This window comes from Mytilus galloprovincialis, chromosome 2 (genome assembly GCF_965363235.1).
Source record: "Mytilus galloprovincialis chromosome 2, xbMytGall1.hap1.1, whole genome shotgun sequence".
NCBI lineage: Eukaryota > Metazoa > Mollusca > Bivalvia > Mytilida > Mytilidae > Mytilus > Mytilus galloprovincialis.
The window spans coordinates 30,008,949-30,081,037 of NC_134839.1; the positions used below are offsets into that span (position 1 = coordinate 30,008,949).

Below are 72,089 nucleotides of genomic sequence, written 5' to 3' on the forward strand. Positions count from 1 at the left end.
AATTACGGAGGGCTTGAGTTTGAATAACATAACGAAACTAACCAATAATCTGAAATCTCGAACATCTTAACGCTGGCTTTCCAATGATTGTCGGACACTGCACGTGCAGTTGGTTTTCTATTTTATGTGCAATATAAAAAAGGAGATGTGGTATGATAACCAATGAGACAACTTTTCAATCGAGTTTAAATGAAGTGGATGTAAGTAATTATTGGCGAACGTACGGCCTTCTATATGAAAATGGACACATACCATATAGTCAGTTGTATAAGGCTCTGACTTGACAAATGTGAAACACTTTAAACGAGAAAGTTAACGGCCTAATTATTTATAGGCACTTATATATATATATATATATATATATATATATATATATATATATATATAAGTACGTCTGAGTCAGTGACAACCCTACAACAGATGTATCCATCGGATATATATATATATATATTACAATTTACGAAAAACAATATGACAGACATACACCAACCAACGATAAATTTCTCTTGTCATTATTTTTGATATTATGATTTTAGATTAAAAAAATGTTATTTTATTTTATGCAAACTTTATTTTATGCAAATCACATGAAGATTGATAATTTTGTTATTAGAAAATTAAATTTAAATTATTAAACCGCAAGTGAATTTGTTCACTAAAAGTAAGACGTCATACGTTAATGTAGTTGGAATAAAAAAAAAGCCACTTAACAGCTGCGTACATATTAAACGTCTGCCAGTTAGGGGAAAAATACAAGCAAAGTGAAAACTGTCATCTTTTAAAATGACAAGGGTATTTGACTTTTTTATCTCAACAATTTCGCGTTTATCGATAACATCTGACTGACTAGTCTAACAACGGACTCTTTAATTATGGCAATGATGAATTCCGGTCTTTATTAACAAACAAAATGAAAAACTTTCAAAAGAGATTACTTAATTGCACAAAGTAGAAAATAAACAGGAAATTATCCCCCTTTGTTGTAGTTAAACTAATAAGAATTTTTGTTAAAATAGACCAAGTATGTCATAACGATCAAAATATTCTGTAATGTTTTACATACCTTATTAGAGATAGTCAATGCAATCTATATCCCCTTTATTTTAATAAAAAAAAATATGAATATATCTCATGCTAAGAGGTATCTTGAGTTAACGTTTTTCACCTCCATAATTGGGTAAAATTAGACAGGCACTTAAAAAGGAGAAAGTCTTAAAGTTTTTGTTTATTCGCCAAAATAGCTAACTTCTAATCATAAATACAATGAAGACAATAGATTTTAATACAGTTTTTTTCACGAGTTTTACTTTTAATTGTTTTTTTAAGCATAGTAATCTACACAAGAGTAATTACCAATACATCCCCACAAAGAACAATGAAAACTAATAAAGATTATCTTTTATTTTAATATCAATGAAAAAGTTCGAACAATACATTGAGATTCCTTTCTGAGATAAATTACAAGTATTAGTCTACGCTGAAAGTTCAGACATTTAACCATCTGTTTACCAAGTCCCGAAACACAGCTTGATTGGACTTTTTTCACCTTAAATTCTGCCGCGCAAGGGTGACTGGGGAATATAAAAAATTGTCATTATTGGTCTTCCTCTGGCAGGAATCCTTGCAAAAGTGACGCAGCCACGTCAGGCCAGAATGGTGACGTTAACTCCGATACCTCGTGTAAAGAGAGTGAAATGCTCCTCGGACGTTAAACAACCCTTGCAACAACTCATTAATGTGTCTGTAAATGGCCTGTTGAAAGACAAAATTACTGTCCCTATTCTATTTTCCCTAATTTTCCATTAGCAGTCTAAATACGGCCTCTATTACAGGACCTACCGATTGTATTTATTTTGTTTTTTTCTTGAACAAATGTTGATACCATCACGTTTGAAATTGTTTTGTTAGACCGTTATTTTGGTCCCTGTTTTGCTTCTATCGTTCATCGTCATTTGCACCAATCTAAGGGCATATGATACAGTTACAAATAAAGGCAACAGTAGTATACCGCTGTTCAAAACTCATAAATCTATGGACAAAAAAAAATCAGGGTAACAAACTAAAACTGAGGGAAACGCATTAAATAGAATGAAATTCATAACAGTGTAGCTATGGCCATTCATTGACTGGGGAAAATTAGGTGAACGTTCGTCTGTAATGCCCACTGCTCACGACGTACTTATCATAGAAATTTAAACTGTGAGGTCACCAAAGGTTCTAAACGCCTAAATAAAATAATTAAAAATACTTATCAGGAATAACCTTTGTAATTTGAAAATAAATAAAAAATAAAATAGCCTTCAACACGGAGTCTTGGCTCACACCCAACAGCAAGCTATAAAGGTTGAATACTTAAAATTCTTTACTTGATTTTTTGTTATGGTTTGACCATCAATTTTCCTAATATGATATCGTACGTTATTTCAGATTTTTTTTTTTACTTAATTGGCTTTAAAAGTTACAATGCATGATGTCGTCTGTTTATGTAGTTCATATGTGTTTTTCGTTTCTCGTTGGTTTTCCCGTTTGAATGGTTTTACACTAGTAGTTTTGGGGCCCTCTATAACTTGCTGTTCGGTGTGAGCCAAGGCTTCGTGTTGCAGGTCGTACCTTGACCTATAATGGTTTACTTTTATGAATTATAACTTGGGAGGAGAGTTGTCTCATTGGCACTCATACCACATCTTCCTATATCTATCTATATCTATACATTTGTTTTTCAACAAAAGAATACATCACAAGAATATAAGTTTTGTAAGAAACGCGAGAAATTGTGTTGGACTTGAAGATAAGGCAAAGTGACAAATATCTGAAAGAATGAATCGTTTTATGGTATTAAACAAAGAAATCAAATGATTTTTTAATTATCCAGAACTCTTCACAAACAAAACCCACATGTATACGCATTAAATAAATAGTAGGCCATTCTTAAATGATCACACCGTAGAAGTAGTTGTGCTCTTAATCAATGAGATATTTTGTGAATTAACCCCATCAACTTAATAGTTTTTTTTACAATGGATAAACCTATTTTTTTTTATTATTTTTAAATAATATCATCTCTGAACATTATTATTCTTATAAATAACACGGTTGTATGTGATGATTATAATAAATATTTAAAACAAATTCCTTTCAAGCTTTGTAAAAAGAAAGTTTCATTTTATGTATCGGAATGTGTAACAAGTGAATATTTCAATCCACACTGGAAGGCCTCTGACAGACTGGGTGAGCATAAAATCATAGCCGTTGACAAACAAGTTACAACCTACAAACGTTTTACTGTCGACCACACTGTTATGCAATCTATACTATTAGAGGAGAACAACGACACAACATTAAAATGTAACACACACAGCAACGGACTAAGCATTTAATTTAGACAACATCCGATGAGAATAACCAATATAACATCAAAACCAAATACATGAATTTGGGATAGAAAAGTACCGTGACACGTCTTTGTCAGACAATGACGTTTCTTACGTAAAATGTCATTTTTAGCGATATCAAACGGCGACATATCTGAAAAAGATGCATTTTTTTACTGTTTTTAATCATTAGTCTGAAAACGAGTACATTGACCTCTCTTTTTTGACATCGTTTTGATTTTGTAGGTAGATTCTTTGTAATGATTTTTATGAAAATTTGATTAGGCCTTATAACACATATATTCAGAAAAACTGTCGGTTTTTTTTTTAAAAAATCCAAGACATTTTAATGAAAATGAACTATTTGCAAAGAATTGTGAACATACTTGTAAAAGGCATATTTTCCAAATATTTTTCAAAACCTTCTACGAATGGTTACCAGAACGACCGGTAATGACCGCGTAAAAGAATATCCAATGCAGTCATATTGTCTTTCTAAAATAGATGGGGAAATTTCAATAACCGACAGTGCATTTTAGTACATCCCGCACAGTCAAACCTGACTTCCTCTCAGAGTGGGTCTTACTGCTTTGGGCTTATTGCTATACTATAGGACACAAAAGGGGTGCATATAGACACTCCAAAAAACACACACACACACACAAATAAACTGTTCAGACAAAACAAAATCAAAACAAAGCAATAATAATAACAAAATCAAATTAAGCTGAAGCAGTACCAAGAAAACTTCCATTATGCAAGAGTCGTTCAAAGAAATAGAAAAGAAAGCGACCTTTTTATGCCCCACCTACGATGATCTCTACATGTTAAAGTTTGAGATTTATGTCACGGTATGGTAAGAAAAGATTAATCCTTAAGCGGAAGATAAGTTAGTCGATGAGTATTATTGGTAAGCCTACTGACAATCAAAGCCTTGGACATATTATTAATAGTATATTATCCTCTCTTTTAACAATCTAATTCACCCGTATACCTAAAATCGGTAAGGATGCGACAATGGAAATGTTTGTAATTAGATTGCCTTTAAGTTGTTTAACAATAATGCATTCGGTTTAAAACATTACATAGAATAATAATGTTTTATGTTGGTAGATATAAAGATGTCTTTTAAATATTGATTGGAATAAAAAAAAATCAAGGAAGCCTACCACCATGTGCCACAACTTACGTAGTTTTTAACGATTTTTTAACAGGATCATTTCAAATCATTTGGTCTCGTTTCTTCTGCTAATGGTGTTTTCTTATGTTTTAACATTCATTATGTCATTTGAAAGACTGGTACAAATGTAAGTTTTTCCTGCATCTAATCCAAATAAAAAACAATAAAAAAAAAAACAAAAAAAAAAAAAAAAAAACACCACCACGTAGACGTGCAGCTAATTAGGTGACGCACATGTCATAGAAATTTAGACACAACATAGAGAATGTTAATTGGAACCATTTACTCCAAAACAATAAAAAAGTGAAATTTGTTGGTCTTCAAAATTATGTGGAATGGAAATATTTGCTTATGTGAGTCATAAACGAGACATCTTAAGAGCGAAAGAAAAGAAAAGCTTTCAGTAATTATAACACAATTATTTTTTTAAAGACAATATTTAGAATTTAAATTTATTTCTTAAGCTTATTTAGAAAGCCAATGAAAGTTTTAATTGGCCAATTTGCTTTTTTTGATGAAGGGTTTTGCCATCTTCGGTGGTAATATTAGACGTCATTTAGCCCCCTGGCGTCTGCCTTAGTTAAATACTGCAATTAACTAGTTTCTAATAATCTTTGACAAGGTTAACCCGTTATCAACACCTAAAAAATAAGTTCTTGTCATTCGATTTAAATTTTCAAAATGAAAAAAACAAGTTTCTTACGAAAATGCTTGTGATTGACTTTATCTTTAATTCAGAATATTAACTTAGACGTTGACAAGATGTTTTGAAATTGTATTTGAAAATAACATTTAATTAATCACCTTATCGATCGAGATTACGAATCGATCACACCAGTGAACTTGATAGCCCTTGATTGTGTTGGAAGCATTTAGATTTATTTTCACTGATAATCTATCTTCGCTTCATACAATGGCTGTTTCTAAAGAGTCGTGAATTTTTAATTGAGCAGTAAATGACATTTAACATAACTCTAAACATTCTTATTTTAGCATTTGAATCTAAATTAATAATGCCCATGTGTCACATAAAGTCAGGTTTGCGTTTATCCATAAATGACAATGAAAGGAAATTGAAATATTGCACGCATGACAAGTTCTCTTTCAATTGCGCAATGAGACTGGACAAACCGTTAAAATTTTCATGATATTTTGATCCTATGTAACATCAAGTTATGATAGATAATTAAAGGTCTTAATCCAAGCATTAAACGGTTTACCTTTAAATGATTCAACTTGTTTCCAGCTAATAGAGTTTTTATGAATGCCCATTATGAAGATATTTCCCCAAATCACTCTAACGGTTTAATTCAAACTAAAACAAATCCCTCGGGATGGACCCGTAATGTTAGAATTATGATAAATTAATGAAGTTATTTCAAGGATGATGAAACACACATGCTCGGAACGTATTCATTTGTATTTTCTAGTTTACAAATGTCACTATCCATGACATAAGGTGTATCAATGAGATCACTTGTTTAATTGTTTGTAGGTTTTGCATTATATATTTGTCTATTTTAAATGGTTTCTATGAACTTTTCATTTCAAAAGGTCTTTTTTTTTTTTTTATCAAAACCTAACACAGATTGTTCATACTGATAATTCCGCCGACTTTAACTTTCCTGAAATATAGTCTTTTGATGTATTTCATTCATAAATATGATTAATTGAAGTTTACTGGAACTGTCTGGTCTTGTGTTTTATTACTATGAGAGTGTGTCACTCACAAATCTCAGGGCATCGTATTTAGTATCCCCATTCCAACCGGATGATTTTGCGTATTTTCGTTATCTGGAAAAGTAAAACGAACACCCTCTCAACATGTAAAAAAAAACGAACAAACAACCTATATCATTTGTTCAAAACTGAAGATCACGGAGTTCTCTTTGATATTTTCAGTCTAAAAGAATAAGTAATGCGATTCAATGGAGAAATTTTATTGTGTTTATCTTTAACAAGCTCATTACAATTCCTTGTCTTCTATCTTTGTTTTAAATTTTGAATCCATACGTTGGATACATCAAGTACCGTCCACCTCATGAATGGTCTATTAGGAATCGTTCTCATTAATAAGTCTTAGTACCTCGTAGAATTTCCTTCCACATACATAATTTATTTAAGTTTAAGGTCAATTGAGCTTTATCGATTATTAATTATTTTGTTTCATTTCGATAATATTTATTTAACTTTAAAAAAAAAGTAACAGCATACATTGTATTCTATTGACGAAGTGTATCTAAAGCATAGTTTAATGCAAGTTTATATGAAGAAAAAAAGAAAAATGCAAATTAAAAAACTCCTTAGTTCTATATGACTACCGACTACATGACTCGCATAATCATATGATGTGCATTTATGTGTTTTGATCATATGTAAAAACAAAAACACCTTAAGCATGTGTTATCTTCAAATGCAGAACAGAAGACTCGAAAAGAACAACACGGCTTAGCAGATGGTGAAAGTATTTCGGAAAATTCTTTTATTATTACGTAATGGTTAACATCTTAGAATCAGTTGGTTTAAATAGTAATGTCAAGAAAGGGCACATAAAAGATACAGTATAGGATTATTATGCGACATCGTCCTTAATATCTCCGTAATATTTGCCAATGGACGATGCACCCAAAATCTCAATTTTCGCCAGTGGTTGTTGCTTCTTTTTATATACATTGGCCACTTGAGGCTCATTATTTAAATCATTGTCATTTGTAAATTTGTCCAAAAATCATGATAAGGATTTATTAGTGCATGCTATAATTAATATGGAATAGGATCCCAGTTAGGGCAACCAGTCCGGTACCCACGAATGTAGTTCTTAAAAAAAATATATAACTTTTGTTATAAATTGTGTAGTGTTATTATTTCACTAGTTCTGTAACTGAATGTAGTTTTATTTGAAAGGGTAGGCTTTCTAGTTTGAATTTCTGTAAAAATTTTGATTGATTTAAATGTAATCTGGCGTCAGTACATAGAGTAAATTGCCTAAATTCTAGCCTTTATTCTTTCCCGGAAGTAGACAGACTGACCCTGTTGTCAATAAAAACAAAATTTTGCAACGGAATGCCGGTCATGAGGCACTGAGATTGCACTTAGACACTTCTAAATGAATGCCTAACATGAACCAGAAGTCCCAAGGTGGCTATCAAAATTATTTATTGAACAGGACCCTATGTATTTACTATGATTTTCAATGCGTTCCAATGGGGCAAATAATTGGGTCCCCGTTCCTGTCAGAGAGCATGTTTTGAACATTTTAATCTGCAATTGTCAGCTCATTTTTAAAGTTTCATGGATGAAATTTGGCTACAGGCTTCAAAATTTAATAAGGAAAACAATGGTGTAATTATTTTTAAAATTTGAATTAAACTTTTTAAATTAAATTGAAATTTAAATTTATGAAATTTAAAAAAGTTTGTTTTTCAATTTAAAGTTTAAAAGGGGGTCACAGAAAGGTCATAGTTGTCTGTAATATGTATTCCTACACTTGCAAGTTAAAATGGAGGGATTTTTGAAAAATATCAGCAAATAGTATTAGAAAAAGTCACAGGGAAAGAAATAATAAATGTGTTATATGGGATCAGGGGACAGTGAAAGATGGAAAATATGGGCTTATTTCTTTCTAATATCTTATTTCTGGGACCTGGAAACAGAAAATAAACCCATAGTTTCAGTTTTAGGTTTTTAATAAGTTTTTGATAAATTGTGGCTATTAAATAAATCATTTAAGTGCCACGGTTCAGTTATGAAAGTTGTGTGCGAATCCAGCTAACATTTATTTAGAGCCGCATCACATACATAGCCACATATTATTGTGTGAACTCAGAAACACTTGCCAGGGGCTCTCTAATTTTACATTTTTTGGAAGATATTTAAGGGGTAGGGCTATAATATAGCTTATACAAGCAATTTAAACTCAATGTACAACAATTTAAGACTCCCTTTTAAAGATTTTGATGGTCCTTAAAAGGACCGTTAATTTTATCTGTATCTATTTCAGCAGTAAATGAATAGAGCTATATCTTCCTTGGTTTTGGAACTTTTGGAGATCTGCTTCTGGTTAAGGAAACACTTAGTGCTCTTTTAATAGTTTCACTGTTTGAATTTCATTTTAATTAATGCTTCTTTCCTAAGTTTCATTTTTAAAAGTTCCTGCATTATTAACTTGTCTTTGTTATCTATATTCAGGTTGGTGAACTTGGACTAAAAGTACATGGATCCCAGCCACCAACAGTTTCAGTGTCCAAGAGAACACACATATGAACTAGTGGGACATTTAGAGCAGTCAAAAGTACAACAACGCACAGTAGCGTTAGGCGGTCAGGAAGATCAAGGATTTCCCTTCACATCTGTTAAACTATAGGAGGTGCTGTTTGACTGGTTTTAGCTACAAGTGAGAACTTCTCTGCATCTAGCCTCTTATATTGTATTTTAAATGAACTTAACAGACTATTTGAAGACTTTGTCTCATATTTTATACCATTGTTTATGGGGTATGCTTGTTTTGCATATGTAATTCTTTAAAACAGAAGATTTTTTAATTTTAATTGAAAAAAATAATATTTTTAATTTATTTTTAAACAAATTTTGGTTTCAACTAGATTTCCATACAAAGAATGAATTTGTCTACCTTATGCAATTTACAGAATGTAAATATCTCTTGAAATAAAAAAGTTTTGCTGATTTTTAGCATATTTTCTTCATGAATTTAAGATTTTCTCAGATCAATTTTCTGGTATTTGAGATGTTATAGATAAGGATCTATAATTCTGTAACTGTTTGATCAAATTTTTTGAAACTTTGCACAATAACTACTGAGATGTATATCTTTATTTTAAAAGTGCAGTTTTAAGTCTGGGAAAAAAAATAAAGTCTGACAGGAATAGGATCCCAGTTAGGGCAACCAGTCCGGTACCCACGAATGTAGTTCTTAAAAAAAATATATAACTTTTGTTATAAATTGTGTAGTGTTATTATTTCACTAGTTCTGTAACTGAATGTAGTTTTATTTGAAAGGGTAGGCTTTCTAGTTTGAATTTCTGTAAAAATTTTGATTGATTTAAATGTAATCTGGCGTCAGTACATAGAGTAAATTGCCTAAATTCTAGCCTTTATTCTTTCCCGGAAGTAGACAGACTGACCCTGTTGTCAATAAAAACAAAATTTTGCAACGGAATGCCGGTCATGAGGCACTGAGATTGCACTTAGACACTTCTAAATGAATGCCTAACATGAACCAGAAGTCCCAAGGTGGCTATCAAAATTATTTATTGAACAGGACCCTATGTATTTACTATGATTTTCAATGCGTTCCAATGGGGCAAATAATTGGGTCCCCGTTCCATATGTGAAATAATTTACTCGATTTTGAAATAATAGTTTTTAAAAATACAAATCTAGTACCATGACTGAGGGTTCGGAACTTTAAAAATGAGACCCAGAAAGCTCCGATAATTCATGCACGAATAACCAGGAAGATTTGGAAAATTGGGATGTATTTATGTGTTGTATTTGTAAGTTGGAATTTATGTTATAAAACATAACACATTGAAACGTTTTATAATTTTAAAAATTTTAATAAGGTTATTTCAAAATTGAACACATTACGTTGTTTTGTCTGTGTCTTTTGGTTTGGGCGTACATACCACATCTCCTTTTATTCCTATAAAAGTAGACAAACACAATGTCATCATACGACCTTCACTTAAATGTACTAAATCATTACAACTCTAATATCTTTTTAGGTTTACATTTTTTTTTATTACACTACGCAACACCATCTGTGATTTTACAGTATAAATAGAGTTTATAGTAGTTTGTAAGCCAAATCATTTTTCAATAATGACCCACGCATGAAGAAATAAAGATTCACAGAATACATAACTGTGTCATGAAAAAAAAGTATCGATGATGAATACAAATCTCAAAAATACATTTTGATCATACAGGGAATTTTACTATTCTTTTTTATTTTACTTTTAGTTCAAACTTGATCATACACATTGAGCTTAAAGCTTTAACACGGAAAAGTTAACCCTGACAAAAAGACAAAATCTAAAGGCATCGTTCAAAGACTGCTCTCGGTTACTGATAGTTCGTTCAAAACTAATTCCATCTTATAAATAAGCCATGTTTTAATTTCAAACAGAGCACATACAAGGGATTCAAAGTTTAAAAAAAGTTATAAACAGTCTGGCCTTGTGCAATATATGTATCGACAGGATGCAGGACCAAACATGGTTATAACGGTGAAGCCATACCTCTTATGTATCTTTTAACTTAATAAAACAAAATCAGGGTCAGATGATATATTGATTTGTTTTCACATAAGCAACATGACGGGTGCCACATGTGGAGCAGGATATGTTTACCCTTCCGGAGCACCTGAGATCACCCCTAGTTTTTTGGTGGGGTTCGTGTTGTTTATTCTTTAGTTTTCTATGTTGTGTCATGTGTGCTGTTGTTTGTCTGTCCTTTTCATTTTTAGCCATGGCGTTGTCAGTTTGTTTTAGATTTATGAGTTTGACTGTCCCTTTGGTATCTTTCGTCCCTTTTTTACTACACACAAAACCAATTCAATTAGTTATGTTCTTTCCCCTCTCAAATAAATGTTAGTTATAAGGGTTTTGAAAACACTATGTTCTATATTACCACAGATACGCCAATAACCGGGGATGAACTCAAGTGCCTCGGAGGTTCAGCAGATCATGTTCCACACGTTGCACCTGTCATGTTGCTCAAGCAAATAAAAATATGATAAGTCGCTTCCGATAATGTAAGGTGCATCAAGTATAACATATCCGTAGTCAAATATGACACATAAACTATAAATGTCAACCATATTTTCGGAGGGGTGGCTTAACTTTACAACTAAAGCACCCTTTTACATGTTGTTAACAAACGCCCCCAATATATCGGAGAAAATGAAGATACATAATCCGATTGCATATGCAGCTAGAATGTCGCTACTTAGAAATGTAAAAGTTCACAATTGAAAAAAGGAAATAATTTATTTTGTCACAAAGTTCAGTTCACAACCTGATGGTCTGAATACAACAATGATGTTTTCATTGAAACGATCAATATTTTAAGATGCAAAGTTGAGAATGGAAATGGGGAATGTGGCAAAGAGACAACAACCCAACCAAAGAGCAGAAAACAGCCTAAAGTTTCAAACAGATTTTCTTTACAAAATTAGACTTGTCTCTATCTGCATTCGTCCTTCGTATTTTGTGTTTGTCATTCGATTTTAGGAAACAAAATTCGACGAACTCCTTTAATCTGTAGGATTGATCGCGTAAAGATATTATTTTCGTATTATTTGCACGAAGAGATGGTGTTTTATCGTATATATTCCTGCTGATCCTTTGATGTTTTGTTTTTTTAGTACCCATACATGGTTCACACCACCCCGAGAGTTTGTAGATTCACAGTTAAGCTGAAGACCGGTAACACGGCCGACACTCGGCTAACCGAGATATTGGTCGGTTAATCTATATTGAGTATGTGGCTATATCGGCGGTTGGTCTGTTAGTCGGGTTGGCTAAAGTCTGTTAATCAGGTGTTATCGAGAAAATCATTGAAAGTTCAGCATGTTTCATTGTATAACTTTCTAAATATATTTTCATCATAAAAAGTATTCATGTCTAACAAAACAATTCAATGTACTGAATTCAGTGGTGTAATTATTATTTTTCTAGCTTCGATGTACGATCTATAAAATGAAAAGGCGGGTTACTCATCAATAAATTTATACACATTTTACACACATAAAATGTACACAAAATGACACATTGGTTAAATTTACTTGAATTCAATATTTTGAACATCAAAAAAAGAAAGGTATTATTTTTGTTAACCATATTGATATCATTGTGTGAAAAATCTACACTAAAATCTGTATTTTGGTGACATAAATCAATATTTATTTAAAACTTGGTCTGTTAATGGGTCGGATGTATAAAACCCGGTCTGTTAATTGGTCTGTTAAGAGTTATGAATGGCAATAAAAGTATAATTTTATTGCTATATGGGGTGTTATCGGATCAAATGAGTAGGCTCAAGACGAGCGGCTAAAATATACGAAAACAACACATGAGCAATGAAACAGAACATTTACGGAAACAACACATGAAATTGAAAATTGATAAAAATGGTTTCAAAAAGTGTAATATAAAAGTAGTATTAATGTCATCCAAGAATGATCGCATATATCATATTGATTCTGTTTAATTGTCACGAATGACACAAATTTGCCATCTACATTGGTAACCAGTATATAAATCAGAGATAAACGTCGTAATGTAACTAAACATCAGTAAGTAAAATATATTGGGATGACAAAATATGAAAAATAAAGAAAGTATAATGAGTAAGACAATATAAAATGTAGAAAAAATGACATAATAATTTAAAGAATACAGAAATAAACAATTATATACCCCCAATCCGGACCCTCATGGTATACACGAGAATCTAGATGGAAACGCAGAATATAGAATTTCATATAATGACAGTAAAGAGTGATACATTGCAAAAAACGAAAGAAAAATAATACTTGTTTAAGAATACATACATGAAACACCGATGACTGTTGAAACAGTAACGGAGTGCGATGTACTTATATTGGTGACAAATTCTAGAAGTTTACATGCGGACAACTATGGTGGCAGGTTAATTCCATTTTGCGTTTCAGCGCTTTAGCGTTTTCGCCTTTCATATTCTATATGGCGAAAACGCGAAATTGCGAAGTCGAAAACGCGAAACCGAATTCTCGTTTTCGACTTCGCGTTTTCGCGTTTTTGACTTCGTGATTTTTTCGTTTTCGCCCCATAGAATATGAAAGGCGAAATCGCGAAAACGTGAAATGTAATTTACCGGCCACCATAGACAACTGTAGTTCTCCTCTGCACTTATGTATAAAGGAACTAAGCGGAATAAAATGAATTGAAACTTAAAATAACCAAATGTAGCTGCATTCGTTCCTTTCCGTTTACTTCTTTAGAGTGATTTGTAAACAACATATGATTAAGTAATAGAAGAGAAGAACCAATTGGATGATGCTGACGAATTAGGATTTAACGTCCAGTGACAAATATCATATAAAAAGAAGATGTGGTATGATTGCCAATGAGACAACTATCCACAAAAGACCAAAAATACACAGACATTAACAACTATAGGTCACCTTACGGCCTTCAACAATGAGCAAAGCCCATACCGCATAGTGAGCTATAAAAGGCCCCGATAAGACAATGTAAAACAATTAAAACGAGAAAACTAACGGCCTTATTCATGTAAAAAAATAACGAAAAACAAATATGTAACACATAAACAAACGACAACCACTGAATTACAGGCTCCTGACTTGGGACAGGCACATACAAAAATAATGTGGCGGGGTTAAACATGTTAGCGGGATCCCAACCCTCCCCCTAACCTGGGACAGTGGTATAACAGTACAACATAAGAACGAACTATAAAAATCAGTTAAAAAAGGCTTAACTAATCAGATGGACAAAAATCTAAGTGGACGTGGCCCGGTACAAAAAGACACAATGAACAAATCTGAGAGTACTCGCAGTTATCTTACAGCTAGTTCAAAGCCACTAACAACTAATAAAAATATCATGCAACTAAGACTATTAAAACTATCAATCCGTACACATGTTCATATGTGAACGAGAACACGTTATATGTACCCTGTGTTGTATTAGAAAGACACTTTCAGTCGGAATTAAGAACGTGCTACTTCGAACAGACACAAAAATTAAGGCTGATTGAAAACGTCAATTAAAAATTCATGCATATTCCAGAGGCCAATCCATATCACGCTATATTGAAGTGACACACCCTTCAATAAAATGCAAAGAAAGTCAAAATAAAAATGCTCTTTCTAGGATACTGTGGCACTGAATTGTCATTTTTGTTCCCTCAGGAACATCTCATTCTTAAACTTTTCAAGGGGAAAATATAAAGGTAGCAAAATTATTGTCGTGGCTAAATAACTCTTAACTGACACAATTTCAATTGACCAACCCATTAACAGACTTTATTCCCATAATTTTCACTAAAACGTGATATTATTCACGTTATTTTACAATTATGAAATATTTACTAATGTCAATTTATTTTTTAGAACCACAGTACTATTTTTTGTCCTTTAAATAATGTCTAAATTTGTTTGTTTCGCCTTTTATTAAAAAAATTGCTATGCGTATAAGCATAAATACTACATACTTGCGCGACGCCTTTTAGTTTTACTGAAAACTGCGCGGACTAAGAAATGTTTTTACAAGTGCAAAATGTTCTATGATAGATATCATTTTGTCAGACACTTTTGTTTTTTTTTATTTGGTTCTTATAACATGCCAAAAATCTGTATATTTAATAGAGTTTAACATTAAATTAAGCGTTTTACTCTTAACAGACGTATAACCAACCCGATTAACAGACCAATCGCCCATATAGCCACATACTCAATATAGATTAACCGACCAATCTCTCGGTTAGCCGAGTGTCGGCCGTGGGTAAAGAACCATTTTTGTTTTATTTCTTTTTTCGATGTCAGTTAGTGAATACAAGTTATTAATATTTACATGAAACATTTTATTTAACTGAATTGAGAAAGATTTGCTTCTGTTTCCAAATATTCTTTGGCAAATGTACTACTGACTAAATGTAATACTGCCTATTATATATCAAATTTAATTTCGCAAAATCAAATAAAAGCAATGAGAACGTGTTAGCAGCTCATTAACTGTGGTCGTTTAGCATTGACGATTTTACAGACGTTAAAAAGGTCTTGCATACAGGGTAGAGCATAACTGACAATGAAAACAATAATAATTTATTTCTTCATTATCAAATTGTTTCAATTTAATAATTTTTCTAATATCACACAATTCCTAAAAATAATCAAACATTGCTTCATATTTAAACGACACGTGAGGGTTGTAATTTCTCATACCCGTGATTTACACTTTTTTATGGACATTTGCGCTTCATTTTATAGGACATATGTTCTTTTTAAAATGGGACATTTGTTCTTTTTATAGAACACATTATGCACTTTTTATATAGCACGTTTGTGCTTTTTATTTAGCATATTTGTGCTTTTTATACAACACATTTGTGCTATTACAATATTTGCTTCCTATGACCTCCCTCAACATTTTATTCAGACTTGGGGCCGAGAGTAAACAGTCATAATTTCCCTAAATGTTAAAAGTTTAATAGTCGGGCCATAGCAAATTTATTTCATAGCAAAATTTGTGTTAAAAAATCATTGCATAGCTTATTGATATAGTTATTTAGCTGAAAGTAAACATAAAAACGTACATAGTAATCACAGATCCTTTTTTAGTTCGCTTGATATCTGAAACCCAATGAATCTGGGAACAAATTTAGCTCTTGTAATTTGTCCTGACTGGTATTTCGCCCTTGCCTAACGTTTCAAATTAATCTTTTTTAAATCCTGACTGAGTTGCCTGTTCACCAATTGTTACTCAATGATAAATATTCATCTAGCCATATACATTTTGACCCTTGCTAGTCTCCATAACTTAAACGTATATGTTAAAAACTGTGCCAATGTCACTGGTATTATAGAGATATTCGTAACTGGAATTACGACTATCCCAATATGGCGACGGCAGATATAGGTAAAATCTTTTACAGTATTTTTTTCTCAAATGTAGCATGTTTTTGTCAATAGTTACTCAGCTGCAAGGTTTTTTTTTTTTATACCATTACATATTTGAATCGTAACGGTGCACTGGAATTGTCTGAACGCTTTGAAAATTGCCGTTAAAACATTCGGGATGATAATCGTAACTCGGAAAAAAGATAATCGTAATTATGGTATTAAGATATGAGAAGATAATCGTAACTGGATAGTGTTTTATTGATATTGACACTAAAAACGTATATCTGATAGCATATGATGAAATTATGATGTGATGAATTGATCACGTCTCAACATCTTATGCCATTTCTTTTTGTTCATATATTATTAATAGTTCTAATGAAAACAGCTACACACTATTATATCATAAAATTGGAAGGGTGAACAATCATCAAGAAAACATGAACTATGTTGAAATACAGAAAACTCCAAGAACTAGGAATGTCACAAAATATGGGAATGAGCGAAGAGGCAATTTTAATGGAAGTTATGATATATGGCAATAATTGTCGGGCGAAATGCATGTGTCACCCTACATCTGATTTGTAAATAAGATTGCTAAAAACATTGATTTATCCTGAATAAAAACATAGTAAATGTAGTAAATATTGTTTTAAATCATTTATTGCAGGTGGCTATATGTGCTATTTTTGTCCCCGGGAAGTCACTGCTGATTCCATTCTTTCCCGTACACTGTTATGCCATAATGAAGTAGGAAAAACGATCAGAATTCGCCATAGACAGTTTGACGAGAAATTAGGAACAACAGTTTTGCACTTTTGGGATATGGGATATTGCTAATCCCCCTTCATTTTATCTACAAAAAACCCTTAAACGTGCACATATCATTGAAACTTTGAAAGAAAATAATATATCAACTTAAATTGTACCACAATACCTGACTCGACAGCTGCTTTATTTTCCATATCTTTAACAGGTACATGTATATATCAAAAGGTTATGCATATTGGTGTCAGTTATAAGGGCGATTTTCAATAAAAGTGTGAATTTTAGACCAAAAAAAAAAAAAAAAAAAAAAATGAAAACTCAACTTGTGGATTTTTTTTTCTAAAGTTAGTTTGAATACCTCTATCATAAACCTGTTTGTAAATAAAAAGTGAAATCTAAAATACTCTTTAAAATGCTATCATTTTCATAATTTATGTCCTGTTTCGTAGGGGACATTTGTCAACTACGAAACTGCTTTTAAACGCACATCTTATTGCATTTTAATGTCTCTTATAAACATTCCAGCTTGTTTTACTTTATAAACTAGAAAGATCTCATTTTTTCCTGAATTTGAGAACCATTTTCTATCGTTAAAGATAAGACTGTACTTCACATATGAACGTGCAACTCATGTTACAAATGTACGTAGTGGACATTTTGACGAGTGTCGTAGTGAACAAAACCGTTTCGATCGCAGTGGAGAAAAAGATTGATTACAATTCATTGAAATTGCAGTCAGACGATTGCATGTCAAAAGAGCAAATGTCCGGTCAATTTAATATCAGGTGTATCAGAATTTTAACCTCATATGTTCATAGTGTATGGAGTGGAAATGTCAAATCGTGTTACAGATGAAAAAAGCGCAAACGTCCGGTTCCTCTATCTAAACATATATATAACTCTCTTTAAAAAATATTCTACATGCATTAATATTCTTGAAAAATATTTTTTAGATAAGGCCCTGGCTGATATAATTGTCAATATCTCAGAATGAGACAATTTTCAATGCCTTTCCAAGTTTTAACTCTAAATTAAGAAGATTGACGACTTCATGCAAACTTGTAAGTCAAAATTCGAAAATATTAATATTGATATCTGACAATCTAATATCTTTTAAATATCTGAAGGATGTTATTTGGTATGATTATAATTTTTTTTATGTTCGAATTCAAGGAGCTAGAAATGTGGAATAAGTATTTCTACTTTAACCGAAATGTGTAACTATATTTCCTGAACCTTAAAACAGATGGTCTAAGTTGAACGATTTTCTGTGTGATAATCTAAAAATTAACCAACATTTGTGTGACCTATCGTATGTATGCTTCTAACATTTGGCGTTATAAATTTTAATCCAATTATATATAAACATCTTATAAACGAAGATTTTAAGCTTCAGAACATTTACTTCCTATATTTCGCCTGTTTTGGCAGATTACAGGTTGAAATTTTGAAAATTTGAAAATGATTTCTGTCCACATGTTTTAAATTACTTGTAAAAACTTATGATTGTAAGGAACGCGACATGTTGACTTTGCACACCTCGCTAGTGTTCATTATTCAATTCAGACCAGCCATGAAATTATATTTGTGAATAATCATAATAACTGCAACAATGTCAAAAAAATCAATGGTCTTCAAAACTGTCAATCTAAAAGTACCAGGTAAATGTGCACCTGGACATAGACACGCCCACCAATGTGATTGGGTACCCGTTACATTTTCAATAGCGCATTTACGTTTCTATTATTTATGGAACGCCTTTAAAAGCACGTTTCCTCATTAATTTTACATTTTAAAATTTGTTTCAACCAACGACTACCTGAAATCAGCATTTATTGAATTGGATTCTAATTTGAAGCTTATCTCAGAATTTTTAGAAAGAAAAAAATCTGTACAGACAATAATAATATGACTTATCATCCTGCTATGGAACACTACTCAGATTCCGAAGACAACGTGGATATTGATGGCACCAGTGATGATGAATATAGCGATTCAGAAAAAATGTTTCCGAATAAATCAAACTCACCGGGATGTTCCGAATGTGGTGTAACAAACTCAAAATCTGCCAAATTAACAGTGAAACCTTCATTTCTCATAACTGACATTTTATCGGACAGAAAATCCCAGAGTAAAGACACTTCATGTAGTGATAAAACACACTTAAAAGAATCATGTGATACAGACTCAGAAGATTTCATCCCTCATAGACATGGTAGTGTATTTTGATAATACTAATTTTTTTCATTATAAATATGTTTACTCGTCGTTTTGTTTTTACACTTGATGCTTTATATTTTGGATATTTTAAAATTGAATCGTTGAACTTGTTTGAAATGTTAATTTGATATATAGATCTTCATGTGTATTATTATTTCCATTTCTCTTAAAGTCATTTCTTGTATCTTCATTTGCAAGATATCTCTCCTTTTTTAAGGGACTGTAATAGACAATTTATCTATTGTTAATTTACAGATAGAACATTAATGTTCAAATCAATAAATAATAATGAACCAAGCTATAAGCGACAGTAGGTTAAACATTCCCAAATAACTTATACTTCTGTTAAGACTCTCAATATATAAGTTGTCCTATGTATCTAAATTGTTGCCTTAAGAAATGATTTGAAATATGTATACATTTAAACTTATATATTTTGTTAGTAACGTTGGTTAAAAATAGTCTTAGTTGACATTTCCATAATGTTACCATGATAAATCAAAAGGTTTTCATTTCTTTTTTTTATGTTCCCTTAACAATTCAACATCTTTATTTAGTTTTCTTATATTGTGTGTATCAACATTTTTTTTAGAATGGAAATTACTTTTATCGAATACGTCTTCCTGTCTTCCATTATAAGAAAAATAATTTCATTCCAGTAAAACAGTCACTAAAAATATATCGTTTCTTATCTTAATTTATCTTAATTCATAATAAAATTTTATTTTTGCAGATCGATTTTCAGAACACTGTCATTACAGTAACAAATCAAAAAAACCGAGAAAAGCCAGGACTGCATTTACGGACCATCAATTAAATAGTCTGGAAAAACATTTCGAAAGACAGAAATATTTAAGTGTTCAAGATCGAATGGAATTAGCAGCTAAACTCGCCCTGACAGATACACAAGTCAAAACATGGTACCAAAATAGAAGGTTAGTATATCCAGCACGCCATAGAATTGTGTTCATTTTCAATGTTCGTCTTAGAAATTGTAAATTTCTTAATGTGCGGTGGTAATTACTAGCAGGTATAGCTTTTAAGAGATTGCTAATTGAAAAACAGCTATCTTCTATGTATATATATATAATACTACAATTGCAGTCCAATACCATAGCAAAAGTAACAAACAGTTGATTTTGCCATTTCATTATGGACTTTCTATTTTGAATATTCCTCGGTGTTCGGTATTTTAGTGATTTTACTTTGTACAAAGGAAAAGCGAAAGATACGTACACCAGGAACATTCAAACTCACAAGTCGAAAATAAACAGAAAACGCTACTGCAAAAACAGAACAAAAGACCACAAGATGAATATCAGTATACAAAATACAACATAAAACTAAACACTGAACTACCAATACCAGCTACATATTTCGTTGTCAAAAAAATGTACAATGTTGATCTGTCATATGTAATGCTATTTCCACTATGAATTGTCTTCGACTGACATTGTATTTTAGATTTTATAATTTGAATTCGACAAATTTCAATTTGCTAAACAACAAGCACGAGTTTTATTGCAACATTGTGATAAAGAAATTAATAATATGTATGTTTATCTTACAGAACAAAATGGAAAAGACAAACAGCTGTCGGACTAGAACTGTTAGCTGAGGCAGGAAATTACGCAAACGTACAACGAATGATGATGAATCCATATTGGCCACCTTATTCAGCAGAACCCCACCATGGACTCTATCCGAGTGTTAATAGTCTCTATCTACGACAATCTACACCGCTGTCTCCACGTGCAGTGATGCCACACATGTTTTTGTAGTTCACTAACCACATGATTTCTAAAAACAGTATTATGTTTCTCTTTAAGGCAGACTAAGAACTAAAGATATTTTCAATAGTTTTATGGGTTTTGTGCAATTTTATTATAAGCATTTATATGTAGAACATTTACAGAAGAAGGGTTACTTTTTTTTAACATACAAATCATATAGTTTGTTTCTATTAGGCTCTAACTAATTATGGTATTTCTGAAAATACAAGTCCCTGGTTATTGTATATATTGTTACATGATATTTTTCTATAGATACATTTTATATATAATATAAAAAATGAAAATAGAAGTGTGTTGTGGTTTTACTTTTACATTTGTCCACTAAAACATGTCATATAAAAAGTAAGTAGATTTTGAACATATACTAGGATTACCAACGAGACAACTCAATGATCACCTCGAATCCAAATGTCCCGGATGTAACCAAAATTTTCCCATATGGCCTTCAAGACAAAACAACAAAACTCATTACGTATAATATAAAAAAGAAGATGTTGTATGATTGCCAATGAGACAACTCTCGACAAGAGACCAAAATGACAGAAATTAACAACCATACGTCACCGTACGGCTTTCAATAATGAGCAAAGCCCATATCGCATAATTAGCTATAAAAGACCCCGTAATGACATTGTAAATCAATTCAAACGAGAAAACTAACGACCTAATTTCTGTACAAAAAATGAACGAAAAACAAATATGTTACACATAAACAAACGACAAACACTGAATTACTGGCTCCTGACTTGGGATTGGCACATACATACACAATGTGGCCGTGGTTTAACATGTTAGTGGGATCCCAAGCCTCCCCTAACCCTGGGATAGTGTTGTTACAGAACAACATAATATAAACTATAAAAATCGGTTGAAAAAGTCTTAACTCTTCAGATGGATACGTTCAATAAGCTATTTAAGGCACCAGTATAACAAACACAGAACAAATAATTCAAATATTAAACCATTCCAATATTAATCCTTGGGAAAATAATAGAACTTGATCAATGCACATAGAACTGAATAACACACTGATTCCGAAGCATTTGGTTTATGCCACTTATCTGTTCTCATAACGGGTCTTTTTTATGAAGTGCTTATATCTGAAAATATTTGTTTCATCCTCTATATGTACGAACCCGTTTAGATATGTTGCTTCTTGAAATGATATGTAATAGTTGCTGGACATGGTAAAGGCTGGTCAAAAATAAAACATTTGAAATGGAGTACAGATGCTTTCATACATATAATTAAAAAGTTCTTGGATAATTTGATTAGAACACAAATTAATCCATGTAATGCATGATCCTCTTAGTACCGAGACATTAATTTAGCTTGTCCTTTGTTACGACTCTCGTCAGAGGTTATAGTGTATTTCTATATTTGTTTGGTGTTATACATACAGATTTCGAATCTTCCCACGATTCTGTTAAATTCACTCACAACTTTCTTTCTATTTATTTTTTGTTTTATCTTTACGGAAATTGTATGTGTGCTAAAACATTTACTGGAAATTCAATGAAAAGGATGATAATAGTTGTATGAATTCTTCTTGACAACATCAACGTCCGTTTCGGCATTAATGTTATCAACAGTTGTAGGGACTCTTATGGGCATCAATTGTGACTCTGCAGTAGCAGACTTGTTCATATATTGTTATGAATTACAGTTTGAATTCAAATAATTGACACTTACTCGCATAATATAAGATTTTTGCTCCAAATATTCCTGAATTATTTTTATCATAATACAAAAAAACAATAAAAAAATACGTATTTAATTAAATATTAAACAAAGGCAACAGTGGTATACTGCTGTTCAAAAATCATAAATGTATTGAAAGAAAACAAATCCGAGTTACAAACTAAAACCGAGGGAAACACACCAATTTTAGGAGCACAACAGAAACACCGAAGTGCAATAAATACAAACTCTAGCATATATAGAAACGGACTTTTAGTAACAGCTGCCATATACCTGCCTTGGTACAGGACGTTCTAATTGAACATCCAATTCGATGTAAAATGTGTATGGGTTGTGTCTCTGTAATGGACATTTATTAATCACTTCAAGACAAACAAAACTGTTTTGTGTCATTTGTTGATAGCTAGTTCTATTCTTGCATGCGTATTTTTTTAAATTCCGTTATACATAAGCAATCACAAAACCATACAATGGACATTCGATTAAATGTAGATAGATATAAATTACTTGAGAAGTAATATTTGACCTTCATTAAGGAATAGTTACAGTATTTGATAATGAGAACGTTTGCTGGCCGACCTTTACTAAAAAATTGAGTAAAACAATATTCGGGTAAAAAACAAGAATTCTGCTTAAGTCCACATTATAGTACAGGTTATCAAAATTATAATCACTCCTGGAAAAAAAGGAACAAATATAAAAAAAAATACCGAACTCCAAGGACAATTGAAAGAAGTCCCTTATCAAATGTAAAAAAAGCTTTAGTTCAACGTTCGCACTTCAATAATAAACAAAATCCATACTATATAGTCTCCTTTCAATAGCCCCGACATGATTTACATGAATAAGAATAACAATAAGAATTTTATTAGTTTAAAATCCAAACAATAAGATTGTTACTAAATTAATAAACAAGAACAAAAACAAAACAAACAAACAGACAGACAGGCATATTATTGACAAACGATAGACATTAAACAATACAAACATATAGCATTATTTAGGTTTTTTTTTATTAATATCAATTATAATACTTTTTTTGACAGCATGCATCCTCTTTAAAATGATCAATTCAAATATTATGATTATATATAACATCGTAATTCAAGCCACCAATCACACACAGTTCATATATTAACATGTGAAACATTTTAAGAGGAAAACACCTAACAGTTTGATTTGCAATAAAACAAAGAAAACAACCAACGACAACCACTGCATTTCATGCACGATCCTGGTGTGTGTCTAGTTCTTTTTACTGCTTGTTTGAAAATCATAAAATATATGTTGTATTTTCCTTCGCATTTCATGTAAGAACCAAACTTCAAAAAGGATAGATATAAATTTGCAGTGTACACCTTCTTAAAATCATGTATAACATATCTGCACATATCTGAAACATGATAATTTTCAACACCCCCAGGTTAAAATGGAAGACAATTCGTTCTGAAACATCCCATTCAATGTTGCCAACATCCTCGTTATCATATTGCATGGTGTATGATTCTCCTAAAGAATCAGAATCGGAACCATCTATTCTCAGGCTCTCCGATACGACCGTAGGTCTATCATTATACATCAGTCTATTTTACAAATTGAAAGAAATAAGTGTGAAACAGTTAATCTGTTTAAAACATCTTTATTGCTTAAAAACGATTTGTTATTTACGTATTTATTTACTTGTGTTTGACTTATCGCCATCTCAAATCACGCACTAATTCATCCTATTGTACAACAAAATTGGTTTAAAATACAATATTTAGTTTTTGTTTCTAGGTATAAATGGTATTTGTTATGAAAATATAGAATTTTGAATGGTTTAAAATAGTCCATTTAGTTTTTGTTACATTTAGTAAATGGGTTTTGTTTTCGGAAAGACTCGATGATAACGGCATTGCCTGTTATCTTTCTAGTTGTTAAACACATCTTTTCATACCGCTTAGCACGTTGTTTGAGGTAGTAAAGTATGGATGAAATGATGTTAAGTGATCATAGATAGGAGATTAAAAAGTGCTGTATCAAGTTTAAAACGAAGTCGTACTTTTTGAACGTGTCGAAATAGTCAAGTTATTTGAGTAAAATAGAAAAGCGTTAATAGTTATCAAAGGTACCAGGATTATAATTTAGTACGCTAGACGCGCGTTTCGTCTACATGAGACTCATCAGTGACGCTCATATCAAAATATTTATAAAGCCAAACAAGTACAAAGTTTAAGAGCATTGATGATCCAAAATTCCCCCAAGTCGTTAAATTTGACAATAAAACAATTCATTAAGATAGAATTATCCTAGGCCGTTTTTATTCTTTATTATTCAACGACATAAAAAAAACCCAAAAGACATTAAGCGGTAAACACTCATTCTTTAAAGAAATATCGTATATACAATGTGCTAAGCTCCAAAACGTCCAGATAAGAAAAATAGAATAAACAGAAACTATCAAATTCACCACCAGCAGCAAATTATCATATAGACATAATACTAATATTGTGGGTTTTTTTTTAGAAAATTTACATAATTGTCAAATACAAGGACAATGACTTGTACTAAAAAAGAAGGTATTGTCAAAATATAACATTATGGATTATAAGGACACAGTTATATTGTCATCTAGTCTTCCATCTTTATACAGTAAGATCATGCTGAAAGAGGACATATTTTTTTTACATTTTATGGCTATATCAATTTAATTAATTTAAAAAAAAAGATTAAAATAAACATCAGTACGCGAATTGACAATCGATTATTGAAATAAAAGTTTATAATAATTTACGTTATCAAATCATGTTGACGTTAACCAATTATGTTATCTTACCGTACTTGTTATCTTGATTATTTTCATATATTTTCACGTTGTCAAACAAACTGTTTTGGAAAAGTGAAATAACAAAAATACCAAACCCAATGGTCAATTCTAAACGGAAAGACCCTAATCAAATGGCAAAATCAAAAGCTCAAAAACATCAAACAAATGGATGACAACTGTCATATTCCTGACTTGGTACAGGCATTTCCGTAAGTAGAAAAATTGTGTTTTAAATTGAAATTGTCCGTCTTGGATATGATATCTAAACAGGTAAGTCCTTCAAGTTACTACAAGGGATGATATCAAAAGGATGAGAACACAAAACAGTTACATACAAAGACAAATATAGGAGGAGAGGTTATTGTATTATCATTTAATTTTCCATTTATTCAGTAAAATGTTACGGAAAGGGGACATCCGATTTAATCTAAAATGTAAAAATTCATATCAAGTCATGTTTAAATAGAATGGTGAGGTCACATCATGTGCTTTGTTTTTAAAGGATCGAATGTGACTCCTAGTATTATAATATAAAATTTATTTCTAAAAGAAAATGTCATTTTTTGCGTTAGTCGTCAGTCTTCACCCCTATAAACCAGGTTTTGCACACTCTTTGTTTAATGTGTTCTTTTTCTAAATATGTATGCCAGTGAATCAATCAATCAAATTAATAACAGCTTCTTCTTTTACAAATATCTCTATCTTTTAAACAGGAAACGTACAATAATACTCAATTAACAAATACAATAGTGGCATATTTTACATACCACCAAGAAAAGTATAGCTGTTGTTATCCACTTTACAATCAGTTAAAGAGAATGATGTTACTATCCATACATAAAACAACAGAAAGCTGAAACTTGACTTCAATAAGGGATATTTGTCGGTTGATTGACGGACAACACCCCATCATTTAACGACAATTATCGCCTATTCTTAACAATGATAACAGTAACAATGTGACGCCAATCCATACCCTAAGTTTGGGCTGGTTTTTATGTTTTTGTTCGTACTTATTCGTTCAAATAGAGATATTTTATTGCGGTAGAAACGCAACATTGTTTATATTTTCTTTGATACCATCGACATGACTATTTTACATAGATAGTTCCAAGTGAGGCAACACTTCAGAGATAAAAACATATTGGCTCTTTACAAAAAAATACAATTCACTATTTTAAAGTCTAAAATACTTTTAAAGACTTCACTGTATGACTTTAAATATATATTGAAATACCTAAAACACATATTCAATATACTACACCAATTTGAAATCTAAAATAAAATAAACGTTTATAATAATTCACTTTAACAATGTATGTTGTTGTATCGTACTTGTAGCCTTGATTTCCTAATTGTTTTACGTAACTAGAAAATAGAAAAACAGTATAACAAGTACAATTACAAAAATACTGAACTCCCCGGAAAATTCAAAATGGAAAGTTCATAATCAAATTGCATGATCAAAAGCTTAAACACACCAAACGAATAGATAAACAGTAGTTTACCAGTGTTCAAAGGTCATACATAAATTACAAGAAAACAAATCCTGGTTACACATAAACTATAGGAGGAAATCAAACGAACAACAGAAGTATAGAGAAAAACTGCTTAGGATTCTTCCATGAATGAACTTATCATACATACCAGAATGTATACGCTAAACAAGCATTTAGACTACAAAATACTAATCAGTGACACTTGAATCAAAACATTTATACAAAAGGCCAAATAAGTAAAAGTGCATAGAGGACCAGAAAATTCCGAAGAGTTTTGCTAAAAACAGATAAGGAATCTATACCCGGGGTAGATATATTTAGCAATCCGAAAAAACATTTGTCCACATTGTATTAAAAACTACAATCAATCGACATTAGTTTTTCTTATTTCTATGGTTATTTATTTCGTAAATTTAGAAAATATGTGTTTTAACAATCAAAGTGAGATTCAAAACAGTGCTATGTTTGATATAATCAAAGTTGAACATATTCATATTGATAACAAATATAAAAAAGTGACGCAATCGTTAATAGAAAGATTATATATCAGCAAATGTAAATAGAAACTAGAATTGCCATTACAAGCAATAGCGGATGTCACCCTGGTTCCCCGATTGCCACTAAACAGCAGCCATTTAGATTTTTCTCCATCAGTGAATGCAGATATATGCATTACAAAATATCTTTTTGACGGTTTTAATAGCGTGATGTAGGTTTTTCAATTTTCAACAATTGTGCTGTTTCCATGGCAACGGCGGCCATTTTGAAAATTCAAAAGTAAAAGTCAACATCTTTGTTTGGTGTTAACTATTTTTGTACAGTTTCACTAAGTTTTGAGCATTTCGATATTTTTGCCTTGTTTCCATGGTAACGGCAGCCATTTTGGAAATTCCAAAGTTAAATGCCACATTAAGATTTGCCAGACAACATTTCTTTAAAAGTCTTCTACATTTTTAAAGAATTTTCAAATTTTTGATATTTTTGATCAGTTTCTATGGCAACATCGTAGTTCCAATGAATCTCAAAATCATCCACAGCATGTATATAGAGGACAGCTACATTGTATAAAATATGATGATTAAATGTTTTGTCATAGTTAAATTTTTCACCAAAAACTAAAACTTCTGTTTTTCACTCTTTTTCTGTTTCCATGGTAACAGCAGACATCCTGGAAATGCCAACCTCGACTGCACTTCTGACAATGGTTATTTACATTCTGGTATAGTTCCATTACAATTGGTCCTTACGATTCCAAGAAATAGTATGGACAAAGTGTGTGGAGTAATAATAACTAGATTTGCCATTGCAAGCAATAGCGGATGGCACCCTTCCCCCATTGCCAGGTGAACGGCAGCCATTTTGAGCATTTTAAAATCGAAAATCACATGAAGACATGTACATGCCAGCCATTTTGAGCATTTCAAAATCGAAAATCACATGAAGACATGTACATGCCAGTTGTTAGACAATTTAGAGTATTTTGAAAATTTTGGATTTTTTTCTGTTTCCATGGTAACGGCAATCATTTTGACAATTCCTACATTATATTTCAACTCTGCACATGCCAGCGAACATTTCTGTAAAGTTTCATTAAGTTTGGTGCATTTTCATTTTTTTGTAGTTTCCATGGTAACGGTAGCCATTTTGAAAATTCCAAAGACAGATTCCACTTTGACTCATTACATGTTACCTCCCTATAAAGTTTCTATGGATTAAATATCATATTCTTCAAGAAAAAGCAGGTTTAATGTTTTTTCCCATAGGGCCAATGTTAAACTTTCGCCCTGTTTCCATGACAATGATGGCCATTTTGGAATTTCTAAATATAGGCGGTACATCAGGGCATACCAAGGAACATTTCCATAAAGTTTCATCCAGTTGGGTCTTACAATGAAAGATTTGGAATTTTGAATTTTTTTTACATTTTTTTAGTTTCCATGGTAACGGTAGCCATCATGCACATGCTAAAGTCCACTGCACAACTTATCATGGTGGTCCTTAATATAGTAGAGTTTAACCAACATTGGTCCATCGGATTCCGAAAAATAAGCTGGACAAAATCGGTGGAAGAAAAATAATAAGAACTAGATTTGCCATTGCGAGCAATAGCAGATGGCACCCTTCCCCCATTGCCAGGCCAGCGGCAGCCATTGAGAAAATTTCGCTGTTTCCATGGCAACGGCGGCCATTTTGAAAATTCCAAACTCAAAAGTGAAGTCTACATAAGCTAGGCAACATTTGTTATAAGTTTCATTTAATTTAAAGCATTTTGAAAATGTGAAGTTTTTCATATTTTTGCTGTTTCCATGGTAACGGCGGCCATTTTTAATATTCCAAAGTCAAACCCCCGCTGCAATGTTTTCCCTCCATAATCATATATTATCATATACGATTTAATGTCTCTAGAATAAATTCAACATTGATGTTCTGGAATGTTCTGTGAAAATTCAAAGTTTTGACCTTTTTGCATTGTTTCCATGGTAATAACAGATATTTTGAAAATTCCAACGCCAAATTCCACATCTTCAAATGTTGCTCATCGTTACTGTGAAGTTTCATTAAGTTTTGAGCATTTTGATATTTTTGAAATTTTTGGTGTTGTTTCCATGGCAACATTCGAGTTCCAATGAGGGTCAAAATCATCCAATACCTGTATATAGTGGACACCTACATTGTATTAAAATATAATGTTTCTAAGTTCAAGTCTATCCAAACAGTTCGAGAAAACAAAAAACTGGATTTTTTTACATTTTTTTAGTTTCCATGGTAACGGTAGCCATCATGCACATGCCAAAGTCCACTGCACAACTTATCATGGTGGTCCTTATTATAGTAGAGTTTAACCAACATTGGTCCATAGGATTCCGAGAAATAAGCTGGACAAAATCGGTGGAAGAAAAATAATAAGAAAAAAAAGAAACGTAGAATAACAATACGTCACCCCAACTCCGTTGAGGGTGCCATAACTAGAATTGCCATTGCAAGCAATAGCTGATGTCACCCTGGTTCCCCAATTGCCACTAAACGACAGCCATTTCGAAATGTTTCATCAGTAAATGTAGATATATCCCTAACAAAAGATCTTTCTGTCAGTTTTCATAGCTTTATGTACGTTTTTCTGTTCTCAACAATTGTGCCGTTTCCATGGCAACGGCGGCCATTTTGGAAATTCCGAACTCAAAAGTCAAGTCTACATTAGCTAGGCAACATTTATTTTAAGTTTCATTAAATTTGAAGCATTTTGGAGTTTTTCATATTTTTGCTGTTTCCATGGTAACGGCTGCCATTTTGAAAATTCTAAAGTCTAACTTCTGCTGCAAATTGATCTCTCCATAATTATATACCATCATATACCATTTGAGGTCTCTAGAATAAATTTAGCACTTATGTTCTGGAATGTTCCATGAAAAATTCACCCCCCCCCTGAAATTATGTCTAGAGACCCCCCAGTTGAAAAAACAATGTACCATGTTGAAGTGTGCATGGGTCTCTTAATATCATAGAAGTATCATATAAAGTGGAACACATTTCTATTTTTCACATTTTTGCTGTTTCCATGGCAATGGCAGCCATTTTTTTAATTCCAAAGTAAGGTGCAAAACTACACATGGTGATTAACATTATGTTATAGTTCCATGAACATTGGTCCATTCAGTTCCGAGAACTAAGCTGGACAAAAAGTGCGGAATAAGAATAAGAAAAAAAGAATCGTACAATAACAATATGTCACCCGACCTCCGTCAGGGTGACATAACTAGATTTGCGATTGCCAGGTGAGCGGCAGCCATTTTGAAAATTCCGAAGTCAAAGACCGCAACTACAGATGTCTATTCACATTGTCGTAAAGTTTCATCAATTTTGGAGCATTTTGAAATTTTTGAAATTTTTGCTATTTCCATGGTAACGAGAAGCATTACCTAAATTCCTAAGACAGATAAGGCATTGACATATGCCATGGTATATATCCATAAAGTTTCAGTAGATTTCATTCAAAATTTTAAAAGAAAATACAGCTTTTATGTGTTTTCCCATAGGGCCAATGTTAAACATTTCTCCTGTTTCCATGGCAATGGCAGCCATTTTGGAATTTCTAAGTATTGTTGGTACCTCGGGGCCCCACCACCAACATTTGCACAAAGTTTCATTAGGTTGGCTCTTATAACGAAAGAGTTAGAATTTTGATTTTCTTTTACATTTTTTTAGTTTCCATGGTAATCGCAGCCATCTTGCACATTCTAAAGTCAGGTGCACAACTTCACATGGTGGACAACATTATAGCATAGTTCCATCAAGATTGGTCCATCCAATTGCGAGAACTGCCATGGACAAAAAGTGTGGAAGAATAAAAATAAAAAAAACTAGATTTGTAATTGCTAGCAATAACGGATGGCACCCTTCCCCCATTGCCAGGGTAACGGCAGCCATTTTGAAAATTTCTTAGTCAAAGAGTGCATCTACACTTGCAAATTAACATTTTTTTTTAAAGTTCCATAAATTTTGGAGCTTTTTGAAATTTTTGACATTTTTGCAGTTTCCATGGTAACGGCGGCCATTTTGAAAATTCCAAAGTCAAACTGTAAATCAGCACATGCCAGTTACCATTCCTGTGAAGTTTTTTCCACTTTGGAACACTTCGATGTATTTCGCATTTTTGCTGTTTCCATGGTAACGGTGGCCATCTTGACCATTCCAAAGTCAGAGGGACAACTTCGCATGGTGGTCAACATTATACCGTAGTTCCATCAACTTTGGTCCATTCTATTCTGAGAACTGCTCCGGACAAAAATAGTGGAAGAAAAATAATAAAAAAAAGAAAAAAAAGAAACGTAGAATAACAATATGTCACACCAACTCCGTTGAGGGTGCCATAACTAGATTTGTAATTGCTAGCAAAAACGGATGGCACCCTTCCCCCATTGCCAGGGTAACAGCAGCCATTTTGAAAATTCCTCAGTCAAAGAGTGCATCTACACTTGCAAATTAACATTTTTTTCAGTTTCATAAACTTTGGAGCTTTTTGAAATTTTTGACATTTTTGCAGTTTTCATGGTAACGGCAGCCATTTTGAAAATTCCGAAGTCAAACTGTAAATCAGCACATACCAGTTACCATTCCTGTGAAGTTTCTTTCACTTTGGAACACTTTGATTTTTTTCGCATTTTTGCTGTTTCCATGGTAACGGTGGCCATCTTGACCATTCCAAAGTCAGAGGGACAACTTTGCATGGTGGTCAACATTATACCATAGTTCCATCGACTTTGGTCCATTATATTCTGAGAACTGCTCCGGACAAAAATAGTGGAAGAAAAATAATAATAAAAAAAAGAAACGTAGAATAACAATATGTCACCCCAACTCCGTTGAGGGTGCCATAATAATAAGAAGAAAAAAAAAGAAACGAACAATAACAATATGTCACCCTAACTCCGTTGAGGGTGCCATAAAAAAAGAATAACTAGATTTGTAATTGCTAGCAATAACGAATGGCACCCTTCCCCAATTGCCAGGTGAGCAGCAGCCATTTTGGAAATTCCTAAGTCAAAGACCTCATCTAAAGTTGTATATCAACATTTCTGTTTCGTCAACTTTGGAGCATTTTGAAATTTTTTAAATTTTTGCAGTTTCCATGGTTACGGCGGCCATTTTGGAAATTCCAAAAACAAATACCATTTCTGTATATGCCAGTCAATATTTGTGTGAAGTTTGAATCATTTTTGAGCATTTTAGTTTTTTTCACATTTTTGCTGTTTCCATGGCAACGGTGGCCATCTTGAAAATGCCATACCCCGATTGCAAATCTGCACATGCTGGTTAACATTCTGGTATAGTCCCATGACCATTGGTTCATCCAAGTCCAAGATATAAGCTGGACAAAAAAGTGGAAGAATAAATAAAAATAATAAGAAAAAAAGAAACGTAGAATAACAATACGTCACCCCAAATCCGTTGAGGGTGCCATAAAAAGAAACGTAGAATAACAATATGTCACCCCAACTCCGTTGAGGGTGCCATAACTAGATTTGCCATTGCAAGCAATAGCGGATGGCACCCAACCCCATTGCCAGGTGAGCGGCAGCCATTTTGAATATTCCAAAGTCAAAGAGCACATCTACAGATGTCTATTAACATTCTTGTAAAGTTTTATCAATTTTGGGGCATTTTGAATTTTTTGGAATTTTTGCTATTTCCATGGTAACGGGTTCCATTTCCAAAATTCCAAAGACAGGTGCCACTTTGGGACATGTCATGTTATATATCCATTATGGTATAGTTCTATCAACATGGGTCTGACCAATCCAGAGAAATAGTATGGACAAAATGTGTGGAAGAATAAAAATAATAATAATAATAATAAAAAGAAAAAAAAGAAACGAACAATAACAAAATGTCACCCCAACTCCGTTGAGGGTGCCATAAAAAAGAATCGTACAATAACAATATGTCACCCGACCTCCGTCAGGGTGACATAAAAAGAAACGTAGAATAACAATACGTCACCCCAACTTCGTTGAGGGTGCCATAATAAGATTAAAAAAAAGAATCGTACAATAACAATATGTCACCGACCCCCGTCAGGGTGACATAAAAAGTGAAGGGAACATAAGGACACATCAACGTAATATATAAAAGAAACAGCAGAATGTTTGTTGAAAATCAAGCCGATATTTCTAACTATCCACTCAATCATGCAGGTTAATTTTCAAAAGGGCTGGGCAGGGACGATGGGCAGGGAAATTTGAAAGCTACTTGAAAAGGAACATAAGAATAGTTTCATTTAACAGGTACTTTGAATTGGATTTAATACTCCTCATTCCAAACGCAGTTTTTTTTTAAATACCACACAATAAAATTATAATATTTAATTTTTAATTAATCATAAGAAAATAACTATTAAAAATATATAAAATTTCAGCTAACGTAATTTGCAAATTCAAGTACATGTAAAATCATAAATTGTATAATGATTTATTCGTTGTTGCAGTAAGCAACAATGTGGAACATTTTTGCGTGTTGATTACATTCATACGGGTAACTTCACTTGCCAAAAAGTCTAATACATTGCATTATAACTGATCGTATCTGCTTATTATTGCGTTTAAGTACTAAATGCACAAATCTGACCATAGCACTTAAATCACCCTGGTTCAGTTTCCTTGGAAAGTTGTTGATTATTATCAATTGTATTCAAATGTCAAATTCTTGCAGATTTTACTTTCAAAAGTAAATAATGTATTTTTCTTTATTCCATACGCCATAGATCTGAGTTTACAGATCTCTTATACCATTTATGTGTGGTCGGGGTCAACATTTTCTTCAGAAAGGAACGATATTGCAAATTTATCATCCGATTAAATTTTATGTGAGATAACGCGATAATTATTAGAATATTAAAATCTTTGTTGATTTCATGATTAAATACATTGATAGACAGTTAGAACATCAGATTAAAATGTTTTCGTTTTGAATAATGACAGGATTTCACTAACGATAATGTGTCATAAACAGAATCTAGCTTTTATTCCATGTAATTACAGCATAGTATTGCTGACACATTGAATCTGATATGTATCTCAAGTCTACTATGAAGACATATCAAATTTTAAAAGCCAGTAATTTGTTGATCATAAATATTTAACTTTTACAACAAAAGATGTGTCTATCATTTAAATACAGGTAATGAAAGTTAAATAAAAATGATATTAAACATGTTTGAATACAACAAAGATAAAAATCTCAAAAATCTTTATTGATGTTTTATGAAATTGTTCATGGGCCAGCATGGTGCTGATATTTGCTATTTGACTAAGTTTTTTTAATAAAAATAATAATAAATCACTTAATAGTCACATGTAGACAAGCATTGGACATCTATTTTCTCTGGGGCTCATATGCTGATGTGTTCATGAAAACATTGCACGGGTATGTCCAATACTTGTCTACACTTATGACTGTTAAGTAATTTATCATTATTTTGTTATTGCATATTGGCTTAAATAGATATAAACACCCCAAGTAACGAGATTTGGATTACATTTTGCCCCACATCTTCGTCTGTATTCCCCGGTCGGTTGCCATTGAACCAAGCAAAAGATCGTGGTATCAAATATCATTAGCAATATTTTGTATTGAGTTTGTTTGTTTGTTTATAACGAAAAACAAAGAAGGGAAAAGTTTATGTAGCTTTTAATCCAAAATGTATCAATTTTTTATACACAAGTAAATACTTCCAATTCAGGAATATGACAGTTGTTATTCATTAATGTGTTTGCGCGTTTGATTTTTCCATTTGTTTTATGACTTTCCATTTTGAATTTTCCTCGGATTTCGGTAATCTGTTATTTCTGTTGTTTTCTAAGAATATTGAGATGGTGACATGCTAACATGTTCATTGTAAAAGAAACGATCATATAGTAACATGTTAATAGTTATCAAAGGTACCAGGATTACAATTTAGTACGCCAGACGCGCGTTCCGTCTACATAAGACTCACCATTGACGCTCATAACAAAATATTTAAAAAGGCAAACAAGTGCAAAATGGAATGAGGGTCCAATGTACATTAAGTTTAGAAACATACAATCTAACTGTCATTGTTTGCTTTGCTAGAAGATGGCGACATTTGTTCCTAATATATTATAAGATTCATTACTTTTGTAGTTTTATATTCATTGAGGCAATTTCTGAAGGTCAGCGTTATAGCAATTATAAATGTCTGTACCAATTCATGAATATGACAGTTTTAATCCATTCGTTTGATGTGTTTGAGCTTTTGATTTTGCCATTTTATTATGGACGTTCCGTTTTGAGTTTTTCTCAGAGTATTTTTTTAATTTTATTTTTTTGTCCATTTTGTTGGTTGATATAGTCGAGTGTGTGATTTTGTCATTCTTTTTTAGAGTTTTTTATTTTTGTCAATTCCTTTTTTCCCCTTAAAGCAGTTTCGATGATTTATTTTTAAAGCAACATAAAACCACAAAAATAATTCATGTACAAGTAGCTGTCTTATTCGGCTGTATATTATATACACCAGTGAAGACGTAATTTATACTTTCTATGTCCAAAACATGTATTTCATCGATTTGAATATATAAGATCTATCTACCACTGAACAATAAGTAGCCATTGTTACTTGGATGGAGAGTTGTCTCATTGGCACTCATATTACATTTTCCTATATCTAATGACACTCCAAAAAGGGCAGTATATCTTTAAATGATGTATTTGCATTTTACCTGAAGCAAACTGAAACTGTTGACATCTGGTTTGAGCCGAGACCGCTTGGAGGTGATCTTTGAGATGCATGACTGTTGAGCTAAATGTTTTGATTTTTTATCTTAAAATTCAGAAGTCTAGAATATTGTTAGTCCTCGTTCAGCATTCAGTCTGTTTAATAGTGGTTCTACAAATATCGCTTGCCTTTCTCCTAATACAAATAATTATATCACGGTGAATCCTCCTGGCTTCATGGATGTATTTTTTCCTCGAGAACGAGAAGTAGGTTTGATTCCAGGTACGGTGAAACCAAAGACTTGAAATGAAAATAAACCTTCATCGATTTTATTTCTAGATATACTTTCATCAGGAATGTTAAAACTCAACATTTGAAAGCCTAGGATAAATACTACCCAAATAAATCAGCAAAATTGGTATATGCTGCTTCATTGATGAATATGTTGCGTTTCTGAGCAATAACAGTATGGCCCAGAGTCAGCTAGAAGAAATGTCCTGGTAGGATGACAATTCTTCCTGCGAACTGTTACATCGTGAAGAAACAAGTATCAAATTAACATGTTCTTGTCCTGGTATGCATGTTATATATGCCACACTTTGACGTACACTATCACTCCATATTCATCATCATCACCATCAACATGTAATCATCAACCTCATCATAGCCATCATGACCATCATCAATTGCAGTCAACTTACAAGCATTGATGCTTTTATTGACGTTGTGCACATTTGCCGTATGTCTTCCTTTGAGGGAAATCAGACGTATTCGTGCTTCTACAACATTCGTAGTAACACATCAGAACGCAGTACTAGTAAATTATAAATGTCTGCGTTGTTGTGTTATAGCCGTATTACTCGTTTGTAGACTATTGTGTCTTTCTCCAGCTGCATTTGAAATTTTGAGAAGTGGAAGTAAATAAAGACAACAGTAGTATACCCCTGTTCAAAACTCATAAATACATGGACAAAAAACAAAATCGGGGTAACAAAGGAAGAAGAGTTCTTTTCTGTTTCTGATTATTTAAAAATATATAAAAAGAACCTGCAATTGCAACCTAATTGATTTATTTGTTTGCACTTCATTTTTTTTTAAAGAAAAAAAATAAGTTTGAGCTACGAAACAATTTTTACCTTCATCATTTTAAGGTTTTATGCAATTAACTCACTGTTCAATCGTGATATTTTTAATTTATTTTGTTTTCATTTAAACTTTGATCAAAGAAAAAAATAAATTAACGTTCAGTATGATTTTAACGTCATAGTTTGAATTAATTCAGGTTTTTCAAATAAACATTCTTTGTATCACACCTATCCTCTTAAGTAACATCTATTTAATTTATTTTGTTGGCATACATGTATCATTATTAATGTATATACATTCTTGGTAGACACGTTATTAACCTTAATATTGTATATTATACATATGAAAATTATCTTTGTGACATTTGTAATACATGTATGTCTTTGAATTTTTTTTCTTAACAAATAGCAATAACATGACGATAAAATTTTAAATTCTGTCACCCACCAATACACATACATAAGAATATGCTCTGAGCATTATAACTCAAAATGAAATAAGTACTTCAAGATTAAATGTTATTTGGCTTAACTTAAAACATTAGTTTGAATATTTCATTTAATTGTTTTTTTTAATAACCCTCGTTTTAAGTTTCATAATTAATGTTAACAATGTATTATAATACTGATTCTCAGGCTAGCATTACAGCCGTTGACCTATTTTGTCTTTAAATATGGTGTCTATTCACATCTAAACAATGGTATCATACCCCAAAAACGTTTAATAACAATTATTCAAACGTTTAAGAATGTTTTGTTGTTTAAACGCCCGAATAATATATCCAATTCATCAGACAGTTCATATCAACACCTATAGATAGATGAACATTTACCATAAAAACCTCGTCAAGTGTATCATGCCGAGCTATCACGTTATATCTAATGGTTCTTCTGTCTAGGTAGGCTGTTCTCTACAGCATTGTTCTTATTCATTGCTTTTCCAAAATATGATTTATACAAATTTTCAGTCTTTGACTATACTTTGTTCCTTTTTGGATGGAATTTTAGATATTATTTTAACATAATTGTATTTAAGACATTTCGGAGTTTTTACCTATACTTTCTTGATATTGATCAAACAATTTTTGAAGTTCAACGCTAATTGTTTAGTGATTAGCTTTAATGCAGTTTAAGTGAGAGTTAATGGAAGTAGTGCATCAGTGCTGGATGCAAATTATTAATTAAATTTATTATTAACAACGTTTGACTTGTATCCTCAGTGAAATGTTAACGGTTAACAGTCAGACTTTCAAGGATCGGTATAATTCAGCCCATATTATTTTAGATTTCATATACGCAGCATAACATGTGAAAACAAAATGAGTATTTCAATGTCTATTTGCTCCTCATTTATATGGAAATAAATAGATAAAAATGAAACAGTAAAGCATAGTAATTAGGCAAAATATAATTTTTTTAATTAGTTGAATGTGCCTTTTCAACAAGTACAATATTGAAGCTCTATAAATAAATATGAAACACATTATATATGGAACAGAGATTTTTCAAACCTTCCGTACCTCTCTGCTAAAGTACTTTTGGAACACAGTCAGGATCAGTAGGGGCCATTAAATTGATAAGGTGCGAATTTGTGAATTACTGATAACCGACCAGTAGCCAAATCAGATATCAAATGTAGAATTGTTAAAACAATTTGGTCCAGAACATTGTTGAGATGATAGATCACAAATTATATAGCTGTTGATAGGTCTAATCAAAATGCCGAATAATTGATCTTAAAGAAACAAAAGAAGAACTTAAGTTGGCCGTGTAAACGCTCTTTGCTTAACAATAGGCGTGCCAAAGAGGATAGATTAATACCTGGTTGGCAATCAACACCTTGGGTTAAATGATTAAACTACTTATCTCAATAATCAAATTAAATGTAGAAAGACCTTGGTTGATTTCTATCTTCTGCTGTTTAATAACAGTTTTGCAGGTCATTTATTAAAATATATTGACACGATATATCAGAACAATTCCAAACAAAAAAACTTTGACACAACACGAAAACTATTATTAAATTGTATTTATACGTAATTACTGCTAGATTATTACTGATAAATGAAGAAAAAAATGTTTTTTTAAATATTGAAAACTAACTCATTTCAATATTTTCACACGGAAATTAATAATTTAATGTTTGCAAATTGGAATTAAATTGTTAGGTTCATACACTATTATGTCGCTGAGTGCATACCATAAATCAATGCATTTAAAAAACGAAAGAAAGGAATATTGCAGATTTCTGATTGCAAATAATCTAAAACTACAAACAAAATTATAATTTATATTTCATGACAATGTATAAATTAAGTTTTTACATACTAATTATATGTAAAAGGTAAATGTCCCAAAATATTAAACTCTGAGAAAAATCCAAAAAAGAAAGTTTCTAATCAAAAGGCAAAGTCAAAAGCTGAAAGTGGAATAAAGTCAAACAGAAAGATAAAAATTGTGCCTGTATGATTTCATTTACTGTTCCTCAATTTTGTAAATCTTCTGTACTGATATGATATGTAACATATTCTTCTGAATTTCACCGATGACAAATCAACAAAATACGGAAAAACTAAGGTTTAAACTCTCTCAGACAGCGTTCACCTTTTTAATTAAATGTGATAATTATTTTCATGTCTCTTTTGCTTGTAAGTGCCTTAAGTTTTTAGTACTTATGCATTGCCGGTTCTTTAATGTTTTTATTAAGGAGCTCCTGATAAAGCTTAATCCAGTACAGCGTTTCAAAGTAAGACTTTATCAACCAACTATCATATTCATGACTTTGGGTATAATTCCTTATATGTATATTTAAGTCATGTGCTCCTTACGTTCATACGCATTTATACATCACTGGTTGTCTGAGCAGTTTTAATGAAGATTTTCCGGTAAAGGTAAGCTATTTGGACGCACGACATTTTCAAAGCGTTTTAATTTTATATTTTATTAGCACTGGGTCGATGCAATCACTGGTGGACGGATAGTCCCCGTATGAATCATCATCTCAGCAGTTTGTGCTTCTGTACCGACGTGATTTAAACATATTTTTCTAAAATTATCCGTTGAAACATTAAGACATAAAATTGGGAAAGAAAATGGGGAATATGTCAAAGCGACAGCAACCCGACCATAGGGCACACAACAGCCGAAGGTCACCTATGGGTCTTCAATGTAGCGAGAAACTTCTGCACCCGAAGGCGTCCTTTATAAATCACATAAGCAACACGACGGGTGCCACATGTGGAGCAGGATCTGCTTACCCTTCCGGAGCACCTGAGATCACCCCTAGTTTTTGGTGGGGTTCGTGTTGTTTATTCTTTAGTTTTCTATGTTGTGTCATGTGTACTATTGTTTTTCTGTTTGTCTTTTTCATTTTTAGCCATGGCGTTGTCAGTTTGTTTTAGATTTATGAGTTTGACTGTCCCTTTGGTATCTTTCGTCCCTCTTTTATAAGAATATATAACGAAGAATCGACAGTCGTAACTCCCCAATAGCAAAGTTGACTTTATATAAAGAAGTAGGTCTGATATTAAGGGCTGATTTTTGGCCTCACACTTCAGGTTCATTTGGAAAATATTTTGGACACTTTTTAAACACTTCAGTGTCTATTTCAGTCGATTCAATTAGTTTAAGCGAAATATCTGAACTGAATTAGTTATTAAAGAATATCAATTTCAAGCTTAAATATGACAAATCTACCAAATATACCATCCTATGTAAGTTTTTAGATGGATTTTGTCAAAAATGAAAGTGGCCGCATTAATGTTCACTTTCAACCTTTAAATATGTTATGTATTATTATCAAATACAACTTACATTTAAATATTAAGAATGAACACAAATGCGGCCACTTCCATTTAAGACTAAAACCGTCTTGAATTTAACACAAACGCTAAAATTGTGAAGATTTCAGTAATTTAGCAAGACTTAATGATGCTAGTACCCGATACATGTGCATTTTATTGTCAAAAACAGCTCATATTTATGTAACAGAAGTATTCCACTTTCCAATAAGTAGCTAAAAGTTTACAATTTTAACAATTTTGTAAAACTGCTATATGTTGGGGCCAAAAAGGGGTCTTACTGGACCTACTCCTTTAGATATATATTCCACTGTTAGAGTCAGATATTATAACTTAACACTTCTATATATTTGTACATCCCTCGCTTTCAAATGTTTGAGTTTCATCGTTACTTATTAAAGTAGGGGTACAGCAGTCAGCATTGGGTTATAATACCCTGCATCATAAAACGTACAAATATGTCACAAAGAAAAACGAAAAGGCACATAGACAAAGCATATTAACAAAAACTAAAGACAAGAATAAAAAAAAAATACCACAGCACAATAACACAATGACGGGATGCACAAGTACCGAGTCGATTCAAATAGACACTACAAAATATATACAAAACAGTAAAAGTAATAATTTACCAAACCAATTAAAAGAATACTATAACACGTTACTAATATAATAAACAATCCCAGAACCTAGAATCAATATTTCAAGACCATCGCGATTTTTTATGAAGTAGGTACAGAACACCTGTTATCAAGATCTGGGTATCTTCCGATAAACTTTTTTTTTAGAAAAAGAATAATACTTTCTTTGAATAACTTTGGTTTATCAACTTTCTGCTCAGAGACAGGTCACGTTAATCATCATCCGACATATTTCTCTAAACATTACCGAACTAAACAAAAAAATAACACGACGGGTGCCGTATACGGTGCAGGAAATGCTTACCCTTCCGGAGCACCTGCTTTTACTCCCGGTTTTGAGTGGAGTTCGTGTTGTTTCCTATTTATTATTTATACCTGTTGATGTAAAAGAGGAACGAAAGATACCAAAGGGACAGTCAAACTCATAAATCCAAAACAAAATGACAACGCCATGGCTAAAAACGAAAAAGACAAACAAACAACTGCACACACGACACAACATAGAAAACCAAAGAATAAACAACACGAACCTCACCAAAAAACTAGGGGTGATCTCATGTGCTCCGGAAGGGTAAGCAGATCCTGCTCCACATGTGGCACCCGTCGTGTTGCTTATGTGATAACAAATCCGGTAAATAGTCTAATTCGGTAGGTCACATTCATGAAAGGGAAGGGGATTGTAGATACGACGTAAGGAACATGTCTGATATCATTTGTGAAACGGTTATTCCATAACGGTCAACCAACTCGTGATGGCGTCCGTAAAATTTACGAAGGGATGATTTCAACTTCACCATTTGGAACTCTTGGTTTAATAGCTTCCTTGTGAGCAGCAACCCTCTATCAAGAAAATCATGATAGGAAATGCAAGCACGGGAATATCGTATCAATTGGGAGATATATACAACGTATGCAGGTGCTGCTGGAATGTTGCTACTTAGAAATGGAAAGTTCACAATTGGAAAACTGAAATCATCTCTTTTGTCGTAAAGTTTTGTTTTCAACCGACCCTCAGTGTCAATTTCTAGTTGTAAGTCAAGATATGAGGCCGACTTAACTGTATCTGTAGTATCCTTTATCTCTAGCTCGATTGGATAGATGCGCTCCACATAGTCACCAAATTTTGAATTATGTAGTGAAAGAAAATCATCTATATAGCGAAAAGTGGAGTTAAAGGATATTGCTAACTTCTTATCTTTCTTCCTAAGAAGTTCCTGCATGAAGTCAGCCTCATAATAATAAAGAAACAAGTCGGCAAGTTGAGGGGCACAGTTTGTTCCCATTGGAATGCCGACAGTCTGTTGAAAAACACGTTCTCCGAACGTAACAAATATGTTGTCAATCAAGAACTGAAGCATCTTAATAATATCAGTTTCAGAGAATTTTTTGTTGGAATCAGAGTGATCCTTTACAAAGTAGGATTTATCCCTCCCTAAAACAAGATACTTGTATCTACGTTGGCCATTCTTTTTTACGAAGCAAAGCAATACCAACTCTTTCAATTTGTCTTTTAATTTAGAATGTGGAATACTAGTATAAAGAGTAGAAAAGTCAAATGTTTTGATACTGTTACAAGATGAAAGAGAGTTAGATTGTATGTACTCTAAAAGATCTTTGGAATTTTTAAGTATCCACATCTGATTCACGCCCCCTCTAGAATAGGCAGTTTCACAATAACTTTGAAGCTCGTCTTTGATTGCTGATAAAATAGATGTTAATAATTATGTAGAAAGAGGTTTCGTGGAGCACTTGGAAGACCCAGCAATATACCGTTGTTTGTAAGGACACTTATGTAGTTTAGGTATCCAATACAGTGATGGCAGATCCAGTTCTTAATCTTTGGTTGAAATTCGAAAAGGAATACAGAACAGACCTATGATTATCCAGGATTTCCTCTTTGGTAAGTGTCGTGAGGGTATATGTAGAGTTTCCAAGTGAATTGTCAATACCTAATTCGTTTATCAAGCAGTTAATGTAATGATTTTTACACACAAAACGATGTTGTTTTGGGCTTGTAAATGTCCTTTGGTTTTTTTAGTCTTTGTGTACTCCTTGGTTTTGATTGTTATTGTCTCTATAAAATTATAAGCCAAATATAGAAAATAAGATTTGCCCAATGCTGATCATGTACGTAAGTAAATTGATATGCAATCCAAAAAATTAAAAATTCATTGACCCTTTGGATGCCATTAGCCTGCAAACAATTATGTAATATTGAAAATGTACAAAATAATATTTAATAATCTATTTTAAAAATCTAGCTGTGTTAAAACGTTTTTTAATAGATTGGTACAATACGTGCCACACACTATTAAGTAACTGTCCCACGTACTTATACTCACAAACGTTTAGTCAAATTATTACCGTTAAAATACATTTTAACCTTTTAGTATCAGCGGCAGTGAAGAACTCGTTGACTATGAAAGAAATCAGAAAGTTTTATCAAGTGTGAACTGAATTAATAGGATCTTTAGCTCGGGTGCACTACATTAGAAAATTGTTTTCCTTTGTAATACCAAAAATTACCATTGTTGTTTAATTGTTCGTGTCAGTGGCAAAGGTAAAACATATAAAGTTAATGAAAGCTATCATATCTCGATCAGTTCGACACTATCATCATAATCTTATATACCCTGTCGCTTGAAGTAATTGCTACTAATTGCTCTGAATTCATTTAGGGTTAAGAGTCACAACTGACGCCAAAATAAAGCAGCTTGAATGGAGTTAAACATATATTTAAGATTCCGCGGTTTAGTAAATTAATAGTTTAACCACCAACTGCCATAATTATACAAGAGGCTAATAAGGTGTATTTTAGATTCTTTGTTTGCACATAAGTTTCACTGACGAAGGACTTTCCTTCTCATTGTTAGCTCGCGTTGCATACACTTTACTCTCTATTATTGTTTACTTTTACCCTACTGTTTATGAAACTGATGACATGTGTAAAAAAACTATCTTTTTTAAGGAATTGCTAGGTGATTGGTGATTAATTCAGATGTATATCAGGTGATAACAAATTACCAATATACCAAGTCTATGCAAATCGTACAAATGCGTATTGAACATTAAGACCTTATTTTTTCAACAAAACCCACTGGTGAGTCTAACTTAGATTGTGACACAGACTGCTCTACCCATATTTTGATAATTTTACCTATTAAATGTATGTCTGTTTTGTTCACGCTTCGTTGTAAATATAATGGAATTTAATCCGACTGTCAAGTGAGATGTTCAGCGCTATAAAATCAGTTCAAGCCATCATTTTCTACATTTGACAATGCTTGTACCAAGTAAGGAATATGACAGTTGTCCATTCGTTTGATTTGTTTTATCATTTGATTTTGCCATTTGATTAGGGACTTTCCGTTTTGAATTTTCTTCGGTGTTCAGTTTTTTTTTTATTTTACTTTTATTTTTAGACGAAACGCTCAAATGACCCTATAAATTACAAACCTGGTATCTCTTGGTGAGGTTTTACGATACACATCATTAAAACTCCTTTTCGCTTAGGAGACCGGAATCTCAAAATATGTCTACACTTTTGATATGTCACAACAACAAATGCAAGACCTGATTTATGAAATGTAATTTCAAGTAATAGTTTGTAAAAGAGGGACAAAAGATACCAAAGAGACAGTCAAACTCATAAATCTAAAACAAAATGACAACGCCATGGCTAAAAATGAAAAACACAAACAAACAACAACACACATGACACAACATAGAAAACTAAAAAATTAAACAACACGAACCCCACCTAAAAACTAGGGGTGATGTCAGGTGCTCCGGAAGGGTAAGCAGATCCTGCTCCACATGTGGCACCCGTCGTGTTGCTTATGTTATAACAAACTTTGTTGTAACCTTTCCAAATGGTTGGTCCTTAAATGCTCTTCAGATTTTTTATATTAGAGTGTCATTGGAATATGAGGTGTTTAAGACGAAATTGCGTCCATGTCAAACTTACGAAATCCAACAAACACAGCATTGTTTTCTGCATTGTCAGCTGGTATCAAAACATGTGCATTTCTTTATATTAGATCGTATTCTAGTTACAGAGAGTTTTTAATTTACAATTTGTAAATATTTATATTTCCCTGAAGGGAATTATTAGAATTTATTGTAGGGACTTTGTGGGATTTATATAAACGTAAACTTAACTTTATTATACTATATGATTGAAACGTACCCTATCGGAGAAGACAATGAACACATAATGATTAAGATTATCATTTGACCCTTTACTCCTACCACCTTCCAGACTCGAATGACATGCATATTTTTGTCAAAAATTGCATGCATAATGTAAAAGCACTGTACCAGTTAAGCGTATTCTTAAATATGAAATACTTGAATACATATGATTTAAAATATTATTTCTGTTTAATGAATCCTTATATTCAAAGTTTTCAATATAAAAAGATAGTATTATAATGTAACTGCAACAGAAAAAAAACAGGATATTAGAAAATATTTAAATAGTTTTATCATGACACTGCACTAGTGTTTTTTCGTTGTTTCACGTTTATGATTTAAAACATTAGTGTAAATGTCGGAGCAGATGGAACCTTCAAATTTTAATTGGAAATTTAGGTGGTGTTCGTGGTGGAGCGTTGTACAGCAATGCTCAAAGTGATTTATCTAATATTAGTGTAGTTCCTAAGTAGTGTCATGCACTGTTGAACTTATACTAAAATACTGACATCTTTTGGTAGGCTTAAGAAAATGGTAAGATAAAAATTGTTTCAAATATGTAACTATTATCGTCTGAATAAAGAGTTCCATCTTTCAACAGTTGGGCTTGTCTTATAAATATTACTCAGCAGATGTTCTACCTCTAAAAGGTACAAAATATACAAATAATTATTTTAAAAAATATTTATAGAATTTGATTATTCTGTTTACCGCTTGAATTAGGCAACGCCATTTGTTTTAAAAAGAAGAATGTCACCCTTGCATGAAGCATAGATAAATGCTAGGCTTGTTGTTTTGTGCCGTTTGATATAGTTGATAAATAGCAAATTTGAAAGAAAGAATGAATTTTTAATGCAATTTTCTATATATGAAAAATGGAACAATGTAAAGTACTAAAAATTGCAATATACAATGTAATGAATTTACATGGTTTTCAAAATGATAAGAAGAAGAACTGAACAAACTCTTTTGCCTTTTTGAAATACAGCATATGAACTGTCAATAACTATTTGTTGAAAATTGAATGTATCTAAATGTTTTGAATGACTAATTGTAGTTTTTAGCTTTATCAGTAATTCCCTAGATAACTAGTTAGTTGATAGTGATATATTGTTCTAAACTTTTGAATACAATAATGATTAAGCAATATCATACATAACAATTGTTCCGAGACCTGGGGACTGTTGTACATTCTAGATCTTTGGTGAATTATTTTTTCCAGATTGTTTTGCAACTGTTTTAAAAATTGCTGGCGTCTAGATCATAGGAAAAAAATCTTTTTATTATATATAATTTTGAGTGTTTATTTAAAATAATTCCCCCACTGTCTGAAATTCGGTCAGTTTACATCTTCAGCTAAGTTTTATTGTCGTTCATTGCATTTAATAGATTTTTTTCTCTATCTCGGCTTATTCTTTACAATGAATTTATAAAATCCACTAATCTATGATTTCGTGTTTGATTAATTTCCAACCTTGAGTTGATTATAGATTCCTGCACACACTTTTCCGTGTAGAGTTCACAAAAGAACAGACTTATGCCGCTACAAGACAGCACTCGCACCCACAAGTTGAAAGGGATTAATATAAGTTACAATAACGTGTTTCCCAATCCACTATAAATAAATACATTTAAACTAAACTTTTCAGTGGTGACTACGCCATTCACCAGGATTTTCGGTCAACTTTATATATTATGTGTGCTTCTTAATGCAGTTGGTCTATATTTAACCAACCAATCTAAATAACAAATTACCAAACATCTATTCTGATTGTTTATTTGTATGTGGAAATCTGACGTATTTAAAACATTCTTAGTTATAGTGCCTCACAAGACTTTGTGAGGGAATTCGATGTTTGCTATACCACTGTTTATTTCAACGCACTCTATGACAATACTTCTGTACCAATCGAAATGAAATTTTTTGCAGTGTTTTGAGAATTGATTTTACTTTGTAGAAATGTATTGTTTTGGAAACATTTTATGTTTTAAAAGGATAAATTTTCTGTATAAAGTCATTAATTATGTGGACTTTTGAAGCCCAAACTTTGTATGGCCTTCAATACATAAGTGATAGATAAAAAAAAACTGTACCAATACAGAACGACATGTTAATGAAATCGTAGCAAAACTTTTGGTTGACAAATTTTTATTTGTTATCGCAAAACAATAAATTATGAATATCTTACATTTTCTCCCTACCCAGTTTACCCCTATTACTAATTATAATGTGGACCGGTCTTTGTTATTGTTATTAAATATTACGCAATTTGATTGGGTTAAATTATTATTAGTTTACCTTCAAACTGTTTATACTTTTCATACATGACTATTGATTAAATCAGAACGTGTATGAATGTGACAGTAACTAAAATGACCTTCAAACTGGACACTGGATGAGTATATGTTATGTTTTATCAATGAAAGTATAGGTATGAAAGGTAAGAAATGCCAATTCTCCTATTTTCACAAAGTTTTCCAATTCACAGTCAATAGATTATTTTTTGATAGTCAATTGCGGAGAAAAGAGAAAAAGTTTACAAATAAGACGTTTTATTCCAATCAACAAGTCTTTTTTTTTTGGAGAGAAATGCCGAAAAACACTTTACACACGGCTACGCCAGGTAAAATTATTATTCGTCTTACAAAAAAAACAACATTTTTCAGTCTCATTGGAACATGCTAATTACAATTAATCCCAAACTAAGGAAGTCATTAAATGAAGTCAAAATATGTCTGATTTACCTATTTTTGGAGCAAAAAAGTCAATACGATCGTTTTAAGGTCAATTTAGTCTACCTCACAAAATCTTGTTAAGCACTATAATACATGGATGAAACATATGTTTTTTACGTATCAATCTTATTCTTAGATTCGACATTTGATCAATCATTTGAACATTTAACGACATATTTCATAAGTTTTAATTGATTATATCTTTCCAATTATTAATGCCACATAATATTATAGTCTGATATTAAGATCCATTTCAACACGTTACATATGTTAAATCACATTTTGTCGATTCAAATAAACGGGTTGCTTATGCAAAGTTATTTTTGATTAAAAGACTTTAAATACTCTTACAATACATACAGTAGTGTTATTTAACATTTGAGATCGTGTAAAATGTATTAGTGAATACATGTAGTAAAATTGAGAATCGAAATGGGGAATGTATTAAAGAGTCAAAAATACATGTCTTATTAAGATTTTCATTTTTTGTGGTTTCTTTTACCTTTTCTGTTTAACTTTGTGTCTTTTCATATATATATATTTTTTTAATTGTTCTGAATTGTTTTTTCATGTTCCATCAGTGCGAATAAAACAGAAAGTGCAGAAACTGATATACGGTATTTTTAAACAATTGTCAGTGCTAAAAAAACAATTAACTTGTTTCGTTGATTGATAATTTTTGATTTTGTCAGTTGGTTATGTTCCCATTCATTAATGTGCCCTGAAGTTAAGTATTTTTGTTATACTTTTGTAATTACTACATAAAAATATAGAACTTTTAACATTGTGAACAATGAACACAATTTTTATTTTATGTTAACTAAAACGTATATATAAAAATTAAAATCACAAAAAAACTGAACTCTGAGGAAAATTCAAAACGGAAAATCTCTAATCAAATAGCAAAATCAAATGACAAAACACATCAAACGAATGGACAACAACTGTCATATATCTGACTTGGTACAGGCATTTTCAAATATTGAAAATGGTGGATTGAACATGGTTTTATAATCTTTCTTCGTTTGATTTCTCCGTTTAAGGATTTGTATACCATAAACAATAGAAAATAAGAGTACTACAGTACCCATTGTGAAACAATAATCAGCAAAACAGTACACCATTAAGTCAGTCACAACTGATGATACCACATACAGGAGGCTGAAAGAGACGTTAAATCAATTATATAAAATGGAACAAACTTATCACAAATCACCAAAGATTTAAAACTACATTATGAAAAATAATCACTTATAAAACTGACAGAAACAATAGTAGAAACTTAAAAAGGATGCCACATGTGTAGCTGGATCTGGTTTACCCTTCCAAAGCACCTGATATTACCCCCCCTGCAGTTTTTATGTCTTTTGTTTTAGCTATGGCGTTGTCAGTACATTTTCAATCTATGAGTTTTACTGTCCCTCTGGTATCTTTCGTTCATCTTTTAAACAATAGAAACCCTACGTCTCTTTTCATTTTGATACAATAGAAATCGGGAAAGATAAACGAAAAGTTCACAACGGAGAGAAAATATGTGAGTTACGGATACATATGGTAAAAGGTGTCTACATATCAAGACGAGGCTGAAACACGGCATAATGGGAAAACCCTCTGAAGTGGTATCGGTTTTAGGACAAGTCATAAAATCGGACTAACAGCTTATAAGTTGTAGCACCGACGGGTATCATTTTAAAAAAATGATTGTTCGAATATATGATATTTTTGTATTGGGAATAAAGTATAGAACAGGTTATATAATAAACACCATAGGAACGTCTGAACCGAATAGAAAAGTCATTTTACACTCAACCCGAACTATTATGTCACACTATCTTACGGAAGTTAAGATATTACAGAAAAAATTATTATCATTATCGTTAAAGCATAAGTTTAAGTTTCAGATTTGTACATTTCCCTGTATCATATTGATAACCAACAGCAACATTTCATGTATGTGAGGACAATAAAGTTATTCGACATCAGCGTTGATCAAGTGCTATTTCGTTGATTAAAGTAATAATTGTAAACCACGCCTATTAGCAACCTATTCGCCTGTTTGATATTCCCTACATATTCATTACTGTGCTCAATGAGGCAATACTTAAGATGATAAAGATAACTTTATCTGAGAAATCAATGCCAAGTTGTCGCCGAACTTGTTTCGAGTTTTATATTATCACATAGCGACAACGGTAGTTTTTACAACTATTTGAAAACCATGTCTTCAAGTCACTGTATAAATATTGAAATTAAATGGAAAAATAACAATCTTAACTGATTTGACAATTAAAACTATTGATGAAGATTGATTAAGTAGATGAATGACATTTCTAAAGCGGGACTTGCAGACATTGTTGTAAGATTATCAGTAAATGATTAGCACGAGCGATCTCGACATCTTATTTTCCGGAATTGGTAATAATTCATACTTGACTGAGACAAGCGCACTGGTCAGAACATTTCAAATTTTGCATTTTTAACAATAATTTAAATGAATGAAAACTATTATTATGAAAATCCTAACACGATCCTACGGTAGATAGTTTTCAGAACGGACAACATTTTGTGTTGGACGGATTTATATACAATGATAACATCTCCTTTTCCATTGTTATACTTTACTAAGTCAGATATGTATTAGAAATATATAGTGTATTCCATGAGCCTATAGTTTCTTTCGCCTCTCTTTTTTTAAGATTTTTCTCAGTTATCAAGGTTGACAAAAGTTCGGGTACGATATTTTAATTTTTTTTATCTGTGGTATGTTTATTGTAATTGTTATTTGTAATAGCTATATTTGTTCAACTGCTAGATAATCATTTGCATACACGATTGTTTTAAATATTTTATCTGCTATAAACAAGTATTTATCCTTTTCAGTTAATTGTAAATCAACTAAGAAAAATCTAGCTTTTTCACGACAGGTGCTAGATGTGAAGCAGGAGCTGCCCACACTTCCGGAGAACATGAGATCGATTTCGGGGTTTGATTGAGTTCGTGTGGATGAGTTAATAGTTTTCTATGTTGTGTTTTGTGTACTGTCGTTTGTTCTTTCGTCGTTTTCCGTTTTATGCCATTACATTGTAATTTGTTTTCGACTCATATGTTTATATATGAATATCCTTTTAGTATCTATGGTATCTCTTTTACAGTGCCATCCATTGTAATCCGCCAAATACCCTTTGTGTTGGTAAACAATAACACAGAAGCCTTAGAACGTAAGGTAATCAAACAATATTCAATTAATTAAACATTAAAATATGATGTTGTTTATTTAAAATTTTGTAGTATTGTTAACCATAATTATTTTACCAATTAGTATTAACATAATACAAAGGTAAAAAGAATGTAAGCAGTTGCCTATCATGTCATGGACTCATTTGGAGGACAAGGACGTAACTTTCTTTTCTTTTTACAATTACAGTCTTATTTTCCTGGGCAATAAATAATTAAGTTACAGGAATTCAAAACTATTATGAATTCCATAAGCATATTTCACTCATTACGACTAAAGGAGCTTTGTCTTTCCAAAATAACTATTTAAACATTATCAACGCTATTCTTGTAATTACACTTAAGCCTCGGTCACACCTTACCGGATAGCTCGAACGGACGCCTAACGGATAACTTTTTTTCAATCCGTTAGACGTCCGTCCATATCCGTTGCATGTCCGTTAAGCGTCCGTTTTATCCGTTGCATGTCCGTTAAGCGTCCGTTTTATCCGTCGACGTCCGTTCTGTCCGGTAGAAAATTTTGAGCATGTTCAAAACTTTGAACGGACGTCTAACGGATAAAATGTCCGTTGAACGTCCGTTAGACGTCCGTTAGGCGTCCGTTTTGTACGGTACTCGTCCGTTTCGTTTCCGTTTTGTATCCGTTACGTGTCCGTTATACATCCGTTGGAGGTCTGGCAGATAAATTCACCAACGGACTTCTAACGGACGTCTAACGGATAAAACGGATGAGAAACGGACTTCTAACGGACGTATAACGGACATAACGGATGATGAACGGATCTGAAACGGATAAAATTGATGGCAATTGAAAATTTCTCGTCAGAAATGCCAAAAATATTTCTTAAGGTTCATGAATTCTTATTATTCATAATCGATCTTAGAGTAAGGGCACATCTTCACAATCAATCAGCTGTTAAACTTATTCAGGTCAGACACTACCCTTTAGCGGCATTTTGAAGAACAAACAAAAACCAGTTACACAGAACTTTGACAAATAGATTTGCTTTCATTATATTGCATGTTTTTTCAGTTTTGTTTGGTAGGATTTGCATGATTTTTTATGTGATAGTCGGTTAAAAAGTTCATCAGAGCTCATGTTTTGTCTGTTATTATGTATATATATGCCGACTCGAAATAAAATCAACTTACTTAATTACTTAACTAGAACATTTTCAATATTAATGCGATTGACATGTATTATTATTGTCGCCTTTAATTTTTTCGTATATCTTGTTTATCCGTTTTATCCGGTACGCTTCCGTTAGGTGTCCGTTTTATGCGGTACTCGTCCGTTGGATGTACGTTCGACATCCGTTCTGTCCGTTACGTCTCCGTTTCTCGTCCGTTGCATATCCGTTGCATGTCCGTTATGCATTCGTTAGGCGTCCGTTTTAGTTGGTCAGTACATCAACGGACGCCCAACGGATAACAATTTTGTCAACGGACAACTTTTATTTTCATCCGTTAGGCGTCCGTTCGTCTTATCCGGTAAGGTGTGACCGAGGCTTTATGGACAAAAGAAGATGAAATAGAAAGGACAATATAAGTAATTGGTATGTTTAAACACGTTCACAAACGATTAGATGATGAATCTACATATTGTCTTTTCTTAATTAGTCTGTCAGTAAGGTCTTTTTTGTTTTGTTCGTAAAAATAGCTTTGTCATAATTGTTTTACTTTTAAGTGACAAATACTATAGATATGCAGAAACGTATATCTAATACATATATTTAAATAACTAATACTACTGAAGACACAATTTGTGCGTAAATATTATAGATCTGCAATAAATCTAAAATTGAAAGGATATACACGTCAATGCGAACTAATAAGCATTTGGTAATTTTCGAAAACGTCTTTTATTGATAAAATAAAGCTAATTAATCAAAGGTATAGCACATTGCTTCAATGCAGAACAGAACAGTTTACTAATGACACTTGATATAACTTTCATCAGATACGGTCAAGACCGGCATTTTTGGTTGCAGTAAACATTTGAGAGGTTGTTAAAACAAAAGGACATCAGTTTGTTACCCAGATTTGTTTTCTCTCAATCGAATTTTGATTTTTGAACACCGGTATACTACTTTTGCTTTTACGTCAACAAAACAGCTACTAGAAAATATATATCATTGTAAAATTTTCACGTGTGACTTTCAGCCTTCGTTTCAGTGCAACAACATAATTTAATGAACTACGTTATATTAATTTATACAATGCCAGTATAGAACCACTAGATACATTTAATATATGTATTCTGAATGTTGCATGATTGTTTAAGTAAATACTGATATGCAGTTGTCTGTCTATATCGCTTTTTAATGTAGCCGTTACATTAGTTAGCTCCATGCAATCGGTAGAATTTCAGAGAGGGACTGTTCTGATATTTATGTCAGAAACGGAGCTATTTTAAGCTACCTTTTAAGAATCTTGCTGTAAATAGCCTGTTCCTATTGCCAGTACTTGATTCTGCTATTTGAGAGGAAGGTATGCCTACTTTTATGTGATGTATAATTTGACTGTATTATCAAACGATCTTCGTGTGGTGTATATGTTAGGTCTTGTGTTAATGTTGTCGTTTCCTCATATTTTTTTTTCTAAATATTTTAGTTTTTGATATGCCTCCTCTAGACTGGATATATATGTAAGCATTAGTTTCTCCTTTATTTCATCGCACATACCGTATTCTAGTCTGGAATATTTTGTATATATTGATCGTTTCCATTGTTCTAAGTTTTTATTCACGAGGATTAATGTTTTAGAACGATTTCCGGTTCTACTAAGTCATACTTTGTGTTTGTATCTCAAATACTATGTCTTAGTCTAATTGGCTGTTTAATGAGCATGCTGATCAATGTTAAATATCATTGTCCTACAATTGGTTCTGGCATATACTCAAGTTGCGTACTGTGTTCATAATGGTTTCTTATAAGTTCTTAGTTTTGACATTTTTGTCATTCGTTTATCCACAACGAAATATGATAGGTCTTGTAGCATATCATTTTTCAAATTCATACTGTTTCCGTTTTAGATAGTTTTACATTTTTATTATTTTTCTAAACTTTGTCTGCCTAAAAGTAGACTGTATTGATGCTCATCGCGGTTTCTAGTTCCTGTAGGATCTTTTGTTTGGTTTGAGTGATGACATAACCTTGTTAACTCCAACAGTTAGCTCTCCAAATCTTGTTCCAAAGGAAATCTATGTGATTCACATACAATAAAGAGGTTAAGCTAGCTTCAAAACAAGATTTTATTCACCATTTTCTACATAAAGAAATTCCTTTACCCAGTCAGGAATATGACAATTGTTTTCCATTCGTTTGATATTTTTGACATTTTGATTTAGTAATTTGATAAGGGATTTGGAGTTTTGATTTTATTTTTTTTACTTTTTCTGTATGTGGCCTGTAACATCTTTACAAAACACATCAGTTACACATTGAGCATGTGTCTGTGCACCTCAGCCGTCTTCATTTTAGTCTATGTAATATGAGAGCATTTGGTTTAGGACATTCCGTCGTATACAGCATGGAACCATACAGCACAACATGCATTGTGATTCCTAATTCCATTTATATGAAGTATGAGACATAGATATTCTAATCAGCCGTGGTTGAGTTCTATATTCCAGAAAGTAACATAGTGGTAGGAATAATAAATGTACACGCATCTGTTGAACATGTTGAACTTGTTAAAAACCTCTTACTGTACTTACTCAATGTTGTGGTCTATACGATAGATGTTGTGTTAACTAATCCGGCATGCCAATAACATGTTTTGCTACTGTTTTGTCGTCCATGATATTGAACGCAGAGAAAGTGTTTCAATAATGACCAGGTTTTATCACATTCGAAGTTCTTATTGATCAAAAAGGATGAGGATAGCTACATGTACTGTGTACAGATTTTCCCCTAAGTGGTACAATATTCAAAACTAAACGAAACTGAAGAGCATTAAAATCCAAATATCCCCAAACGTTGTGGCAATTCTAGCTTTTGGCCACTTATGCCATAAAAGAATAAAACCTATGTTTTAATCTAATATTCAAGTCTCAGTACACAGTGTCATGAGTCTTCAGTGAACACAAAACGCTGAGTTCTAGGCAGCAACGCATTTAAATTCATTCCTATGGCACAGGATAAGCTTCAGTTTAACGAATATATCATAGACTTAAAACTACAGAGTTTCCTTAATTTAAAAGACCGGAAAAAAGGTCAATAGGACTGTAATACAGCCCCATGGGTTTATCAAAATAGACATGAGGTTAATGCAGGTAGAAGCATCACGTTGTGGTCATTAATATTTTCACTTTTTATTTTGGAGGCAGCGGTCTTACATGCATAGCATTTCAATAAATTGTTTTAAACATTGTTTTGAAAAGTTTCTTATAAGTACTCAGTTGACTGGTAAACTTCTAATTGTTTTTTGAAGGAAATACTTTTTATTTCAATTTGATTGCAAAAAATCACCATGTAGTTCAAAATATTTATTTTTATTGTTTTCATTTATCGAATTATGACATCAGTAACCTATTGTTGCCTTTATTTATGTGAAATATCATACCATTTTGAGTCCAAAATGGTGAAGCGATATATAAGAGAGGGACGAAAGATACCAAAGGGACAGTCATACTCATAAATCCAAAACAACTGACAACGCCATAGCTAAAAACGAAAAAGACAAACAAACAACAGCACACACGACACAACATAGAAAACCAAAGAATAAACAACACGAACCCCACCAAAAAACTAGGGATGATCTCAGGTGCTCCGGAATGGTAAGCAGATCCTGATCCACATGTGGCACCCGTCGTGTTGCTTATGTGATAACAAATCCGGTAAATAGTCTAATTCGGTAGGTCACATTCATGAAAGGGAAGGGGATTGTAGTGTATATATGGTTCGATTAGAAAATATTCAAGTTTATTTTGCCCTGCTATTGATACGCCAAAATCATTTATAATTCACTGATATTTATATGATTTTTGATACTCAATTTCAGTAAATAAAATCTATTTCTACGTGAGAAAATATAATACCAAATCCTTGTTTATTCTCATTTTAAATTAAATCATCATAGATACCAGGATTGCATTTTTAGGAGAGCACAACTTCTTCTTCGTCATTCCATTATCATTTCCCTTTCTGTGTCTTTGTTGTTGTAAAGCGTCATTCTTACATACTTTGATTTTTTAACCCTGTCCGCTAACATTGCCAATGTGAATTTTTAAAATTGGTTGTATATACATTGAACGACAAATATATGTGACGTATAAAAGTTTCTGACGTCAGACACGCAAATCAATGATTGTGTTTGTAGATAGATGTTTTTTGTGTTCTGTTAAATTGTTCTTTTTAAAATTGTTACACGATGATGACTGCTGTACCCATATTTTGACTATTTTATTTATTATGTCTGTTTAGTTCACGCATCATTGTAAATATAACGGAATTTGACGAGACTGTCATCAAAGTGAGAGGTTTAGCGCTTTAAAACCACCATTTTCTACATTTGAAAATGCCTGTACCAAGTCAGGAATATGACAGTTCTTGGCCATTCGTTTTTGATGTGTTTTGTCATTTTATTTTGCCATGTGAAACTGATTATGGACTTTCCGCTTGGATTTTCCTCTGAGTTCAGTATTTTTGTGATTTTAATTTTTGTTTTATTTGTATAGGTTACTTCGTACTTTACTTGGCTTTTTTAATTTTTTTGGATTGTAGCGTCACTGATGAGTCTTTTGTAGACGAAACGCACGTCTGGCGTATATACAAAATTTATCCTGGTATCTATGATGAGTTTTTTTACAACCACTGGGTCGATGCCACTGCTGGTGGAGATTTATTTCCCCGAGGGTATCACCAGCCCAGTAGTCAGCACTTTTGTGCTGACCTGAATTATCATTGATATGGTTATATTTATAAACTGTTTACAAAATTTTTGAAATACTAAGGCTTTTCTACCTCAGGCATAGATTACCTTAGCTGGATTTGGCAAAACTTCTAGGAATTTTGATCCTCAATGCTCTTCAAATTCGTACTTTATTTGGCCTTTTTTACTTTTTTGGATTCGAGCGTCACTGATGAGTCTTATGTTGACGAAACGCGCGTCTGGCGTACATACAAAATTTATCCTGGTATCTATGATGAGTTTTTTTATCATTTCTTTGTCTTTGTCTTTTGTTTTTGGCACAACTTTTTTCTTTCGTGCCTTAAGTTATCTGCATATTTAGTCTCGTGTCCTCGTTACAGAAAGACATACTGTATTACCAAAATTCAAAAGTAATGTTAATATTGTTTTTGTTTCAATGATAATGTATAACAGAACTTATAAATGGATTGATAACGAAATTAAGTTCTAATCTTTTAACGTATCAACAACAGTGTAAGGGAAATAATCCATGAAAACATTTCTGTCCTTTATTCGAAATAATTTGCAACAAACTACACATAACGTTTACATTGAAACAGTTATCAGCATTTTCTATTCAAAATAGATAATATTTTCACTTTTATTATCTGTTCTTTTATAGAATTACGGAATTTGAAGAAGTTATCAGAAAGATTGTATAAAAAATCTGCATGGAGATTGAATTTATAGTCTTAAATATTTAATCTAATTCTTAATTATGATAGAATAGTACATTATTGAATGAAAGTATGGAAACCATAAACTAACTCGTTTAACTGGTGTTGCATAAAGACATATAATGTAGCGGTGTTATTTATTTTCACTTAAATCAAGAAAATGACCGTTTCACAGAATAAAGACATCTGATGCGGGGTAACTCTTGTTATGAATGGCTTACAAAAAATAAATAAAACAAGCCTTTTTCTTTTCTCCATATGCAGTAAATTAAATATGCACTTTCTCATTAGACTCTGCTCAATTTATATATAATGCAGATAATAAGGGGACAAGTGTTGAGAAGGAGGTAATTAAAAATAACTACGATGTATAAAACGGTGTTATTCCATTGGTCAGACACTTACTATTCCTAGTGTATATGTGGTACTGTAAATCTTCTAAAAATGTACCTTGATTGAAAAATATCCTAGTATTCAATTTGGGGAAATACTTGGTAACAAAATGTATAAATGACTTAATAAGTGTGTAGTTAACGGACGTAACTTCAATTATAAAGAAGATTATATTCGCATATAAAACATCGCAAAAATAACATAGTTAGTTTTGCTTCATAAAAACAATGTCGGATGGAGAAAACATTTCATAAGATTTTGTAACTAAAAGACTGATATAAAAGAGGTGATTTTATGATTTGTAGTTAATTCCCCAGTGATTGGAGGTGTGTCTTGGTTAGCAGAAATACGATTACAGATTACTGTTTACAGATATATATATATAACAAGTCCATTGATACCCTCTCTAAATTTTTTACCTCTGAATTATAAAATCCAAACACATCGGTCCAAAAGTGATATAAATATATCAAATAACATAATCTGAGAGATAGCAGTATTCATATGGTATAATTATGTCTCACAGATTACAGTCTACAAACTTCTACACTTTAAAAAATAGCCTCTTTTGATATCATGCCATTCATATTAAAAACTAGTGGAAGACTTCTATCTAAAAAGATTTTCCAACACATAAATAAACATTTCACTGTATGTAAAATACTTTGGGTAAAAACTTTGCTTATAATATACGCTTTGAGTTGCCATTTAGAGCCAAATATGTCTATTACAACATGTTTATGACGTCGAAGTGGCATTACTGGTGAGATTTCTGCACTAAAGTATGCAAAAACATTAACAAACGAAACGATTTTAATTTTGAAATTATCAATTTCACCCAGCTAAGTAGCAATATACCAACTTCATCTGCAGATGGAATATACAATTCCCAACATATTCGGTATTCAAGAGCATGCAGCAACTACTCTGACTTTGTAAACCGTCACATGGTGTCTGCGCCGAAAGTTGATGAACAAGCTGGGTTATGTTGAAGAACGTCTCGTAAATTTTCTAAAAGTAAAATCATCGGAAGAACTTAGACCTTTTTGATAAATATTCCGTATCAACTTTACAAATAATGCAAGATGGTCTTGAAGAATAGATTATAGGTACTGACGTTGTTTATCATCTCAATAACGTGTTAGCGTATTCTTTTATGAAAATGTCTTTTACTGTTCAGTCTGTTCTTTTTGGTGGTATCCATTTGACGTGGCTCTGTACTTAAACATCTCGTCATTGTTTAATTGTTCTGTGATTTAATTTGTGTTCTTGTCTTCCATTTTTGCTAATATGCTATTTGTGTATGCCCTTTGTGTTTCTTGAATACATATGATGTTGCTCTGTACTTATACATCCCTTCAGTGTGTTATTGTTCTAAGTATGATCATTTCTGTATTTTTGTCTTTTTGTTTACCTAATGTGTTTTGTCTGTGCCTTTTTGTGTTTCTTTCTTGCATGTGAGTAGCTCTGTACGTATATACCCGTCAACTTGTTATTGTGTCATGTTTAATCTTTTAAACCCTAGACCATCCATACCTACAACAATCCCTCGGTTTTCTGACGTGATAAATCTGTTTTAAATTGTCCTTTTTATATATTGAAACATATGCCGGCGTATTGAGGAGTTTTTTTTCAGTTGTCGCTGTCCTGTCAGGTAGTTCCTGATTTTCTATACCCCACGTAACTATAGTGATTTGTTATCGGCCTGGATTTTTAGGATATAATGTGTGAGTAAATTTTCAGTTTGCTTGTATGTTGGTATGCCGAAATGTGACAATTCCGTAAGTCAGTATTGAACTTCGGCATATTGGCGGATTTGCCAGTTATCACCGATTTCTGCTCGCATCATTTTTTAATTTGGCCTCCCACATGAAAGTCCTTCAATATGCACACTTATACCAATCTGAAATTGATTTCATCGACGGTCGATTAGAAATTCCTATTAGAACGTTTTTGTATTGGTTCCACCATAGAATAAATACAGTAAGCTCATAAAATATTGAATAATGGCTTGTAAATATACAAAATTATCTTTAGAATTATCGTATAAATATTTTAATTATATTTCACAAGTGACGCCAACACGCTAATAAGCAACGACATGAAAAGGAAAATGGTTGTGCACAGGAAATATTAAAAACATATTTCTGCATCAAATGCATTCTTCGCCCGCACATATACATGATACACAGCACGTCTAATATTAGATTCAAAGCCTTTTTAAAATGCCATGAGCTTAATCATATTTATTTAAAACATTAACTTTCATAATTTTATGGACGTGTTACTTTGCAAAATGCATTCTAGGAACTCATGCAGGTAAAATAGTGCTAACGAAAATAATATTCATAGTGTTAGCAATCTTCAAAGTGTTATAAATACGGCCGGTGTTTTAATCGCGTTCAATACGTCCATTTCGTTTTCGTGAATAGGGGTCATGTCACGAACCTGGACAATAAGCTCAGTGATTGAGTCTTGTTCAGGTGCTAGTTTGTTGCTCATGATTATTCCCATCACAATTGTACCAGCTTCCATTATAATCGTCGACGACCATCAGTTTCACAGATTACAGCGCCACATAAAAGCCTCGCTGTGGTATATTTTTATCTAATTCCGGTATAGTCGATTTATCTCCCGTTGACTTGATATAAATGCGGGCTTTATTATCAGGTAAAAACGTTACCTATGCAATTAAGAGTTTAATTTTGCCATTACTTTGCTCTACGGGATTCCTCATTGGTTAAATATGTGCAATTACCGTGAAATTGAATTGCTTAAGTTTTACTTTATAAGCATATAACACAGGCAGATTTATGACAAAATACACCATTTTATGAGGGTCTGTCAAATAATTGAAAATTTGTTAGAAAACTTTCAATCCATGAAATCTGGTAATAGCTAAATCTTGTCATTGACGCATGCCTTTAGGATAATTTACTTGGTGTCATTAATAATGTTTGAAGATTTACAAACCGTTAAATGCTTTGGTTGGACTACTTTATATTTAATGTAAAATATTAATGTTAACAAAATGGTAATAAGTAAATATAATCATTCCATATTAGTCCATACAAATGGTATAATCGATTAATGAATAAAATCAAATATATGTTCAGTTATGATACGTCTGGTTTAAAAATATACAGGTAAAAATAACATCTGTTTTAGGTACAGTCAGTTTCAATACTGGAAATCCATGATGTTTCACAAAGAATTAAATGCAACAGAAAAGGTATTCACACATGTAAATTTCCTAATTTGATGAAATTCGTGTACAAAATGGTAAAGTTTGCGTTACTTATTATTTGCAAGGCTACAGTGGTTGTAATTATGTATCAGTCATACTTGCATTATTTTGACTTATTTCTAAAACATTGTGCAGTTAGGAATTAGTGCATGCTTTTCTTTACGGACTAAATTATAATATATATTTGTATTCTGCTTAAAAAATGTAACTAGAAAATTTAAATATTACTGCTGATTTTTCCATATCATTCTGTTGGTGTTTTTTTTTCGAAAAAAAGCACCATAGCGAAATATAAAATAAAATATATCGTTATGTAATCTGTTCTTATGGGAGGTGGTAACGTAGGTGCCGTGCCAAATATGTTGCGCAATTAGTTTCTTGATTAGTAACTAACTAGTAACTATAGGGATTTTTATACCATTTGGTGTTGGAGAAAAATAAGCAACTGTGGTGTACAATAAATAACTCAAAGTAATTACAGAAAAAATATATATCAGAATATAATCGGATCGAAATTTTAATTTATGACGGTTAATCAAAGCGTCAAAAGATTTTTCATTACAAAGTTATCAAGTTACAAAATCATATGACTATATGCAACAAACGCCATAAGCACTAATATTTATAGTTATTAAATTAAGTTTTATTCTCCATCATCTCCTCGTCACTGTTGGCTGATTAGGACAGATGGGCGGTTCATTTTAGTTGATATTAACTTTAAATAATTGGCTTTTAAATTGACAGTGGCCATATTGCTCATTTCCAATTACTATAGCAAATGACAGAAATGTGATTAAAAAGCACAAAAAATAAAACTACAGGTCATGCAATTGTACGCAATTACAAATAAATGTTTGCCTGACAATGAACAATCGTGTCCTATACCTGGCGAGTTCTATCATCTGATAGCTGTCTTGCTTTGTTCTTACCCATCTATATCTTAAACCTTGATAAAATGCAATTTCGATAATTTCCCACAGTAGCGGACGTCGCCGAAAACGGTAGCATTTTAGTGATCCAATCATACTGTAAAATCCCAAAAGGTTCCAAATTGGTTATATTAAAAGTCATTCGGAGGATTATAAACACATTGTAATCATTGTTGTTTATTGTTGGAATCACAATGAGATTAACTATTAATGGCTGTTATCAATTTTCCCATGTGCGGTTACTTCTTTTTGATTAAATTTTGTTATATTTTAGGTTTTAATTTGGTCGTTGCACGGAATTACACTGTATATATGTACGCAACTTCAACTAGAAGTCCTAACTTGACCGTTTATATATATAATCAAATTCTGTTTGTAGCTTGCCATCCTCGTGCGTTTTATATAGTAATTGCTTTTAATGGCGTGAAAGAAAGAATATAGGAATCTAAATCAAGAAAATTGTTTCAATAGACTTCATAAATAAATGATAGGTAAAAAGTACATTAAAAGGTTACACATCGTGAATCATGGGAAAATGTATCTTTCTGAACTAACTGAAATATAACAATTGTTTTCCCTTGAATTTATAATCTTTCGTGCTTACCTTTAATCTATATTGTCTTAGTTTCAGTCAGAGCATAGACGGCAGGTGCAGCTTCTTTCGTGATTTAAAAGCAAATAAATACTTAAATCAACACGTATATCTTCTTTGAGTTCCGTACTTTCGGTGGGGTTTGTGATCATCAGATGATTTTTTGTCTTTTCATATTTCATCTGTTTTTCCTGTGAATTTTGATTGTCCCGTTTGTGTCGTTTTGCAACATTTCTAAGACATCCTTTAACGTTAATATATGTCATTACATATACAAAACAAATTTTCTACCAACCTCAGGATTGTCAAGCAAACTTATTTTACCAAAATCTGTCGTCCAGATTAACTACCATTAATAACATAAGGTTGATCCCCTTGTTACATTTTTTTGTTTTGTTACATTAGAATCTTTTCTATATACCCATCTATATTAATTATGAACTCTGAATAAAACAAGATGCGAGATATAAGAAAACTGTGACAGCGAACAAACGAAACAATGAACACCAAAGACTTTTGAAGGTTACAGTTTAATTTTTTGATTCGGTCAGAAGGAAGTAATATAGGTAGACAAAATGCTGTGTCAATTTACTCAATATGTGCAGTAGATTTTATTTATGGTATGATTAACTACTGAAACCTTTTGCATTATTATTAAAATTGATCATTCTAAATATGAAGCAGACTTAATTTTTTTCCATCTGATGAGTTAAGCCTTCTTCAACTGATTTTTATAGTTCGTTCTTATGTTGTACTGTTATACCACTGTCCCAGGTTAGGGGGAGGGTTGGGATCCCGCTTACATGTTTAACCCCGCCACATTATTTATGTACATGTATGTCCCAAGTCAGGAGCCTGTATTAATTCAGTGGTTGTCGTTTGTTTATGTGTTACATATTTGTTTTTCGTTCATTTTTTTTACATAAATAAGGCCGTTATTTTTCTCGTTTGAATTGTTTTACATCGTCCTATCGGGCCTTTTATAGCTGACTATGCAGTATGGGCTTCGCTCATTGTTGAAGGCCGTACGGTGACCTATAGTTGTTTATGTCTGTGTCATTTTGGTCTTTTGTGGATAGTTGTCTCATTTGCAATCATACCACATCTTCTTTTTTATATTAAATAATGTGTTCCTCTTATTTGATATACATTAGGTAAAGTACAAAAGCACATAATAGACAAATAGGTGGATACCATTTTTACAAAGAAAATAATAAAATGAACATAAAAAATATCTTTAGGTACGGAACTATTTACATACATAAAATGATAGTAACATATAATTAAAAAGTTACTCTGTATTTACATAATAAATATACTGGTACTATTTTAAAGCGTAACTTAATTCCAAATCGTTGCATTCCATAAAGTTAATTTTAACTACATGTATTCAACATAATTGATAAAAATAATTAAGTATGTTATTTTTTAGAGAAAAAAGACATCATGCCTTCTTTCTTCAATTATATTTAGTTACCGTTTATCAAAGCTCCAAAGTTTCTGCGCTTTTTTTGAATAATAATATGCAAAAATCTGTTGCATTGGAAAATGTGTATTAATTTTAAATTGATCTATTGCAGTGCCACACACGACCACAAGCGATTAACTATTCATGAAAATATGGTACGTTTAAAAAACGTTTAAAGAACAAAGTCAAACTTTACAGAATGCACATGATCCAGAATTAAATGTTAGATTTATTTCTCATTTTTCATTAAAACATATATTTTAATAACTGCGTGAATATAAATATCCCAGTATAATAAAATTATGCATCGGCTAACGCTGTGTGAAAATATTTGTAAATTTGAACTTTTAAATATCTCACAGGTGTCTTACCACGAATTGTGTTCTCTATTGACGTACACAGGTCTTCATTGAAACTTATGCGGCGATGTTTAATCGGCTTTGGAATATTAACTCTTACAATAAAGCGCATCTCACCACGAGTTAATTTTCTCCTCATAAACGGAAAGATTTTCTAAAACTTTTCACGCTACCTTACAAATCGAATACAACACCGTCTTAATTCAGGATTTAATTTAAAGAACTACTACCACCCCTTCATTTTCAAAGAGAGGTTAGAAAAGAAGGTGTACAAGGGATTGTATGACCAGAAGTTATTCCGTGTAAATCGGATTAAGGTCAAGCCTTGTCTTCTGTCAAACATATGGTCAATGAAACTGAACTGACCAAAAGCGAAAAACATTGACTGTGATTAGAACGGGTGGAGAACTTAATAAAAAGACTCTTGACATAATGTTTAACAAAACTATTGGAATTAATTATTCTGAATGACATTTACTCCTAAATTAATTTAAAATGCATTAAATTCTACCGATTACCATTTTACAGATACAGCTGTCTTATGCATAGGTTAAAGGTTACTTGTTCTTATCAGTGTAAACGAGGCTTTTTGTACGGGTACTGGTGGAACGGGAGTACGAATACCAAGTTCTATGTCACACGGGTCTTATTAGGAGGTTACTTCATGAAAACTACAAGAAAGGGGATGGTACATGTTTGAGGGTACATGTTTGAGGGTACATGTTGGAGCGGAGGGTACATGTTGGATGGTACATGTTGGAGGGTACATGTTTGAGGGTACATGTTGGAGCGGAGGGTACATGTTGGAGCGGAGGGTACATGTTGGAGCGGAGGGTACATGTTGGAGCGGAGGGTACATGTTGGAGGGTACATGTTGGAGCGGAGGGTACATGTTGGAGCGGAGGGTACATGTTGGAGCGGAGGGTACATGTTGGAGGGTACATGTTGGAGGGTACATGTTGGAGCGGAGGGTACATGTTGGAGGGTACATGTTGGAGGGTACATGTTGGATGGTACATGTTGGAGGGTACATGTTGGAGCGGAGGGTACATGTTGGAGGGTACATGTTGGAGGGTACATGTTGGAGGGTACATGTTGGATGGTACATGTTGGATGGTACATATTGGATGGTACATGTTTTGGTGAACATACAGATGGTCACTTCTTAAATAAATATTTTGAATAGTTGTAAACAGAAGGTTGTACATGTATATGCGAGCAATTGAAAGCATTACTAGTATTTGAAATGTCCAACATAAGAACTTGTAATATACAGCAAAACTGAATGAAACTATGGCAGTTGTTATAAAAAAAGGCCATCTCTATGTATGTTGGCGTTTGTTTTTGTAGCAGTTTCAAGTATTTCTGTTGTTCCGTTGTTTTCCTCTTATAGTTGATGTGTTTCCCTCTGTTTTTGCTTATGACCCGGATTTGTTTTCGCTTACTTTTTTGTTTAGATAATTAACAAACGTACTTTATGAAAAATGGCACTGATTCCAAAACCCCTTATACTGAGGATAATATCATTAAATGTCTTTTCTTATCAACAACATGCATGTTGCGTTTAGTGGATTGATCTTTCAACAGACAGACGGTATTTCAATGGAAACTAATTGTACATCCCTACTGATCGACCTTTGTACTAATATGAATAAGAAATCATACACAATCAAGATTTTTAAAGACAAAAAAAGAAACATATTCAGGATTCTGGAATTTTACTTACAGATATATTGATGATGTCCTGGCACTCAGTTACCAACAGTTCAGAGAACGTTTGCATTTCCTACATCTAAATGAACTTGCGTTTGAGGATTCTAGCAAAACTGTAGAGTCTGCTTAGTATCTACTTCTTTTACTCACATTTTTGCAATCTTATATCATTAAATACATATATTCGTCTAATCTGTAATTTTATGGTATTTGTCCTATCCTCGATTACGACAATTTGGGTTCTCGTGGCGTGCGGTGATGAAGCATATAAGGTTACAAATCCAGTTTCGCTTATTTTTAGCTCACCTGGCCAAAAGGGCCAATCAAGCTTGTCTCATCTATTGGCGTCCGTCGTCCGGCGTCGTCCGTCGTCGTCGTTAACTTTTACAAAAATCTTCCCCTATGAAACTACTGGGCTAAATTTAACCAAACTTTGTCACAATCATCATTAGATTATCTAGTTTTAAAAATGTGTCCGATGACCAGGCCAGTCAACCCAGATGGCCGCCATAGCTAAAAATAGAACATAGGGGTAAAATGTAGATTTTGACTTATAACTCTGAAGCCAAAGCATTTAGAGCAAATCTGACAAGGAGTAAAATTGTTTATCAGGTCAAGATCTATCTGCCCTGAAATTTTCAGATAATCGGACAACCAGTTGTTTGGTTGCTGCCCCTCAATTGGTAATTTTAGGAAAATTTTGCCGGTCTTGGTGATTATCTTGAATATTATTATTGATAGAGATAAACTGTAAACATCAATAATGTTCATCAAAGAAGATCTACAAATAGGTCAACATGACCAAAGTGGTCAGTTGACCCCTTAAGGAGTTATCGTCCTTAATAGTCATTGTTTGTAATCTTTTACAAAAATCTTCTCCTCTGAAACTACTGGGTCAAATTTAACCAAATGTATCCACAATTATTAGGATATTTAGTTTAAAAAAGTGTGCGGTGACCCAGTCAATCAATCTAAGATGGCCATCATGGCTAAAAATAGAACATAGGAGGTAAAATGTAGATTTTGGCTTTTTACTCTGAAACCAAAGCATTAGAGAAAATCTGCTTATCATGTCAATAACTATCTGCTTTGAAATTTTCAGGTGAATTGAACAATCGGTTGTACGGTTGCTGCCCCCTAATTTGTATTTTTTAAAGAAATTTTCGTTTTTTTGTTATTATCTTGAATACTATTATAGATAGAGACAAACTGTAAACAGCAATAATGTTATCTAATAATAAGTCACATGACCACAATGGTCAATTGACCCCTTAAGGAGTTATTGCCCTTTATAGTCAATTTTTAACAATTTTCATTAATTTGGTAATTTTTTACAAAATATTTTCCTCTGTATCTAAAGGGCCAAGTCTATATAGGTAGAGAAAATTGTAAGTAGCAAGAATGTTCAGTAAAAGTAAGATCTACAAACACATCACCATCACCAAAACACTATTTTGTCATGAATCCATCTGTGTCTTTTGTTTTATATGCACATAGACCAAGGTGAGCGACACTGGCTCTTTAGAGTCCTAGTTTAGTTCGTGTAATTCCACTAGATTGTTTTGTTTCTTTGGTTAGTCTTCTAAGTCGGCTTATAATATATGCACAACTCTAAACTACGCTGCATTGAAGACCTGTTGGTGACCTTCTGTTGTTGTCTGCTCTATGGTCGGGTTGTTGTCTCTTTGGCACATTCCCCATTTCTATTCTCAATTTTACTGTTGCTTTCATTCATACGAGGTTTCGTGTAATGTATATCAGTACCTGTTTGTGTAAGCACAGGATTTTTAACCCAGCGTAGATAAAAGAAATGTGTACAAGGAATTTTGTTAAGAATATGTTATTCTTCAAAAACGGGATCGAAGGTCCGGTTATTTTATACTGCAATCAGCTATTTTACTATACAGATAAAGCTATACGTATAAACGTTAGCTTTATACGTCAATGACTTCAACTAACCTATAAGTCCCGCCTAATTACCGGAACTACTGTATTTCATCAACAACGGCATGTCACAACCATGACAACATGTAGTAAAAATGGTCAAACTTTTATGTATTTATACTTGTTATATCTTCAAATTGTTAATTTATATACCATGTGTATCAAATATTATTAATTAAGTTCATTTTCCCTTTCTTATTTCTTATAATTTCAATGTCTTACCGCCTGGACTACGCTCATAGGGAAATACCCCAAAATCGTACCCCCAAGATGGAAATTCCAAAACACTTTTTTTTAACAATATTTGTTACATATTTTTTATTTTTTTAAATTTTTTATCGATTTCAGTATATAAAAACAATATACGTATAGTGTCTTGAAATATGAAATTTATTTGTATTCGGCACGAAACGGGAAAATGCTCGGTAGAACCTCGAATTTTCCCCGTTTCTAAGCCTCATACAAATAAATTTTATATTTCAAGACATTATACGTATATTGTCTAATTACATAATATGCAGAAGTAAGCGTAACTACTTTTATTGAAAATCAAATGATAAAATTTAAAATCCAGATTAAGATATTCAAAATATAACCAAAACAACGATACAAACAAAAGCAACGTGACAGGTACGTGATCAAACAGACAAAAAATACACCAATTCTGCAGCCTTGTACAAACTAACAGGCTTCACAAAATAAAAAATATGAAATGATTTAGAAATGTAAATATAAAAAATTGAAGGCCATACGGTGACCTTTATTTGGTAATTTCTGTGCCATTTGGTCTCTTATCAAGAGTTGTCTTATTGGCAATCATACCACATCTTCTTTTTCAACAATGAATAAAGCCCATACCACATAGTCAGCTATAAAAGGTCCCGAAATGACAAATGTCAATCAATTCAAACGAGAAAAAAGAATGTTCAAAAAACCGAATATGTAACACAGCAACAAATGACAAACGACAACCACTAAATCACAGGTTCTTGACTTGGAACATCCATACATCCATACAGAATGTGACGTAAGAATATCATACCATGCACGCAACATAAGAAGAGATATCCTGCAGATATAGTTCGTAAGAGTCAAATGCAGGTAGGTAACAGCATCTCCAACACCGTCAAACACGTACGGAAATATATTTAAAGTCATTTGTAACATACTGGTCCGATATTGGTCGAACAACCATGTTATTACATTGGTGATATCAGAAGCTGTTTAAGTGGAGAGTAAATGGGTTGTTCGACAGATCAGCAGTGCTGGAACGAACCAGCTACGACATATTAACCCATAGGGAGGTGATGCAAGTTTATTGATACTCATAAAGTGATACTCAATGACATGACAATAATCACGTATAGTACATTAAAAAATAAGGTCGGTTGAGAAATAAATTTTACAAGAGAGATTATACACCAATTTTCCAATTGTGAATTTACCCTTCTTTAAAGCAACATCCACCACCAACTACACATGGAAAATATATTAACCACTTGCAACAATATTCCATAATTTGCGTTAACTACCATCATCTACTTGGAAAAGTTGTTGATAACAAAGAAGGAATTAAAGTATTTTGTTATCAAAGGCACCAGGCTTATAATAGAGGTTGGAAGAGATCATTTAAATAATTTCTTCGAATGTTTAGCGGACAGCTTATCGTGTGGTTGACCGTCATGAAATTTCCTACTTGTCGCAGCAATATGCTTATTTTTTTTGTCTTCAATTGTCGACTTGTCGACGAATTTGTACTTGCAAACAGTAACACGACGGGTACCCCAAGTGGAGCAGGCATTACGAAACAAAGGTCTGACTAAATATGTTGTGAGTCTAGTTTAGTTGATGTGTTATATAATCACTAGAGCAGTTTCAATGGTAGTGTATATTTCGCACCCGAGCGTATCACCAGCCCAGTTGTCAGCAGTCAGGATTTTCATGTTGACATGAATTACCACTGGTAGTTTTGACACATAAAACAAGAAAGATTTAAGGAACTTGTCAGCAAAAACCTTAAATTAGCCGTGATAAAAGCCATTCAGGAAATAAATCAGTCTGATATTCAAGGATTTTATAGACATACTGGATATTTTAATGTTATATGTTTTGTTTTGTTTCATTGCAACAGTGAGTAGTTGTAGTAAATTCTTTTGTAGTCACGTGAGTTCTTTGATAAAATCAAATCAATACTATGATTGTTGTGTTTATCTTATTGGCCAATGAAATCGATCGATACATTTCAATTTCTTCAATACAAACAACTTTGTTAGGAGTGATCGGGCAGTCGCTAAACTTGAATGCATTTGAGTGTAATTGCTTTGAAAAAGAGGGCCGAAAGATACCAGAGGGACATTCAAACTCATAGATCGAAAGTAAACTGACAACGCCATTGCTAAAAAAGAAAAAGACAAAACTAGTACACAAGAAAAACCTAGAAAACTAAAAAAGACGCAACACGAATCCCACTAAAACAAGGGATGATCCCAGATGCTCCGGAAGGGTAAGCAGATCCTGCTCAACATGTTGCTCGTGTTATTACAAACCTGGCAAATAGTCTAATTCGCTCTGTCACACTGGTGAAAAGGGGACGGATAACCATTCAATTTTGCATTAATCATTGCGAACGCTTTTTGAATATAAAAGACATAAATATGTATATCCACATTATTGATCAGAAATTAGTTTTCAAGATATGTTGCACTATCACAGTGCCCGTCGGTTGTTTGAACATGCGACTATTGAATCCTTAAAAGATGTTATCGTTTGAAAACTGGCAATATATTCATCTAAAAAGTTCTTTTGTTGGTTTTGTTTTAATAAACTTCATTTCTAACATGATTTTTGGTGTTTATAAAACCAAATATACATCAATATACCTTTGTGTGGCACTCTCTAAAAACATGCTCTTTTTGAAACGATCGTAGAAGAAATGCAATTTAAAGTG

The 72,089-nt window shown here is 32.4% G+C and overlaps 1 protein-coding gene across 1 annotated transcript; it reads left to right on the plus strand.

The window, feature by feature from the left end:
* Positions 1-18,761: 18,761 nt before the first annotated feature.
* LOC143063337 (uncharacterized) lies at positions 18,762-21,217 on the plus strand. The gene is made up of 3 exons (XM_076235437.1): positions 18,762-19,181; positions 19,920-20,121; positions 20,757-21,217. Exons 1-3 carry the CDS (start codon positions 18,875-18,877, stop codon positions 20,965-20,967), a joined length of 720 nt encoding a protein of 239 aa, XP_076091552.1. The 5' UTR covers positions 18,762-18,874; the 3' UTR covers positions 20,968-21,217.
* Positions 21,218-72,089: the final 50,872 nt, after the last annotated feature.

Coding starts and splice junctions, on each gene's coding strand:
- LOC143063337 (XM_076235437.1), top strand. CDS start 18,875: ATGACTTATCATCCTGCTATGGAACACTACTCAGATTCCGAAGACAAC. Junction 19,182..19,919: donor TTTCATCCCTCATAGACATG/GTAGTGTATTTT, acceptor TTATTTTTGCAG/ATCGATTTTCAGAACACTGT. Junction 20,122..20,756: donor ACATGGTACCAAAATAGAAG/GTTAGTATATCC, acceptor TTTATCTTACAG/AACAAAATGGAAAAGACAAA.